The sequence below is a fragment of the Lissotriton vulgaris genome, chromosome 1_1 (assembly GCF_964263255.1).
Source record: "Lissotriton vulgaris chromosome 1_1, aLisVul1.2, whole genome shotgun sequence".
Classification (NCBI taxonomy): Eukaryota; Metazoa; Chordata; class Amphibia; order Caudata; family Salamandridae; genus Lissotriton; species Lissotriton vulgaris.
This window is the reverse complement of record NC_141685.1, coordinates 245,933,532-246,000,452: the sequence shown is the minus strand read 5'-3', so window position 1 is coordinate 246,000,452 and position 66,921 is coordinate 245,933,532. Positions and strand designations below refer to the sequence as shown.

Here is a 66,921-nt window from a genome sequence, read left to right as displayed (position 1 = left end):
GTTGATGGTCGTGAGAGGCCTGTGACAAACCCTGCATTGCTGCATCTTCTTCTGCACCTGGTGGTTGATGGTCGTGAGAGGCCCGTGTGCCCACGCCCTGCATTGCTGCATCTTCTTTTGCACCTGGTGGTTGATGGTCGTGAGAGGCCCGTGTGCCTACGCCCTGCATTGCTGCATCTTCTTCTGCACCTGGCGGTTGATGGTCGTGAGAGGCCTGTGTGCCCAAGCCCTGCATTGCTGCATCTTCATCCGCACCTGGTGGTTGATGATCCTGAGAGGCCTGTGTGCCTACGCCCTGCATTGCTGTATCTTTTTCTGCACCTAGTGATTGATGGTCGTGAGAGGCCTGTGTGCCTAAGCCCTGCATTGCTGCATCTTCTTCTGCACCTGGTGGTTGATGGTCGTGAGAGGCATGTGTGACAAACCCTGCATTGCTGCATCTTCTTCTGCACCTGGTGGTTGATGGTCGTGAGAGGCCCGTGTGCCCACGCCCTGCATTGCTGCATCTTCTTTTGCACCTGGTGGTTGATGGTCGTGAGAGTCCTGTGTGCCTACGCCCTGCATTGCTGCATCTTCTTCTGCACCTGGTGGTTGATGGTCGTGAGAGGCATTTGTGCCCAAGTTCTGCATTGCTGCATCTTCTTTTGCCCCTGGTGGTTGATGGTCGTGAGAGGCATTTGTGCCCAAGCCCTGCATTGCTGCATCTTCTTCTGCACCTGGTGGTTGATGGTCGAGAGAGGCATGTGTGCCCAAGGCCTGCATTGCTGCATCTTCTTCTACACCTGGTGGTTGATGGTCGTGAGAGGCCCGTGTGCCTACGCCCTGCATTGCTGCATCTTCTTTTGCACCTGGTGGTTGATGGTCGTGAGAGGCCCGTGTGCCTACGCCCTGCATTGCTGCATCTTCTTTTGCACCTGGTGGTTGATGGTCGTGAGAGGCCTGTGTGCCCAAGGCCTGCATTGCTGCATCTTCTATTGCACCTGGTGGTTGATGGTCGTGAGAGGCCTGTGTGCCTACGCCCTGCATTGCTGCATCTTCTTCTGCACCTGGTGGTTGATGGTCGTGAGAGGCCTGTGTGCCCAAGCCCTGCATTGCTGCATCTTCTTCTGCACCTGGTGGTTGATGGTCGTGAGAGGCCTGTGACAAACCCTGCATTGCTGCATCTTCTTCTGCACCTGGTGGTTGATGGTCGTGAGAGGCCTGTGTGCCCACGCCCTGCATTGCTGCATCTTCTTTTGCACCTGGTGGTTGATGGTCGTGAGAGGCCCGTGTGCCTACGCCCTGCATTGCTGCATCTTCTTCTGCACCTGGCGGTTGATGGTCGTGAGAGGCCTGTGTGCCCAAGCCCTGCATTGCTGCATCTTCATCCGCACCTGGTGGTTGATGATCCTGAGAGGCCTGTGTGCCTACGCCCTGCATTGCTGTATCTTTTTCTGCACCTAGTGGTTGATGGTCGTGAGAGGCCTGTGTGCCTAAGCCCTGCATTGCTGCATCTTCTTCTGCACCTGGTGGTTGATGGTCGTGAGAGGCATGTGTGACAAACCCTGCATTGCTGCATCTTCTTCTGCACCTGGTGGTTGATGGTCGTGAGAGGCCCGTGTGCCCACGCCCTGCATTGCTGCATCTTCTTTTGCACCTGGTGGTTGATGGTCGTGAGAGTCCTGTGTGCCTACGCCCTGCATTGCTGCATCTTCTTCTGCACCTGGTGGTTGATGGTCGTGAGAGGCATTTGTGCCCAAGTTCTGCATTGCTGCATCTTCTTTTGCCCCTGGTGGTTGATGGTCGTGAGAGGCATTTGTGCCTAAGCCCTGCATTGCTGCATCTTCTTCTGCACCTGGTGGTTGATGGTCGAGAGAGGCATTTGTGCCCAAGGCCTGCATTGCTGCATCTTCTTCTACACCTGGTGGTTGATGGTCGTGAGAGGCCCGTGTGCCTACGCCCTGCATTGCTGCATCTTCTTTTGCACCTGGTGGTTGATGGTCGTGAGAGGCCCGTGTGCCCAAGGCCTGCATTGTTGCATCTTCTTCTGCACCTGGTGGTTGATGGTAGTGAGAGGCCAGTGTGCCTACGCCCTGCATTGCTGCATCTTCTTCTGCACCTGGTAGTTGATGATCCTGAGAGGCCTATGCGCCCAAGCCCTGCATTGCTGCATCTTCTTCTGCACCTGGTAGTTGATGATCCTGAGAGGCCTGTGTGCCCAAGCCCTGAATTGCTGCATCTTCTTTTGCACCAGGTGGTTGATGGTCGTGAGAGGCCCGTGTGCCTATGCCCTGCATTGCTGCATCTTCTTCTGCACCTGGTGGTTGATGGTCGTGAGAGGCCTGTGTGCCTACGCCCTGCATTGCTGCATCTTCTTCTGCATCTGGTGGCTGATGGTCGTGAGAGGCCTGTGTGCCCAAGCCCTGTGTTGCTGCATCTTCTTCTGCACCTGGTGGTTGATGGTCGTGAGAGGCCCGTGTGCCTACGCCCTGCATTGCTGCATCTTCTTCTGCATCTGGTGGCTGATGGTCGTGAGAGGCCTGTGTGCCCAAGCCCTGCGTTGCTGCATCTTCTTCTGCACCTGGTGGTTGATGGTCGTGAGAGGCCCGTGTGCCAAAGCCCTGCGTTGCTGCATCTTCTTTTGCACCTGGTGGTTGATGATCCTGAGAGGCCCGTGTGCCTACGCCCTGCATTGCTGCATCTTCTTTTGCACCTGGTGGTTGATGGTCGTGAGAGGCCTGTGTGCCCAAGCCCTGCATTGCTGCATCTTCTTTTGCACCTGGTGGTTGATGATCCTGAGAGGCCTGTGTGCCTACACCCTGCATTGCTGCATCTTCTTTTGCACCTGTTGGTTGATGGTCGTGAGAGGCCTGTGTGCCCAAGCCCTGCATTGCTGCATCTTCTTTTGCACCTGGTGGTTGATGATCCTGAGAGGCCTGTGTGCCTACACCCTGCATTGCTGCATCTTCTTTTGCACCTGTTGGCTGATGGTCGTGAGAGGCCTGTGTGCCTACGCCCTGCATTGCTGCAACTTCTTTTGCACCTGGTCGTTGATGGTCGTGAGAGGCCCGTGTGCCTACGCCCTGCATTGCTGCATCTTCTTTTGCACCTGGTGGTTGATGGTCGTGAGAGGCTCGTGTGCCTACGCCCTGCATTGCTGCATCTTCTTTTGCACCTGGTGGTTGATGGTCCTGAGAGCCCCGTGTGCCTACGCCCTGCATTGCTGCATCTTCTTTTGCACCTGGTGGTTGATGGTCGTGAGAGGCCCGTGTGCCTACGCCCTGCATTGCTGCATCTTCTTTTGCACCTGGTGGTTGATGGTCGTGAGAGGCCCGGGTGCCCAAACCCTGCATTGCTGCATCTTCTTCTGCACCTGGTGGTTGATGGTCGTGAGAGGCCTGTGTGCCCAAACGCTGCATTGCTGCAGTCTGTCCTGCACCTGATGGTCGTGAGAGGCCTGTGTGACAAACCCTGCATTGCTGCATCTTCTTCTGCACCTGGTGGTTGATGATCCAGAGAGGCCTGTGTGCCCAAGCCCTGCATTGCTGCATCTTCTTCTGCACCTGGTGGTTGATGGTCGTGAGAGGCCTGTGTGCCCAAATGCTGCATTGCTGCAGTCTGTCCTGCGCCTGATGGTCGTGAGAGGCCTGTGTGCCTACGCCCTGCATTGCTGCATCTTCTTTTGCACCTGGTGGTTGATGGTCGTGAGAGGCCCGTGTGCCTACGCCCTGCATTGCTGCATCTTCTTTTGCACCTGGTGGTTGATGGTCGTGAGAGGCCCGTGTGCCTATGCCCTGCATTGCTGCATCTTCTTTTGCACCTGGTGGTTGATGGTCCTGAGAGCCCCGTGTGCCTACGCCCTGCATTGCTGCATCTTCTTTTGCACCTGGTGGTTGATGGTCGTGAGAGGCCCGTGTGCCTACGCCCTGCATTGCTGCATCTTCTTTTGCACCTGGTGGTTGATGGTCGTGAGAGGCCCGGGTGCCCAAACCCTGCATTGCTGCATCTTCTTCTGCACCTGGTGGTTGATGGTCGTGAGAGGCCTGTGTGCCCAAACGCTGCATTGCTGCAGTCTGTCCTGCACCTGATGGTCGTGAGAGGCCTGTGTGACAAACCCTGCATTGCTGCATCTTCTTCTGCACCTGGTGGTTGATGATCCAGAGAGGCCTGTGTGCCCAAGCCCTGCATTGCTGCATCTTCTTCTGCACCTGGTGGTTGATGGTCGTGAGAGGCCTGTGTGCCCAAGGCCTGCATTCATGCATCTTCTTCTGCACCTAGTGGTTGATGGTCGTGAGAGGCCCGTGTGCCTACGCCCTGCATTGCTGCATCTTCTTCTGCACCTGGCGGTTGATGGTCGTGAGAGGCCCGTGTGCCTACGCCCTGCGTTGCTGTATCTTCTTCTGCGCCTAGTGGTTGATGGTCGTAAGAGGCCTGTGTGCCTACGCCCTGCATTGCTGCATCTTCTTCTGCACCTGGTGGTTGATGGTCGTGAGAGGCCCGTGTGCCTACGCCCTGCATTGCTGCATCTTCTTCTGCACCTGGTGGTTGATGGTCGTGAGAGGCCTGTGTGCCCAAGGCCTGCATTGCTGCATCTTCTTTTGCACCTGGTGGTTGATGATCCTGAGAGGCCCGTGTGCCTACGCCCTGCATTGCTGCATCTTCTTCTGCACCTGGTGGTTGATGGTCGTGAGAGGCCTGTGACAAACCCTGCATTGCTGCATCTTCTTCTGCACCTGGTGGTTGATGGTCGTGAGAGGCCCGTGTGCCCACGCCCTGCATTGCTGCATCTTCTTTTGCACCTGGTGGTTGATGGTCGTGAGAGGCCCGTGTGCCTACGCCCTGCATTGCTGCATCTTCTTCTGCACCTGGCGGTTGATGGTCGTGAGAGGCCTGTGTGCCCAAGCCCTGCATTGCTGCATCTTCATCCGCACCTGGTGGTTGATGATCCTGAGAGGCCTGTGTGCCTACGCCCTGCATTGCTGTATCTTTTTCTGCACCTAGTGGTTGATGGTCGTGAGAGGCCTGTGTGCCTAAGCCCTGCATTGCTGCATCTTCTTCTGCACCTGGTGGTTGATGGTCGTGAGAGGCATGTGTGACAAACCCTGCATTGCTGCATCTTCTTCTGCACCTGGTGGTTGATGGTCGTGAGAGGCCCGTGTGCCCACGCCCTGCATTGCTGCATCTTCTTTTGCACCTGGTGGTTGATGGTCGTGAGAGTCCTGTGTGCCTACGCCCTGCATTGCTGCATCTTCTTCTGCACCTGGTGGTTGATGGTCGTGAGAGGCATTTGTGCCCAAGTTCTGCATTGCTGCATCTTCTTTTGCCCCTGGTGGTTGATGGTCGTGAGAGGCATTTGTGCCCAAGCCCTGCATTGCTGCATCTTCTTCTGCACCTGGTGGTTGATGGTCGAGAGAGGCATGTGTGCCCAAGGCCTGCATTGCTGCATCTTCTTCTACACCTGGTGGTTGATGGTCGTGAGAGGCCCGTGTGCCTACGCCCTGCATTGCTGCATCTTCTTTTGCACCTGGTGGTTGATGGTCGTGAGAGGCCCGTGTGCCTACGCCCTGCATTGCTGCATCTTCTTTTGCACCTGGTGGTTGATGGTCGTGAGAGGCCTGTGTGCCCAAGGCCTGCATTGCTGCATCTTCTATTGCACCTGGTGGTTGATGGTCGTGAGAGGCCTGTGTGCCTACGCCCTGCATTGCTGCATCTTCTTCTGCACCTGGTGGTTGATGGTCGTGAGAGGCCTGTGTGCCCAAGCCCTGCATTGCTGCATCTTCTTCTGCACCTGGTGGTTGATGGTCGTGAGAGGCCTGTGACAAACCCTGCATTGCTGCATCTTCTTCTGCACCTGGTGGTTGATGGTCGTGAGAGGCCTGTGTGCCCACGCCCTGCATTGCTGCATCTTCTTTTGCACCTGGTGGTTGATGGTCGTGAGAGGCCCGTGTGCCTACGCCCTGCATTGCTGCATCTTCTTCTGCACCTGGCGGTTGATGGTCGTGAGAGGCCTGTGTGCCCAAGCCCTGCATTGCTGCATCTTCATCCGCACCTGGTGGTTGATGATCCTGAGAGGCCTGTGTGCCTACGCCCTGCATTGCTGTATCTTTTTCTGCACCTAGTGGTTGATGGTCGTGAGAGGCCTGTGTGCCTAAGCCCTGCATTGCTGCATCTTCTTCTGCACCTGGTGGTTGATGGTCGTGAGAGGCATGTGTGACAAACCCTGCATTGCTGCATCTTCTTCTGCACCTGGTGGTTGATGGTCGTGAGAGGCCCGTGTGCCCACGCCCTGCATTGCTGCATCTTCTTTTGCACCTGGTGGTTGATGGTCGTGAGAGTCCTGTGTGCCTACGCCCTGCATTGCTGCATCTTCTTCTGCACCTGGTGGTTGATGGTCGTGAGAGGCATTTGTGCCCAAGTTCTGCATTGCTGCATCTTCTTTTGCCCCTGGTGGTTGATGGTCGTGAGAGGCATTTGTGCCCAAGCCCTGCATTGCTGCATCTTCTTCTGCACCTGGTGGTTGATGGTCGAGAGAGGCATTTGTGCCCAAGGCCTGCATTGCTGCATCTTCTTCTACACCTGGTGGTTGATGGTCGTGAGAGGCCCGTGTGCCTACGCCCTGCATTGCTGCATCTTCTTTTGCACCTGGTGGTTGATGGTCGTGAGAGGCCCGTGTGCCCAAGGCCTGCATTGTTGCATCTTCTTCTGCACCTGGTGGTTGATGGTAGTGAGAGGCCAGTGTGCCTACGCCCTGCATTGCTGCATCTTCTTCTGCACCTGGTAGTTGATGATCCTGAGAGGCCTATGCGCCCAAGCCCTGCATTGCTGCATCTTCTTCTGCACCTGGTAGTTGATGATCCTGAGAGGCCTGTGTGCCCAAGCCCTGCATTGCTGCATCTTCTTTTGCACCAGGTGGTTGATGGTCGTGAGAGGCCCGTGTGCCTATGCCCTGCATTGCTGCATCTTCTTCTGCACCTGGTGGTTGATGGTCGTGAGAGGCCTGTGTGCCTACGCCCTGCATTGCTGCATCTTCTTCTGCATCTGGTGGCTGATGGTCGTGAGAGGCCTGTGTGCCCAAGCCCTGTGTTGCTGCATCTTCTTCTGCACCTGGTGGTTGATGGTCGTGAGAGGCCCGTGTGCCTACGCCCTGCATTGCTGCATCTTCTTCTGCATCTGGTGGCTGATGGTCGTGAGAGGCCTGTGTGCCCAAGCCCTGCGTTGCTGCATCTTCTTCTTCACCTGGTGGTTGATGGTCGTGAGAGGCCCGTGTGCCAAAGCCCTGCGTTGCTGCATCTTCTTTTGCACCTGGTGGTTGATGATCCTGAGAGGCCCGTGTGCCTACGCCCTGCATTGCTGCATCTTCTTTTGCACCTGGTGGTTGATGGTCGTGAGAGGCCTGTGTGCCCAAGCCCTGCATTGCTGCATCTTCTTTTGCACCTGGTGGTTGATGATCCTGAGAGGCCTGTGTGCCTACACCCTGCATTGCTGCATCTTCTTTTGCACCTGTTGGTTGATGGTCGTGAGAGGCCTGTGTGCCCAAGCCCTGCATTGCTGCATCTTCTTTTGCACCTGTTGGCTGATGGTCGTGAGAGGCCTGTGTGCCTACGCCCTGCATTGCTGCAACTTCTTTTGCACCTGGTCGTTGATGGTCGTGAGAGGCCCGTGTGCCTACGCCCTGCATTGCTGCATCTTCTTTTGCACCTGGTGGTTGATGGTCGTGAGAGGCTCGTGTGCCTACGCCCTGCATTGCTGCATCTTCTTTTGCACCTGGTGGTTGATGGTCCTGAGAGCCCCGTGTGCCTACGCCCTGCATTGCTGCATCTTCTTTTGCACCTGGTGGTTGATGGTCGTGAGAGGCCCGTGTGCCTACGCCCTGCATTGCTGCATATTCTTTCGCACCTGGTGGTTGATGGTCGTGAGAGGCCCGGGTGCCCAAACCCTGCATTGCTGCATCTTCTTCTGCACCTGGTGGTTGATGGTCGTGAGAGGCCTGTGTGCCCAAACGCTGCATTGCTGCAGTCTGTCCTGCACCTGATGGTCGTGAGAGGCCTGTGTGACAAACCCTGCATTGCTGCATCTTCTTCTGCACCTGGTGGTTGATGATCCAGAGAGGCCTGTGTGCCCAAGCCCTGCATTGCTGCATCTTCTTCTGCACCTGGTGGTTGATGGTCGTGAGAGGCCTGTGTGCCCAAATGCTGCATTGCTGCAGTCTGTCCTGCGCCTGATGGTCGTGAGAGGCCTGTGTGCCTACGCCCTGCATTGCTGCATCTTCTTTTGCACCTGGTGGTTGATGGTCGTGAGAGGCCCGTGTGCCTACGCCCTGCATTGCTGCATCTTCTTTTGCACCTGGTGGTTGATGGTCCTGAGAGGCCCGTGTGCCTATGCCCTGCATTGCTGCATCTTCTTTTGCACCTGGTGGTTGATGGTCCTGAGAGCCCCGTGTGCCTACGCCCTGCATTGCTGCATCTTCTTTTGCACCTGGTGGTTGATGGTCGTGAGAGGCCCGTGTGCCTACGCCCTGCATTGCTGCATCTTCTTTTGCACCTGGTGGTTGATGGTCGTGAGAGGCCCGGGTGCCCAAACCCTGCATTGCTGCATCTTCTTCTGCACCTGGTGGTTGATGGTCGTGAGAGGCCTGTGTGCCCAAACGCTGCATTGCTGCAGTCTGTCCTGCACCTGATGGTCGTGAGAGGCCTGTGTGACAAACCCTGCATTGCTGCATCTTCTTCTGCACCTGGTGGTTGATGATCCAGAGAGGCCTGTGTGCCCAAGCCCTGCATTGCTGCATCTTCTTCTGCACCTGGTGGTTGATGGTCGTGAGAGGCCTGTGTGCCCAAGGCCTGCATTCATGCATCTTCTTCTGCACCTAGTGGTTGATGGTCGTGAGAGGCCCGTGTGCCTACGCCCTGCATTGCTGCATCTTCTTCTGCACCTGGCGGTTGATGGTCGTGAGAGGCCCGTGTGCCTACGCCCTGCTTTGCTGTATCTTCTTTTGCGCCTAGTGGTTGATGGTCGTAAGAGGCCTGTGTGCCTACGCCCTGCATTGCTGCATCTTCTTCTGCACCTGGTGGTTGATGGTCGTGAGAGGCCCGTGTGCCTACGCCCTGCATTGCTGCATCTTCTTCTGCACCTGGTGGTTGATGGTCGTGAGAGGCCTGTGTGCCCAAGGCCTGCATTGCTGCATCTTCTTTTGCACCTGGTGGTTGATGATCCTGAGAGGCCCGTGTGCCTACGCCCTGCATTGCTGCATCTTCTTCTGCACCTGGTGGTTGATGGTCGTGAGAGGCCTGTGACAAACCCTGCATTGCTGCATCTTCTTCTGCACCTGGTGGTTGATGGTCGTGAGAGGCCCGTGTGCCCACGCCCTGCATTGCTGCATCTTCTTTTGCACCTGGTGGTTGATGGTCGTGAGAGGCCCGTGTGCCTACGCCCTGCATTGCTGCATCTTCTTCTGCACCTGGCGGTTGATGGTCGTGAGAGGCCTGTGTGCCCAAGCCCTGCATTGCTGCATCTTCATCCGCACCTGGTGGTTGATGATCCTGAGAGGCCTGTGTGCCTACGCCCTGCATTGCTGTATCTTTTTCTGCACCTAGTGGTTGATGGTCGTGAGAGGCCTGTGTGCCTAAGCCCTGCATTGCTGCATCTTCTTCTGCACCTGGTGGTTGATGGTCGTGAGAGGCATGTGTGACAAACCCTGCATTGCTGCATCTTCTTCTGCACCTGGTGGTTGATGGTCGTGAGAGGCCCGTGTGCCCACGCCCTGCATTGCTGCATCTTCTTTTGCACCTGGTGGTTGATGGTCGTGAGAGTCCTGTGTGCCTACGCCCTGCATTGCTGCATCTTCTTCTGCACCTGGTGGTTGATGGTCGTGAGAGGCATTTGTGCCCAAGTTCTGCATTGCTGCATCTTCTTTTGCCCCTGGTGGTTGATGGTCGTGAGAGGCATTTGTGCCCAAGCCCTGCATTGCTGCATCTTCTTCTGCACCTGGTGGTTGATGGTCGAGAGAGGCATGTGTGCCCAAGGCCTGCATTGCTGCATCTTCTTCTACACCTGGTGGTTGATGGTCGTGAGAGGCCCGTGTGCCTACGCCCTGCATTGCTGCATCTTCTTTTGCACCTGGTGGTTGATGGTCGTGAGAGGCCCGTGTGCCTACGCCCTGCATTGCTGCATCTTCTTTTGCACCTGGTGGTTGATGGTCGTGAGAGGCCTGTGTGCCCAAGGCCTGCATTGCTGCATCTTCTATTGCACCTGGTGGTTGATGGTCGTGAGAGGCCCGTGTGCCTACGCCCTGCATTGCTGCATCTTCTTCTGCACCTGGTGGTTGATGGTCGTGAGAGGCCTGTGTGCCCAAGCCCTGCATTGCTGCATCTTCTTCTGCACCTGGTGGTTGATGGTCGTGAGAGGCCTGTGACAAACCCTGCATTGCTGCATCTTCTTCTGCACCTGGTGGTTGATGGTCGTGAGAGGCCCGTGTGCCTACGCCCTGCATTGCTGCATCTTCTTCTGCACCTGGTGGTTGATGGTCGTGAGAGGCCAGTGTGCCTACGCCCTGCATTGCTGCATCTTCTTCTGCACCTGGTAGTTGATGATCCTGAGAGGCCTGTGTGCCCAAGCCCTGCATTGCTGCATCTTCTTTTGCACCTGGTGGTTGATGGTCGTGAGAGGCCCGTGTGCCTACGCCCTGCATTGCTGCATCTTCATCTGCATCTGGTGGCTGATGGTCGTGAGAGGCCTGTGTGCCCAAGCCCTGCGATGCTGCATCTTCTTTTGCACCTGGTGGTTGATGATCCTGAGAGGCTTGTGTGCCTACACCCTGCATTGCTGCATCTTCTTCTGCACCTGTGGTTGATGATCCTGAGAGGCCTGTGTGCCCAAACCCTGCATTGCTGCATCTTCTTTTGCACCTGTTGGTTGATGGTCGTGAGAGGCCTGTGTGCCCAAGCCCTGCATTGCTGCATCTTCGTCTGCACCTGGTGGTTGATGATCGTGAGAAGCCTGTGTGCCTACGCCCTGCATTGCTGCATCTTCTTTTGCACCTGGTGGTTGATGATCCTGAGAGGCTTGTGTGCCTACGCCCTGCATTGCTGCATCTTCTTTTGCACCTGGTGGTTGATGGTCGTGAGAGGCCCGTGTGCCCACGCCCTGCATTGCTGCATCTTCTTTTGCACCTGGTGGTTGATGGTCGTGAGAGGCCCGTGTGCCCAAGGCCTGCATTGCTGCATCTTCTTTTGCACCTGGTGGTTGATGGTCGTGAGAGGCCCGTGTGCCCAAGGCCTGCATTGCTGCATCTTCTTCTGCACCTGGTGGTTGATGGTCGTGAGAGGCCTGTGTGACAAACCCTGAATTGCTGCATCTTCTTCTGCACCTGGTGGTTGATGGTCGTGAAAGGCCTGTGTGACAAACCCTGCATTGCTGCATCTTCTTATGCACCTGGTGGTTGATGGTCGTGAGAGGCCTGTGTGACAAACCCTGCATTGCTGCATCTTCTTCTGCACCTGGTGGTTGATGGTCGTGAGAGGCCCGTGTGCCCACGCCCTGCATTGCTGCATCTTCTTTTGCACCTGTTGGTTGATGGTCGTGAGAGGCCCGTGTGCCTACGCCCTGCATTGCTGCATCTTCTTTTACACCTGGCGGTTGATGATCCTGAGAGGCCTGTGTGCCCAAGCCCTGCATTGCTGCCTTCTTCTTCTACACCTGGTGGTTGATGATCCTGAGAGGCCTGTGTGACAAACCCTGCATCGCTGCATCTTCTTTTGCACCTGGTGGTTGATGGTCGTGAGAGGCCCGTGTGCCTACGCCCTGCATTGCTGCATCTTCTTCTGCACCTGGTGGTTGATGATCGTGAGAGGCCTGTGTGCCTACGCCCTGCATTGCTGCATCTTCTTTTGCACCTGGTGGTTGATGGTCGTGAGAGGCCCGTGTGCCCACGCCCTGCATTGCTGCATCTTCTTTTGCACCTGGTGGTTGATGGTCGTGAGAGGCCCGTGTGCCCAAGGCCTGCATTGCTGCATCTTCTTTTGCACCTGGTGGTTGATGGTCGTGAGAGGCCCGTGTGCCCAAGGCCTGCATTGCTGCATCTTCTTCTGCACCTGGTGGTTGATGGTCGTGAGAGGCCTGTGTGACAAACCCTGAATTGCTGCATCTTCTTCTGCACCTGGTGGTTGATGGTCGTGAAAGGCCTGTGTGGCAAACCCTGCATTGCTGCATCTTCTTCTGCACCTGGTGGTTGATGGTCGTGAGAGGCCTGTGTGACAAACCCTGCATTGCTGCATCTTCTTCTGCACCTGGTGGTTGATGGTTGTGAGAGGCCCGTGTGCCCAAGGCCTGCATTGCTGCATCTTCTTTTGCACCTGGTGGTTGATGGTTGTGAGAGGCCCGTGTGCCCAAGGCCTGCATTGCTGCATCTTCTTTTGCACCTGGTGGTTGATGATCCTGAGAGGCCCGTGTGCCTACGCCCTGCATTGCTGCATCTTCTTTTGCCCCTGGTGGTTGATGGTCGTGAGAGGCCCGTGTGCCTACGCCCTGCATTGCTGCATCTTCTTTTGCACCTGGTGGTTGATGGTCGTGAGAGGCTCGTGTGCCTACGCCCTGCATTGCTGCATCTTCTTTTGCACCTGGTGGTTGATGGTCGTGAGAGGCCCGTGTGCCCACGCCCTGCATTGCTGCATCTTCTTTTGCACCTGGTGGTTGATGGTCGTGAGAGGCCCGTGTGCCCAAGGCCTGCATTGCTGCATCTTCTTTTGCACCTGGTGGTTGATGGTCGTGAGAGGCCCGTGTGCCCAAGGCCTGCATTGCTGCATCTTCTTCTGCACCTGGTGGTTGATGGTCGTGAGAGGCCTGTGTGACAAACCCTGAATTGCTGCATCTTCTTCTGCACCTGGTGGTTGATGGTCGTGAAAGGCCTGTGTGACAAACCCTGCATTGCTGCATCTTCTTCTGCACCTGGTGGTTGATGGTCGTGAGAGGCCTGTGTGACAAACCCTGCATTGCTGCATCTTCTTCTGCACCTGGTGGTTGATGGTTGTGAGAGGCCCGTGTGCCCAAGGCCTGCATTGCTGCATCTTCTTTTGCACCTGGTGGTTGATGGTCGTGAGAGGCCCGTGTGCCGAAGCCCTGCATTGCTGCATCTTCTTTTGCACCTGGTGGTTGATGGTCGTGAGAGGCCCGTGTGCCTATGCCCTGCATTGCTGCATCTTCTTCTGCTCCTGGTGCTTGATGGTCGTGAGAGGCCTGTGTGCCCAAGGCCTGCATTGCTGCATCTTCTATTGCACCTGGTGGTTGATGGTCGTGAGAGGCCTGTGTGCCTACGCCCTGCATTGCTGCATCTTCTTCTGCACCTGGTGGTTGATGGTCGTGAGAGGCCTGTGTGCCTATGCCCTGCATTGCTGCATCTTCTTTTGCACCTGGTGGTTGATGGTCGTGGGAGGCCCGTGTACCGAAGCCATGCATTGCTGCATCTTCTTTTGCACCTGGTGGTTGATGGTCGTGAGAGGCCTGTGTGCCCAAGCCCTGCATTGCTGCATCTTCTTCTGCACCTGGTGGTTGATGGTCGTGAGTGGCCCGTGTGCCTACGCCCTGCATTGCTGCATCTTCTTTTGCACCTGGTGGTTGATGGTCGTGAGAGGCCCGTGTGCCGAAGCCCTGCATTGCTGCATCTTCTTTTGCACCTGGCGGTTGATGGTCGTGAGAGGCCCGTGTGCCTACGCCCTGCATTGCTGCATCTTCTTTTGCACCTGGTGGTTGATGGTCGTGAGAGGCCTGTGTGCCCAAGGCCTGCATTGCTGCATCTTCTATTGCACCTGGTGGTTGATGGTCGTGAGAGGCCTGTGTGCCCAAGCCCTGCATTGCTGCATCTTCTTCTGCACCTGGTGGTTGATGGTCGTGAGTGGCCCGTGTGCCTACGCCCTGCATTGCTGCATCTCCTTTTGCACCTGGTGGTTGATGGTCGTGAGAGGCCCGTGTGCCGAAGCCCTGCATTGCTGCATCTTCTTTTGCACCTGGTGGTTGATGGTCGTGAGAGGCCCGTGTGCCTACGCCCTGCATTGCTGCATCTTCTTATGCACCTGGTGGTTGATGGTCGTGAGAGGCCTGTGTGCCCAAGGCCTGCATTGCTGCATCTTCTATTGCACCTGGTGGTTGATGGTCGTGAGAGGCCTGTTTGCCCAAGCCCTGCATTGCTGCATCTTCTTTTGCACCTGGTGGTTGATGGTCGTGAGAGGCCTGTGTGCCTACGCCCTGCATTGCTGCATCTTCTTTTGCACCTGTTGGTTGATGGTCGTGAGAGGCCTGTGTGCCCAAGCCCTGCATTGCTGCATCTTCTTCTGCACCTGGTGGTTGATGGTCGTGAGAGGCCTGTGTGCCCAAATGCTGCATTGCTGCAGTCTGTCCTGCGCCTGATGGTCGTGAGAGGCCTGTGTGCCTACGCCCTGCATTGCTGCATCTTCTTTTGCACCTGGTGGTTGATGGTCGTGAGAGGCCCGTGTGCCTACGCCCTGCATTGCTGCATCTTCTTTTGCACCTGGTGGTTGATGGTCGTGAGAGGCCCGTGTGCCTATGCCCTGCATTGCTGCATCTTCTTTTGCACCTGGTGGTTGATGGTCCTGAGAGCCCCGTGTGCCTACGCCCTGCATTGCTGCATCTTCTTTTGCACCTGGTGGTTGATGGTCGTGAGAGGCCCGTGTGCCTACGCCCTGCATTGCTGCATCTTCTTTTGCACCTGGTGGTTGATGGTCGTGAGAGGCCCGGGTGCCCAAACCCTGCATTGCTGCATCTTCTTCTGCACCTGGTGGTTGATGGTCGTGAGAGGCCTGTGTGCCAAACGCTGCATTGCTGCAGTCTGTCCTGCACCTGATGGTCGTGAGAGGCCTGTGTGACAAACCCTGCATTGCTGCATCTTCTTCTGCACCTGGTGGTTGATGATCCAGAGAGGCCTGTGTGCCCAAGCCCTGCATTGCTGCATCTTCTTCTGCACCTGGTGGTTGATGGTCGTGAGAGGCCTGTGTGCCCAAGGCCTGCATTCATGCATCTTCTTCTGCACCTAGTGGTTGATGGTCGTGAGAGGCCCGTGTGCCTACGCCCTGCATTGCTGCATCTTCTTCTGCACCTGGCGGTTGATGGTCGTGAGAGGCCCGTGTGCCTACGCCCTGCTTTGCTGTATCTTCTTTTGCGCCTAGTGGTTGATGGTCGTAAGAGGCCTGTGTGCCTACGCCCTGCATTGCTGCATCTTCTTCTGCACCTGGTGGTTGATGGTCGTGAGAGGCCCGTGTGCCTACGCCCTGCATTGCTGCATCTTCTTCTGCACCTGGTGGTTGATGGTCGTGAGAGGCCTGTGTGCCCAAGGCCTGCATTGCTGCATCTTCTTTTGCACCTGGTGGTTGATGATCCTGAGAGGCCCGTGTGCCTACGCCCTGCATTGCTGCATCTTCTTCTGCACCTGGTGGTTGATGGTCGTGAGAGGCCTGTGACAAACCCTGCATTGCTGCATCTTCTTCTGCACCTGGTGGTTGATGGTCGTGAGAGGCCCGTGTGCCCACGCCCTGCATTGCTGCATCTTCTTTTGCACCTGGTGGTTGATGGTCGTGAGAGGCCCGTGTGCCTACGCCCTGCATTGCTGCATCTTCTTCTGCACCTGGCGGTTGATGGTCGTGAGAGGCCTGTGTGCCCAAGCCCTGCATTGCTGCATCTTCATCCGCACCTGGTGGTTGATGATCCTGAGAGGCCTGTGTGCCTACGCCCTGCATTGCTGTATCTTTTTCTGCACCTAGTGGTTGATGGTCGTGAGAGGCCTGTGTGCCTAAGCCCTGCATTGCTGCATCTTCTTCTGCACCTGGTGGTTGATGGTCGTGAGAGGCATGTGTGACAAACCCTGCATTGCTGCATCTTCTTCTGCACCTGGTGGTTGATGGTCGTGAGAGGCCCGTGTGCCCACGCCCTGCATTGCTGCATCTTCTTTTGCACCTGGTGGTTGATGGTCGTGAGAGTCCTGTGTGCCTACGCCCTGCATTGCTGCATCTTCTTCTGCACCTGGTGGTTGATGGTCGTGAGAGGCATTTGTGCCCAAGTTCTGCATTGCTGCATCTTCTTTTGCCCCTGGTGGTTGATGGTCGTGAGAGGCATTTGTGCCCAAGCCCTGCATTGCTGCATCTTCTTCTGCACCTGGTGGTTGATGGTCGAGAGAGGCATGTGTGCCCAAGGCCTGCATTGCTGCATCTTCTTCTACACCTGGTGGTTGATGGTCGTGAGAGGCCCGTGTGCCTACGCCCTGCATTGCTGCATCTTCTTTTGCACCTGGTGGTTGATGGTCGTGAGAGGCCCGTGTGCCTACGCCCTGCATTGCTGCATCTTCTTTTGCACCTGGTGGTTGATGGTCGTGAGAGGCCTGTGTGCCCAAGGCCTGCATTGCTGCATCTTCTATTGCACCTGGTGGTTGATGGTCGTGAGAGGCCCGTGTGCCTACGCCCTGCATTGCTGCATCTTCTTCTGCACCTGGTGGTTGATGGTCGTGAGAGGCCTGTGTGCCCAAGCCCTGCATTGCTGCATCTTCTTCTGCACCTGGTGGTTGATGGTCGTGAGAGGCCTGTGACAAACCCTGCATTGCTGCATCTTCTTCTGCACCTGGTGGTTGATGGTCGTGAGAGGCCCGTGTGCCTACGCCCTGCATTGCTGCATCTTCTTCTGCACCTGGTGGTTGATGGTCGTGAGAGGCCAGTGTGCCTACGCCCTGCATTGCTGCATCTTCTTCTGCACCTGGTAGTTGATGATCCTGAGAGGCCTGTGTGCCCAAGCCCTGCATTGCTGCATCTTCGTCTGCACCTGGTGGTTGATGATCGTGAGAAGCCTGTGTGCCTACGCCCTGCATTGCTGCATCTTCTTTTGCACCTGGTGGTTGATGATCCTGAGAGGCTTGTGTGCCTACGCCCTGCATTGCTGCATCTTCTTTTGCACCTGGTGGTTGATGGTCGTGAGAGGCCCGTGTGCCCACGCCCTGCATTGCTGCATCTTCTTTTGCACCTGGTGGTTGATGGTCGTGAGAGGCCCGTGTGCCCAAGGCCTGCATTGCTGCATCTTCTTTTGCACCTGGTGGTTGATGGTCGTGAGAGGCCCGTGTGCCCAAGGCCTGCATTGCTGCATCTTCTTCTGCACCTGGTGGTTGATGGTCGTGAGAGGCCTGTGTGACAAACCCTGAATTGCTGCATCTTCTTCTGCACCTGGTGGTTGATGGTCGTGAAAGGCCTGTGTGACAAACCCTGCATTGCTGCATCTTCTTATGCACCTGGTGGTTGATGGTCGTGAGAGGCCTGTGTGACAAACCCTGCATTGCTGCATCTTCTTCTGCACCTGGTGGTTGATGGTCGTGAGAGGCCCGTGTGCCCACGCCCTGCATTGCTGCATCTTCTTTTGCACCTGTTGGTTGATGGTCGTGAGAGGCCCGTGTGCCTACGCCCTGCATTGCTGCATCTTCTTTTACACCTGGCGGTTGATGATCCTGAGAGGCCTGTGTGCCCAAGCCCTGCATTGCTGCCTTCTTCTTCTACACCTGGTGGTTGATGATCCTGAGAGGCCTGTGTGACAAACCCTGCATCGCTGCATCTTCTTTTGCACCTGGTGGTTGATGGTCGTGAGAGGCCCGTGTGCCTACGCCCTGCATTGCTGCATCTTCTTCTGCACCTGGTGGTTGATGATCGTGAGAGGCCTGTGTGCCTACGCCCTGCATTGCTGCATCTTCTTTTGCACCTGGTGGTTGATGGTCGTGAGAGGCCCGTGTGCCCACGCCCTGCATTGCTGCATCTTCTTTTGCACCTGGTGGTTGATGGTCGTGAGAGGCCCGTGTGCCCAAGGCCTGCATTGCTGCATCTTCTTTTGCACCTGGTGGTTGATGGTCGTGAGAGGCCCGTGTGCCCAAGGCCTGCATTGCTGCATCTTCTTCTGCACCTGGTGGTTGATGGTCGTGAGAGGCCTGTGTGACAAACCCTGAATTGCTGCATCTTCTTCTGCACCTGGTGGTTGATGGTCGTGAAAGGCCTGTGTGGCAAACCCTGCATTGCTGCATCTTCTTCTGCACCTGGTGGTTGATGGTCGTGAGAGGCCTGTGTGACAAACCCTGCATTGCTGCATCTTCTTCTGCACCTGGTGGTTGATGGTTGTGAGAGGCCCGTGTGCCCAAGGCCTGCATTGCTGCATCTTCTTTTGCACCTGGTGGTTGATGGTTGTGAGAGGCCCGTGTGCCCAAGGCCTGCATTGCTGCATCTTCTTTTGCACCTGGTGGTTGATGATCCTGAGAGGCCCGTGTGCCTACGCCCTGCATTGCTGCATCTTCTTTTGCCCCTGGTGGTTGATGGTCGTGAGAGGCCCGTGTGCCTACGCCCTGCATTGCTGCATCTTCTTTTGCACCTGGTGGTTGATGGTCGTGAGAGGCTCGTGTGCCTACGCCCTGCATTGCTGCATCTTCTTTTGCACCTGGTGGTTGATGGTCGTGAGAGGCCCGTGTGCCCACGCCCTGCATTGCTGCATCTTCTTTTGCACCTGGTGGTTGATGGTCGTGAGAGGCCCGTGTGCCCAAGGCCTGCATTGCTGCATCTTCTTTTGCACCTGGTGGTTGATGGTCGTGAGAGGCCCGTGTGCCCAAGGCCTGCATTGCTGCATCTTCTTCTGCACCTGGTGGTTGATGGTCGTGAGAGGCCTGTGTGACAAACCCTGAATTGCTGCATCTTCTTCTGCACCTGGTGGTTGATGGTCGTGAAAGGCCTGTGTGACAAACCCTGCATTGCTGCATCTTCTTCTGCACCTGGTGGTTGATGGTCGTGAGAGGCCTGTGTGACAAACCCTGCATTGCTGCATCTTCTTCTGCACCTGGTGGTTGATGGTTGTGAGAGGCCCGTGTGCCCAAGGCCTGCATTGCTGCATCTTCTTTTGCACCTGGTGGTTGATGGTCGTGAGAGGCCCGTGTGCCGAAGCCCTGCATTGCTGCATCTTCTTTTGCACCTGGTGGTTGATGGTCGTGAGAGGCCCGTGTGCCTATGCCCTGCATTGCTGCATCTTCTTCTGCTCCTGGTGCTTGATGGTCGTGAGAGGCCTGTGTGCCCAAGGCCTGCATTGCTGCATCTTCTATTGCACCTGGTGGTTGATGGTCGTGAGAGGCCTGTGTGCCTACGCCCTGCATTGCTGCATCTTCTTCTGCACCTGGTGGTTGATGGTCGTGAGAGGCCTGTGTGCCTATGCCCTGCATTGCTGCATCTTCTTTTGCACCTGGTGGTTGATGGTCGTGGGAGGCCCGTGTACCGAAGCCATGCATTGCTGCATCTTCTTTTGCACCTGGTGGTTGATGGTCGTGAGAGGCCTGTGTGCCCAAGCCCTGCATTGCTGCATCTTCTTCTGCACCTGGTGGTTGATGGTCGTGAGTGGCCCGTGTGCCTACGCCCTGCATTGCTGCATCTTCTTTTGCACCTGGTGGTTGATGGTCGTGAGAGGCCCGTGTGCCGAAGCCCTGCATTGCTGCATCTTCTTTTGCACCTGGCGGTTGATGGTCGTGAGAGGCCCGTGTGCCTACGCCCTGCATTGCTGCATCTTCTTTTGCACCTGGTGGTTGATGGTCGTGAGAGGCCTGTGTGCCCAAGGCCTGCATTGCTGCATCTTCTATTGCACCTGGTGGTTGATGGTCGTGAGAGGCCTGTGTGCCCAAGCCCTGCATTGCTGCATCTTCTTCTGCACCTGGTGGTTGATGGTCGTGAGTGGCCCGTGTGCCTACGCCCTGCATTGCTGCATCTCCTTTTGCACCTGGTGGTTGATGGTCGTGAGAGGCCCGTGTGCCGAAGCCCTGCATTGCTGCATCTTCTTTTGCACCTGGTGGTTGATGGTCGTGAGAGGCCCGTGTGCCTACGCCCTGCATTGCTGCATCTTCTTATGCACCTGGTGGTTGATGGTCGTGAGAGGCCTGTGTGCCCAAGGCCTGCATTGCTGCATCTTCTATTGCACCTGGTGGTTGATGGTCGTGAGAGGCCTGTTTGCCCAAGCCCTGCATTGCTGCATCTTCTTTTGCACCTGGTGGTTGATGGTCGTGAGAGGCCTGTGTGCCTACGCCCTGCATTGCTGCATCTTCTTTTGCACCTGTTGGTTGATGGTCGTGAGAGGCCTGTGTGCCCAAGCCCTGCATTGCTGCATCTTCTTCTGCACCTGGTGGTTGATGGTCGTGAGAGGCCTGTGTGCCCAAATGCTGCATTGCTGCAGTCTGTCCTGCGCCTGATGGTCGTGAGAGGCCTGTGTGCCTACGCCCTGCATTGCTGCATCTTCTTTTGCACCTGGTGGTTGATGGTCGTGAGAGGCCCGTGTGCCTACGCCCTGCATTGCTGCATCTTCTTTTGCACCTGGTGGTTGATGGTCGTGAGAGGCCCGTGTGCCTATGCCCTGCATTGCTGCATCTTCTTTTGCACCTGGTGGTTGATGGTCCTGAGAGCCCCGTGTGCCTACGCCCTGCATTGCTGCATCTTCTTTTGCACCTGGTGGTTGATGGTCGTGAGAGGCCCGTGTGCCTACGCCCTGCTTTGCTGCATCTTCTTTTGCACCTGGTGGTTGATGGTCGTGAGAGGCCCGGGTGCCCAAACCCTGCATTGCTGCATCTTCTTCTGCACCTGGTGGTTGATGGTCGTGAGAGGCCTGTGTGCCAAACGCTGCATTGCTGCAGTCTGTCCTGCACCTGATGGTCGTGAGAGGCCTGTGTGACAAACCCTGCATTGCTGCATCTTCTTCTGCACCTGGTGGTTGATGATCCAGAGAGGCCTGTGTGCCCAAGCCCTGCATTGCTGCATCTTCTTCTGCACCTGGTGGTTGATGGTCGTGAGAGGCCTGTGTGCCCAAGGCCTGCATTCATGCATCTTCTTCTGCACCTAGTGGTTGATGGTCGTGAGAGGCCCGTGTGCCTACGCCCTGCATTGCTGCATCTTCTTCTGCACCTGGCGGTTGATGGTCGTGAGAGGCCCGTGTGCCTACGCCCTGCTTTGCTGTATCTTCTTTTGCGCCTAGTGGTTGATGGTCGCAAGAGGCCTGTGTGCCTACGCCCTGCATTGCTGCATCTTCTTCTGCACCTGGTGGTTGATGGTCGTGAGAGGCCCGTGTGCCTACGCCCTGCATTGCTGCATCTTCTTCTGCACCTGGTGGTTGATGGTCGTGAGAGGCCTGTGTGCCCAAGGCCTGCATTGCTGCATCTTCTTTTGCACCTGGTGGTTGATGATCCTGAGAGGCCCGTGTGCCTACGCCCTGCATTGCTGCATCTTCTTCTGCACCTGGTGGTTGATGGTCGTGAGAGGCCTGTGACAAACCCTGCATTGCTGCATCTTCTTCTGCACCTGGTGGTTGATGGTCGTGAGAGGCCCGTGTGCCTACGCCCTGCATTGCTGCATCTTCTTTTGCACCTGGTGGTTGATGGTCGTGAGAGGCCCGTGTGCCTACGCCCTGCATTGCTGCATCTTCTTTTGCACCTGGTGGTTGATGGTCGTGAGAGGCCTGTGTGCCCAAGGCCTGCATTGCTGCATCTTCTATTGCACCTGGTGGTTGATGGTCGTGAGAGGCCCGTGTGCCTACGCCCTGCATTGCTGCATCTTCTTCTGCACCTGGTGGTTGATGGTCGTGAGAGGCCTGTGTGCCCAAGCCCTGCATTGCTGCATCTTCTTCTGCACCTGGTGGTTGATGGTCGTGAGAGGCCTGTGACAAACCCTGCATTGCTGCATCTTCTTCTGCACCTGGTGGTTGATGGTCGTGAGAGGCCTGTGTGCCCACGCCCTGCATTGCTGCATCTTCTTTTGCACCTGGTGGTTGATGGTCGTGAGAGGCCCGTGTGCCTACGCCCTGCATTGCTGCATCTTCTTCTGCACCTGGCGGTTGATGGTCGTGAGAGGCCTGTGTGCCCAAGCCCTGCATTGCTGCATCTTTATCCGCACCTGGTGGTTGATGATCCTGAGAGGCCTGTGTGCCTACGCCCTGCATTGCTGTATCTTTTTCTGCACCTAGTGGTTGATGGTCGTGAGAGGCCTGTGTGCCTAAGCCCTGCATTGCTGCATCTTCTTCTGCACCTGGTGGTTGATGGTCGTGAGAGGCATGTGTGACAAACCCTGCATTGCTGCATCTTCTTCTGCACCTGGTGGTTGATGGTCGTGAGAGGCCCGTGTGCCCACGCCCTGCATTGCTGCATCTTCTTTTGCACCTGGTGGTTGATGGTCGTGAGAGTCCTGTGTGCCTACGCCCTGCATTGCTGCATCTTCTTCTGCACCTGGTGGTTGATGGTCGTGAGAGGCATTTGTGCCCAAGTTCTGCATTGCTGCATCTTCTTTTGCCCCTGGTGGTTGATGGTCGTGAGAGGCATTTGTGCCCAAGCCCTGCATTGCTGCATCTTCTTCTGCACCTGGTGGTTGATGGTCGAGAGAGGCATTTGTGCCCAAGGCCTGCATTGCTGCATCTTCTTCTACACCTGGTGGTTGATGGTCGTGAGAGGCCCGTGTGCCTACGCCCTGCATTGCTGCATCTTCTTTTGCACCTGGTGGTTGATGGTCGTGAGAGGCCCGTGTGCCTACGCCCTGCATTGCTGCATCTTCTTTTGCACCTGGTGGTTGATGGTCGTGAGAGGCCTGTGTGCCCAAGGCCTGCATTGCTGCATCTTCTATTGCACCTGGTGGTTGATGGTCATGAGAGGCCCGTGTGCCCAAGGCCTGCATTGTTGCATCTTCTTCTGCACCTGGTGGTTGATGGTCGTGAGAGGCCAGTGTGCCTACGCCCTGCATTGCTGCATCTTCTTCTGCACCTGGTAGTTGATGATCCTGAGAGGCCTGTGTGCCCAAGCCCTGCATTGCTGCATCTTCTTTTGCACCTGGTGGTTGATGGTCGTGAGAGGCCCGTGTGCCTACGCCCTGCATTGCTGCATCTTCATCTGCATCTGGTGGCTGATGGTCGTGAGAGGCCTGTGTGCCCAAGCCCTGCGATGCTGCATCTTCTTTTGCACCTGGTGGTTGATGATCCTGAGAGGCTTGTGTGCCTACACCCTGCATTGCTGCATCTTCTTCTGCACCTGTGGTTGATGATCCTGAGAGGCCTGTGTGCCCAAACCCTGCATTGCTGCATCTTCTTTTGCACCTGTTGGTTGATGGTCGTGAGAGGCCTGTGTGCCCAAGCCCTGCATTGCTGCATCTTCGTCTGCACCTGGTGGTTGATGATCGTGAGAAGCCTGTGTGCCTACGCCCTGCATTGCTGCATCTTCTTTTGCACCTGGTGGTTGATGATCCTGAGAGGCTTGTGTGCCTACGCCCTGCATTGCTGCATCTTCTTTTGCACCTGGTGGTTGATGGTCGTGAGAGGCCCGTGTGCCCACGCCCTGCATTGCTGCATCTTCTTTTGCACCTGGTGGTTGATGGTCGTGAGAGGCCCGTGTGCCCAAGGCCTGCATTGCTGCATCTTCTTTTGCACCTGGTGGTTGATGGTCGTGAGAGGCCCGTGTGCCCAAGGCCTGCATTGCTGCATCTTCTTCTGCACCTGGTGGTTGATGGTCGTGAGAGGCCTGTGTGACAAACCCTGAATTGCTGCATCTTCTTCTGCACCTGGTGGTTGATGGTCGTGAAAGGCCTGTGTGACAAACCCTGCATTGCTGCATCTTCTTCTGCACCTGGTGGTTGATGGTCGTGAGAGGCCTGTGTGACAAACCCTGCATTGCTGCATCTTCTTCTGCACCTGGTGGTTGATGGTCGTGAGAGGCCCGTGTGCCCACGCCCTGCATTGCTGCATCTTCTTTTGCACCTGTTGGTTGATGGTCGTGAGAGGCCCGTGTGCCTACGCCCTGCATTGCTGCATCTTCTTTTACACCTGGCGGTTGATGATCCTGAGAGGCCTGTGTGCCCAAGCCCTGCATTGCTGCCTTCTTCTTCTACACCTGGTGGTTGATGATCCTGAGAGGCCTGTGTGACAAACCCTGCATCGCTGCATCTTCTTTTGCACCTGGTGGTTGATGGTCGTGAGAGGCCCGTGTGCCTACGCCCTGCATTGCTGCATCTTCTTCTGCACCTGGTGGTTGATGATCGTGAGAGGCCTGTGTGCCTACGCCCTGCATTGCTGCATCTTCTTTTGCACCTGGTGGTTGATGGTCGTGAGAGGCCCGTGTGCCCACGCCCTGCATTGCTGCATCTTCTTTTGCACCTGGTGGTTGATGGTCGTGAGAGGCCCGTGTGCCCAAGGCCTGCATTGCTGCATCTTCTTTTGCACCTGGTGGTTGATGGTCGTGAGAGGCCCGTGTGCCCAAGGCCTGCATTGCTGCATCTTCTTCTGCACCTGGTGGTTGATGGTCGTGAGAGGCCTGTGTGACAAACCCTGAATTGCTGCATCTTCTTCTGCACCTGGTGGTTGATGGTCGTGAAAGGCCTGTGTGGCAAACCCTGCATTGCTGCATCTTCTTCTGCACCTGGTGGTTGATGGTCGTGAGAGGCCTGTGTGACAAACCCTGCATTGCTGCATCTTCTTCTGCACCTGGTGGTTGATGGTTGTGAGAGGCCCATGTGCCCAAGGCCTGCATTGCTGCATCTTCTTTTGCACCTGGTGGTTGATGGTTGTGAGAGGCCCGTGTGCCCAAGGCCTGCATTGCTGCATCTTCTTTTGCACCTGGTGGTTGATGATCCTGAGAGGCCCGTGTGCCTACGCCCTGCATTGCTGCATCTTCTTTTGCCCCTGGTGGTTGATGGTCGTGAGAGGCCCGTGTGCCTACGCCCTGCATTGCTGCATCTTCTTTTGCACCTGGTGGTTGATGGTCGTGAGAGGCTCGTGTGCCTACGCCCTGCATTGCTGCATCTTCTTTTGCACCTGGTGGTTGATGGTCGTGAGAGGCCCGTGTGCCCACGCCCTGCATTGCTGCATCTTCTTTTGCACCTGGTGGTTGATGGTCGTGAGAGGCCCGTGTGCCCAAGGCCTGCATTGCTGCATCTTCTTTTGCACCTGGTGGTTGATGGTCGTGAGAGGCCCGTGTGCCCAAGGCCTGCATTGCTGCATCTTCTTCTGCACCTGGTGGTTGATGGTCGTGAGAGGCCTGTGTGACAAACCCTGAATTGCTGCATCTTCTTCTGCACCTGGTGGTTGATGGTCGTGAAAGGCCTGTGTGACAAACCCTGCATTGCTGCATCTTCTTCTGCACCTGGTGGTTGATGGTCGTGAGAGGCCTGTGTGACAAACCCTGCATTGCTGCATCTTCTTCTGCACCTGGTGGTTGATGGTTGTGAGAGGCCCGTGTGCCCAAGGCCTGCATTGCTGCATCTTCTTTTGCACCTGGTGGTTGATGGTCGTGAGAGGCCCGTGTGCCGAAGCCCTGCATTGCTGCATCTTCTTTTGCACCTGGTGGTTGATGGTCGTGAGAGGCCCGTGTGCCTATGCCCTGCATTGCTGCATCTTCTTCTGCTCTTGGTGGTTGATGGTCGTGAGAGGCCTGTGTGCCCAAGGCCTGCATTGCTGCATCTTCTATTGCACCTGGTGGTTGATGGTCGTGAGAGGCCTGTGTGCCTACGCCCTGCATTGCTGCATCTTCTTCTGCACCTGGTGGTTGATGGTCGTGAGAGGCCTGTGTGCCTATGCCCTGCATTGCTGCATCTTCTTTTGCACCTGGTGGTTGATGGTCGTGGGAGGCCCGTGTACCGAAGCCATGCATTGCTGCATCTTCTTTTGCACCTGGTGGTTGATGGTCGTGAGAGGCCTGTGTGCCCAAGCCCTGCATTGCTGCATCTTCTTCTGCACCTGGTGGTTGATGGTCGTGAGTGGCTCGTGTGCCTACGCCCTGCATTGCTGCATCTTCTTTTGCACCTGGTGGTTGATGGTCGTGAGAGGCCCGTGTGCCGAAGCCCTGCATTGCTGCATCTTCTTTTGCACCTGGCGGTTGATGGTCGTGAGAGGCCCGTGTGCCTACGCCCTGCATTGCTGCATCTTCTTTTGCACCTGGTGGTTGATGGTCGTGAGAGGCCTGTGTGCCCAAGGCCTGCATTGCTGCATCTTCTATTGCACCTGGTGGTTGATGGTCGTGAGAGGCCTGTGTGCCCAAGCCCTGCATTGCTGCATCTTCTTCTGCACCTGGTGGTTGATGGTCGTGAGTGGCCCGTGTGCCTACGCCCTGCATTGCTGCATCTCCTTTTGCACCTGGTGGTTGATGGTCGTGAGAGGCCCGTGTGCCGAAGCCCTGCATTGCTGCATCTTCTTTTGCACCTGGTGGTTGATGGTCGTGAGAGGCCCGTGTGCCTACGCCCTGCATTGCTGCATCTTCTTATGCACCTGGTGGTTGATGGTCGTGAGAGGCCTGTGTGCCCAAGGCCTGCATTGCTGCATCTTCTATTGCACCTGGTGGTTGATGGTCGTGAGAGGCCTGTTTGCCCAAGCCCTGCATTGCTGCATCTTCTTTTGCACCTGGTGGTTGATGGTCGTGAGAGGCCTGTGTGCCTACGCCCTGCATTGCTGCATCTTCTTTTGCACCTGTTGGTTGATGGTCGTGAGAGGCCTGTGTGCCCAAGCCCTGCATTGCTGCATCTTCTTCTGCACCTGGTGGTTGATGGTCGTGAGAGGCCTGTGTGACAAGCCCTGCATTGCTGCATCTTCTATTGCACCTGGTGGTTGATGGTCGTGAGAGGCCTGTGTGCCCAAGCCCTGCATTGCTGCATCTTCTTCTGCACCTGGTGGTTGATGGTCGTGAGAGGCCCGTGTGCCTACGCCCTGCATTGCTGTAACCCATGTTGGGCCTCATGATCTCTCTGGAACCAGGATCAAATTGGGGGGATTTAAATCTCTGGGGAAACGATTGGATCATGAAGGTACCGGACCTAGTTCTACATCTCATTATTATCAAGCCCAAGGTCTGCTCCAATCGGATCCGTCCTTTTCCACCAAGATCTGTTGGCGCCTGGATCTCCTATAAGATTCCAAACTAAAGCTAAGCAAATTCAGCGCCTGAGGTTCAACCGCAGCCGCGGGGCAGTCCCTGGAGCTCGGACTTCAGTGCTCCCCAATTGGAGCTGTAACTTTTAAAATCAAATCGGGCCCACATAGCGCTTCTGAAACATTCTTATAAGAATGACAGACAATAGATATTTTCAATGCGCTATGTAAGGTTTAAAGTTAAAATACAGACTATTCCATTAGTAAAATGGCAGCAGAGTATATAAATGATAAGTGAGGAACTCAGTACAGTTCTGTATAAAATCCGGCGTAGACTGAGGGGTAGGGTCTCTCTATTGTGGGAGAAATGCACACTCATACAGTGCTATGGACAGTGGAGTTCATACATTGGATGGGAACACATGATACATACGTTTAAACAAATAGGAAACAGTGTAAAGGAAACCTTTCTGCATGGAAAACATTCTGTGATTTTCCCACCTCCATATATGATTTGATTGTTCTCGTGCAATGTTATCAGAACTAGAACGAGCAAGATTTGTCCTTGGCTTGCTACATTTTGGAGACTTTCTCTAACATTTTGTGCTTACTTGTGCGAAACTATTAAACTTTATTTTAGAACTGAGATCAACAATCATATTACATAGGATGATGTATAAACAAGATGGAAGGCGATGTACACAAGGTTGAATATTTGCAATAGCGCTTATATAGTGGCAGATATTTTTTTGTAATAGAAAATTAGCCCTCACAACTGTAATATAATAAAATATATAATGAAATTCAGTCACTACTTAGCCATTTTACCTACAAGTTGAAATATCTGGTGAATTCCCAGGTTTAAAGAGTCTTTGATCAGGTGTTTAGAAACTAAAAAGCTGCCTTGATGGCTGGGCTCCGTGCCCACGCCTTATGCGCTATAGCGCCTTGCCATCCCTTCCCAGCAGAGCCTTCGATAGCTCAGTTGGTAGAGCGGAGGACTGTAGTGGAGTGACTGTCATCCTTAGGTCACTGGTTCAAATCCGGCTCGAAGGATTTTTGCAAACTCTCCACTTTTTTCCCTCTGCTTCACAATGGAAAGCGCCTCTTTCTCGGACCCTCACACGCCGGGGCTTTTCCTGCCTCCCCTCTTCACCTTTACAGCCCAGCTCTCTCCTCCGGCGGGGGCGAGGGGGGTGGTGTCTCCCGCCACCCCCTCCCTGTGTGCAGCCCCCGCTGCAATGGCCCCTCATCAGACAGAGCCAGGGGCCCCTGGGCTGAAGAGCCAGTCCGGGCCCCCCCCGTCTGAAGCAGCCCTGGGAGCTGGCTGTGGTGACTCTGGCATCAGGGGATGCTGCTGAGAGCGTCTGCCAGGAGGCGAGAGGGTTGTTGTGAGGTGTGAGGGAGGAGTGTGTTTGTGTGTGTATGGTGGGAGAGAGTGTGTGTGTTTGTTTGTTGAGCCCGTGGCCCCCTGTGTTGGTGTCAAGGAGTTGATAAATGGCACGAACCGGTAGCATATCGGGGAGAGGCGGCTTGAAGGCCACATGAGGAGCGGCTCAGCAGGTCGAGCTTCATCGGTTCCTCGTTAGTATAGTGGTCAGTATCCCCGCCTGTCACGCGGGAGACCGGGGTTCAATTCCCCGACGGGGAGGCACAATTCTTTTTTTTTTTTTTTTTTTATTAAGCAAACATTTTGACTGTAGGAAACCTTTTTAAATGCAATTGCTCATATTAGAGCGTTCTGATACTGTTTATTTATGGCCACCCCTCGTACATGTTCAAAACTTAACTAATCGAATCATAAACCTTTTCAAATCTGTCACGGGAAATGTGTAAGTGCAACACCTTTTGGAACGTATTTGTGCCTTTTCATTGAAAGCTGCTGTGTACGTTCTGGAAAATGGAAACGTGTAATAGGGGGTTATTACTGAAATAAACATCGAAGTTCTACATGATAGATAAAGTGAATTTAAAGTAGCATTTTTAAACGCCAAATAAATTAAATGTTGGTGCATTGTGAAATCAAAAGAACCACTGGCCTGGACGTGTGCCACCCAACATCCTTTCTCATCAGAACTTTTATGTTTCCTTGGTCCAGGCATGACTTCCAAACTTAGGTCAGGTGTTTATGGTGCATGCTGGGACTTGTAGTCCCGCTCATAACACTCTACAATTAGGGCCTCGGGTCTCATCATCCAAAGGAGAGACTGTCCAGGGGGAGCTGCTCCTCCCAAGAAGAAGCTCTGATCACCCTTTTAATTGTACTTTCTATTTGTGTTGATGGTGATTGATTCTTGATGTTTCCATTCTCCAGTATGTGAGAGGGTGTCAGACGCCCTCGGCACCGGTGAACTCAACAGATTTCAGCCTATCTAAGGTACAGTCACTGGTTTCCTCGTAGTTTGTATCAATGCTGTGCACTTTCGTCTGTTGCTATTTCCATCCATTCATAAAGACTATTGTTTACTTCCTACTACAATCTATCAACAAAGACAGGAAGCGGAACATAATCAGCCACGCTGTAAAGATATGTAGTGCCTGGCTACACAAACACGCTCCCTGGTGGTCTAGTGGTTAGGATTCGGCGCTCTCACCGCCGCGGCCCGGGTTCGATTCCCGGTCAGGGAAGATGATAATTTTTTGGGGTTTGTTTTTACTTTTATACTTTATTTTTGTACGGGGAACGTGTCTTTTCCATTTCTGTTGCTGTATTGAAACACACTTTTTGCATTTCAAAAATATAACAGTCCCATTGCTTTTATTTTATCTTCAATTGCGTTGTCACCGGTAATAATAAACTTTGATGGACACAAAGAGACCACTTATAGATGATTGAGTGACTGCTTGTTCACCAAGTTTAAGGTGACTTTTTTGTTGACGGAAGTAATCATATTCATGGTAACATCTGAGTGATAATTTTTTTCAGGGAATTTTTCCTTCCAAGTAACAGCTCTTGTAAACAGTCCATGTTGCTGTAATTCGTTCGGGGTTCTTGGTTTATCCACAGACCTCAAAGAGATTTCTCCAAGGAACAAGTGTCCCTGCTTTTCCAGAATAATACTATATAAGCGAGAGCAGGGTGTGTTTAAGGAGTTGGGTAGCCACCGTTCTTAGGAAGAAAATACCAGCAATTTGTTTACGGTTTGCTACTCTGGAATAGTTAAGAGCTGACAGGTGAAAATAATTTCTATAAAATTGACAGGATTATTTTTAAGGCTTTCTTCTAAACGAGTTTGACACCTTGCATAGTTATGTTATGATTGTTTTAGGCTTATTTTTCAGGAGAGCAAAGTCATGGATTTCAATGCTTTTCTCAATACTTAATAATACAGACCAGGCCAGTAAAAAGCAGCCAAGTGGCAACCCTAATAAGGAGGTAATCCTGCCCCTAGGAAACCTAGCACGACAGCCCCTTCCTCTTAGACTCAACATGTCCCCTTAGCCCCTCACTAGTTATTATTCTTCAGCAATCGATACCGTTAATTGTTTAAGAATAAACTAGAAATCAAATATCAAGCCATGCTTTAAAAGAAAAATATATATATGAACAGGTTGAATTATCACCTTGTAATTAATCGAATAACTCAACAACTTTGATAATTCTGCATCTGCTCTTTTAAAACATGCACCTGAATAAATTAGCATATATAATTCAAAAGGGGTATTTAAAATGAAAATAAACAAAAATTATATCAAAGTGATATTTTTGACATGGTTTTCAAATATAAGATTAGCAAGTGTTGTCCATGCAGAGGCAAAAACAACAAAGGCAGTTTACCATTCCATGCAGAGTTTTGCAGCTTTGGATTAAGAAAATACCACCCAAGCCAACCTGAATGAGTAAATTGATGGTGGCACTTGTGTTGGAAAGGTGAGTGCAGGCACAGCCCTGTAGGGGGCTGCACAATGAGGTGTCATCAGGACACTACAGAGACCTGTGGCAGAAGGACCCTGCCCACACTATCCAGCACTGCCCTGCACACAGGGACCTCAGATAGCTTGCTTCTTCTCGGGAGGCCTCATCCAGCAGACGCACTCTCACAGGAGACCGCAATCACCCCTCTCAAGATACCTGACACAGGCTCTAGGACCCCTGAGACATCAGGTTATACATCGGATGACCATGTGTAAGAAGCCCCCACACCCCAGGGGTATTCAGAGTGCAGGGTCCTGCCCCAGGAGGCAGTTGCCCCAGCCATAGGAGACATCTGACAAGAGGCTTCTACCAACAGGGCATTTCTGGGGCCTAGTCATCTTTATATGGTGGGTACCACTTTTGATACTCTGCAATTAGTTGTTTTTCTGCACCCCTAACCTGATATACCGCCCCTCACCAGCCTCACCTGTTCTTGCTGTCTGGGTCTCCATTGGTGCCCGATAGGTGCCACCTAGCATGAATAGTCCTGTTCGCCCAGGTTTCCTCCTCTCCTTCTGGTGAGCTTCACGCCACCTTCTTGTGGCCCATACTGACCCGTGGTGTGGTTGTTGTACCTATAATCCGCGAAACACCGTGTGTGTTACTGCACATCATGGCTTGACTCTACCCACTCTCTATTCTCCTTTCCTATGCCTCCACCTCTCCCCCTCCCTCCCGCTCCCCATTACTGCCTGCCCCCCCTCACCTACATTAAAAAAGAAAAAATATGCAGCGGCCGAGGCATCAAATTGATATTAACCTGCCACCCTTAAAAGTGCTTTTGTGTTACTTCTGTTTCTTTTTTATCATTATTATTATTTACCAATCCATACAGGATTGGTAAATAAAACAGCAAACACTGGCTGTGTCAGTTGTTTTATTTTAATTGGATGGGATGGGGTTACGATCTACATATATAATATGGAATGGTATGGTATGGCCTGTCATTTTATATCTAGTACGGAATGGGCAGTCATTATACAGTATGGAATATAATGGGATGGTATGGCCTGTCTTTCTAGAATATGGTATGATATGCGCTCTCATTGTGTAGTAAGTTATGGTATTTTATGGCCTGTTATTGTATGGTTTGGCCTGTCATTATGTAGCCTGGCATGGTACAGTATATTATGGCCTGTCCTTTTATAGTGTGGTATGGTATGGTATGGTATATTATGGCCCATTATTGTATAGTATAAAATAGTGCGGCATGGTATAACATGGTATAATATGGCCTGTCATTGTATGGTAAGGTATGGCCTGTCATTATTTAGCATGGCATGGTGTAGTATATTATGGCCTGTCATTGTATAGTACGGTATGGTATGTTTTGGACCATTATTGTATAGTATAGTATGGCATGGTATAATATGGCCTGTCATTGTATGGTAAGGTATGGTATGTTATAATGTGGCCTTTCATTGAAATGAAATGAAATGAAATGCACTATTTAATAAAGCACACAGCTACTCAAGCTAGAGTGTCCTGGCATGTAGACAGCAGAGAGAAAATGAGTGGAAGAAGAAAATTACTGATTAAACAGCCATGTTTTTAGATTTTTTCTGAAAGAAAGTAGGTTTGTGTCAAGCCTCAGAAACTCTGGCAGGTATTACATAGTTTTTCACCCACAAAAGCCAAGAGATCTACCACCAGAGCGAGCAAGGCGATCCGAGCCCACATCTAGAGATCGTACTGTGAGCGGCTGACACACTACAGAACAAAGACCAAGAAGACAGAAGGAAGAACAACCATAAGTCCCACTGGAACCAACGAGAGTCCTAAGTTCCAAGAGGACCAGTTGGAAGAATACATGCACAGAGACTTAAAACAATTATGCAAAGTCGTTTGCATCGCTACCAGTGGGTTGAGCACCAAAGAGGACTTCCAGAAAGCCCTGAAGGCCTGGGTGGAGTCCGGGGCCCCCATCCCCCAAAACAGAAGGAGATGGCAGGGGAGAGGAGCAGCACGACGAATCCAGAGCCCGGGAGGAAGTGAGAACCGACTCCCCTACGAGGAATAGCTCAACAGAAAGAGGTCTGTCGCCAGAAGAGATGACAGACCGAGAAAGAAGTGGAATACACGAGCTAGAGCTAGCCAAACTTAAGCTTGAAGGAGAACTCAAGCTGGCCGACAAAACACTAGCCATAGGACAATTGCGGATACAATGAGAGATAGAGGAAAAGAAACTACAGAGGGAACATGAAGGAAAGAAACTTCAACTGGAGCATGAACGCAGCCTGAAAGAGATCGAGCTCAAAGCAAGGGGTGAAGAGTCCGGGCTCCCGGGGAAACGAGGGACACCTCCCCCTGTGAAGGCTAAGGTCCATATCCCCAAGGATGTGGTGAAAGAGTACTACAAAAATGACGATATTCAACAATTGTTCAAAGCCTACGAAGTAGCCTTGACCGCCCACCGAGTCCCGCAAAAGAATTGGGGGGCCGGCTTGTGGGGACGGTTCCTGAGTGAGGGGAGAGATACCCTACTAGACCTACCCTCCACCGTGATGGCCTCGTACGAACACATGAAAGAGGCACTGGTAACCCGTTATGGGCTCACCCCCGAAATGTACCGGCAGCGATTCTGAGACTGCAAAAAAATCCCCGGTACCACTTGAGTGGAGTACGTGAACTTTTACAGTCGAGCCTTAGAGGGGTGGATCGAGGGCAGCAAGGTCACCACGTTTGAACAACTGTTTGACTTGATAGCGTGGGAGCACCTATCCACGAAGTGCTTTGTAGAATTACGCCAGCACCTCCTGGACAGCAAGCTGACGGGCCCTCGGAAGCTCGCCGTCGAGGCAGATCGTTGGGTGAACACCCGGGACCCTAGAGGCTCCATGAGGGACTATGCCATGAACGGCCAAGGGCCCACCCGTCAAAGAGGTGGGGGGGGCCAGAACAGACACAGGAACTTTCCCTCCGGACCCCCGCGTAGCCCCCCAGCGATCCATCCCAAAACATTCCATCTCCCTCCATGACCAGGACCGGACCCCCTCCCCCGGGTCGGCAGAGGTCCCGGCCCACCATAGCATGCTACCGATGCCAGCAGCCCGGTCACTATGCCAGCAACCCCCAGTGTCCCATGAACAAACGGCCCATGACGACCGCCCCCCCCACTCACCTGATAGCCGCCGTTGCCTTAGAAGAGGAGGGTGGGGAGCCAGACGAGTGGGAACCTGCAGCCATGTCCTTGGTATCCCTAGGCGATAAAGAAATGATCTCTGGGGCCCAACTACCAAACAACACGCAGAAGTACAGTTCAATGGCCGCCGCATTGGGGCCCTTCGCGACACCGGAGCAAGTGTTACGACTGTCCGCTGTCATCTAGTTACTGAAGACCAGATCCTGCCCCACGTACTTTGCCCTGTGATCTCAGCCGACAACTCCGAAAGCCTGTGCCAGATGGCCCAAATCCCCTTCGAATGGGGTGGAGTGTCGGGCTTCTTGAAGGTGGCCATTCGACCTAACATGCCAGTGGACTGTCTACTGGGAAACGACCTCGAGAGCACCCCTTGGGCACACGTGGAGTGGAAGGCTCACCTGGGGATGTTGGGTCTCCCCGAATGGGTATGTGCCACCACCCGGTCCATGACCACCCGGATTCCCACCCCGAGGGAGTAGAGCAGAACAACGAGGAAGAGAGGGAGTTGCCAGAGCCCATCCACCCCCACACCAGAGAAGAACTCGACCATGATCACGATCCCTCAGGCCCCACCGTCGAGCAAATCATTGAGTTAGGCGACATGCTGGAGTTGGCCCAATGGCACTAAGAAGGGGCCCGTCCAGAGAAGAATTCTGCCAAGAACAAGCCACCTGCCCCTCCCTCATTGGCCCACGGCAGCAGGCCACCGCCCAGGCCGCCGGCAGCCAGTCCAGGACCCACTGGGTCTACTGGGAGAATGGCCTCTTGTACAGCGTGCAAAGGACTGCCGAGCTCGGGTCAGCCCGGGTACTCGTGGTGCCCCTTCGGTTCCGTGGCTTCCTCCTAAGCCTGGCCCATGACGTACCACTGGCTGGGCACCTGGGACAAGACAAGATCTATCACCGACTGGTTACCCACTTCTATTGGGCATGAATGAAGTCCGATGTAGAGAACCACTGCAAATCCTGCCCCACATGCCAGGCTAGCGGGAAGAGTGGAGGAAGGCGCAAGGCTCCCCTCCAACCCTTCCCAGTAGTCAGTACACCCTTCGAATGGGTAGGAATAGACATTGTGGGTCCCCTGGATCCCCGGACCGCCCTGGGCCACCGGTTCATTCTCGTCTTGGTCGACCATGCCACCCGGTACTCCGAGGCCATTCCCCTCCTAACTGTGACAGTCCCCGTGGTGGGACGGGCCCTGATGGGGATATTCTCCTGGGTAGGATTCCCGCAAGAGGTCGTAAGTGACCGAGGAACAAACTTTAACTCGAAATATATGAAATCCCTGTGGCAACAATGTGGCGTGACATACAAATTCACCACCCCGTACCACCCTCAAGGCAACGGTCTGGTGGAGCGATTCAACCGGACCCTCAAAGGAATGATCATGGGCCTCGAGGAACCCTTGAGATGCAAGTGGGACGTCCTCTTACCCTGCCTCCTGTTCGCCTACAGAGAGGTCCCCCAGAAATCCCTGGGGTTCAGCCCTTTTGAACTTCTGTACGGACACCCCGTCCGGGGAAACCCTCAGCCTGGTCAAGGAGGGCTGGGAGGCAGCGGCCCGAGACGCCCTCCAAAGTGTTTCGATACCTCCTGACTCTCCGGAACCAGACTCGGAAGTTCAGGGAACTCGCAGAAGCGAATCTCGAGGCCAGCCAAGAAGAAATGAAACGCTGGTACGACCAGAATGCCACTCTGGTCGAGTTCCAACCGGGCCAGCGAGTGTGGGTGATGGCCCCAGTGGAACCGTGTGCCCACCAGGACAAATGGACTGGGCCCTTCAAAGTAATAGAGCGCAAGAGCCAAGTCACCTATCTGGTGGATGTGGAATCCCCCCGGAACCCCTACGGGTTCTCCATGAACCGTCTCAAGCCACACTTCGTATGGACTGAATTATGCCTGCTCCTAGCCACTGATGATGGAGCGGAGGAAGACACTTAGCCTCTACCGGATTTCCTGGGTGCGACAAAGAATGATGGCTCCGTAGAGGTAGTGAACCTCTCCTCTGCCCTTACCCCCGAACAGCACCAGGACTGTCACCAGCTATTGGGGGAATTCCCAGACTTGTTCTCCCTCATCCCCGGGGTCACCGATTGGTGTGTCCACGACGTAGACACGGGGGACAGCCCTCCAGTACGACACTGGGCCTACCGCGTCCCCGACAGAGTCCGGGCCTGCATTAAGGCCGAAGTTTCTAAAATGTTAGCCCTGGGGGTGGTCGACTCCTCTGACAGTCCATGGGCCAGCCCCGTGGTCCTGGTTCCAAAAGCGCCCCCCCCCCCCGGCAAAGCCCCTGAGCTGAGATTCTGCGTGGACTACCGCGGGCTCAATGCAGTCACCTGAACGGATGGCCACCCCATACCCCACGCGGATGAACTTATTGACCGCCTAGGAGCTGCCCGCTACCTCAGCACCTTCGACCTGACTTCTGGGTACTGGCAAATTGCACTCACAGAGGGGGCCAAAGAAAGATCCACCTTTTCCACCCCAGATGGTCACTTCCACTTCCGAGTGATGCCCTTTAGAATGAAAAATGCCCCAGCGACCTTACAGAGGCTGGTCAACAGGGTGCTGGCCGGGCTAGAAGAATTCAGCGCCGCCTACCTAGACGACATTGCGGTGTTCAGCTCCCACTGGGCCGAACACCTGAAGCACCTCTGGGAGGTTCTGATGGCCCTACGACATGCGGGCCTCACCATTAAAGCCAGCAAATGCCAGATTGGACAAGGATCCGTGGTCTACCTGGGGCACCAAGTCGGAAGCGGCCAAGTAGCTCCCCTCCAACCCAAGATCGACGCCATAGTGGCCTGGGAACCCCCCACCACCCAAACCGCTGTGAGGGCCTTCTTAGGACTTACCGGTTACTACCGAAGATTTATCAAAGGATACAGAAGCATAGTAGGTTCTCTTACAGAGTTAACATCCAAAAGGCAGCTCCAGAAGGTGCGCTGGACTCCCTCTTGCCAAGAAGCCTTTGAAACATTGAAAACTGCCAAGTGCACTGCCCCCGTGCTCCAAGCCCCCGACTACACTTGTGAATTTGTGGTCCAAACTGACGCCTCGCAGCACGGCATCGGGGCCGTCCTGTCCCAAATGAACAAAAAGAAGGCATCGATCAGCCAGTCTCCTTCATTAGCCGGAGGTTACTCCCCAGAGAACAGAGATGGAGCACCATCGAGCGGGAGGCCTTCGCAGTGGTTTGGGCCCTGAAGAAGCTGCGGCCCTACCTGTTCGGAACACACTTCCGGGTCCAAATCGACCATCGGCCCTTGCGGTGGCTGATGCAGATGAGAGGAGAAAACCCTAAACTGCTACGAAGGTCAATATCCCTCCAGGGGAAGGACTTCACTGTAGAACACCGCCCTGGGAATGACCACGCCAACGCTGACGGCCTGTCCAGGTTTTTCCGCCTCAGTGAGGAGAACCCCCAAGAAGATGGGTAGTTCTCCCTGCCTTTCGGCTGGGGGGGACGCGTGTTGGACCCGGCCTTGTGACATGGTCTCTCTCTCCCAAGCAGCGGCACTCCGACCGCACCCAGTACAGAAGAAATACCCAGAGCATCCTGTCCTCTGCCCACCCGCTTCCTGCAGGACCCTTCTAAGAGTACGACCGCCCCTGGACCCCAACAGCCCTCTTCCGGATACCCAGCGCCCACCACACGCATCAACCCAGAAGGGCCAGTAGCCGTTCCCGGTCCCTCCGATCCCTGACTCCATGGCCGCTGCGTGACCCCAGCCCCGGCCCCAACGCAACCCAGACACCCGGGCAACACAACCTGACCAGGGGCAGAAGGATTCCTTTGGCTAACAGAGGGTGGAGCAGTTTCAATAGCACCTCCGGCCTCGCCCTAACGACTGGTTTCAATCACCCCTCCAGCCTCCCTGAGAGTTAGCTCCAAGCCCCCGCAGGATGTCTGGACGGCCCCCAAACCCCAGCCCTGGGCACCAGACCACTGGCCGTGAGGGCTCAGACTTCAAAGGACACCCGGCCTATAACAAGGGCTACTCTGGAGTAGGCCGACAGTTGGATCCTGGATGAAGAGAGCCCTGCTGACGTGATCGGGGCTCGATGAACATTGAAGAAGAACGCCACCTGAACTTTGGAATCTTGGCGAGCCCTGCTGACCTTGTTGCGGCTCAAGCTTGGCAGAGACAAACATCTGCCTGAACCATCCGAGCCCTGCTGACGTGGTCGCGGCTCCCTTGAACCCTGAGAACAACTGAGCCCTGCTGACGCTGTCACAGCTCCCCCTCGCTGAACAAGAAATATTGTGAAACCATCGGAGCCCTGCTGACGCTGACGCGGCACATCCTCGCTGAACCAGAACTATCGTGCTCCACCTGAGCCCTGCTGACGCTGTCGCGGCTCATCCTAAGCAGAACAAGAACTATCGTGAACCACCTGAGCCCTGCAGACGCTGTCGCTGCTCCCCCGACCTCCGTGGCTCGAGAAGAAGCGAGTGGAGCGGTCCAAAGACCTCCGACCTTACTGTATCCCCCGGCTCGAGGATTGAGAGCCGTGCGCCAGATATGCTTTTGTATTGACCCTGAACATTGAGACTGTCTCGTTACCCATACCCTTACCGAGACTTTGATGAACCCTTGTTTGGATTGTAAATACGTGACCCTGTGGATCATAAAGATCCAAATACTTCTGCTAGATAAAAGAACCTGTTCTTCAGAACTCTACTGTGTGGTGTCTCTTTGTCGAGTGGTGAGGTCTCAACGCGTGCGATCCTAGATTCGAGACTCTTCCCCTGAAGGGTCTGCCGCCAGTGCTCCGCAGTGTTCCTAGGAGAGGTGGGTCACGGTGTGGTTGGAAGCGTATTTTGTGCCCCCGGAGATCGCCCCTTCTAACAGGCTCTTCTCTGTGTCAGGCCGCTGCGATGTTTTTGTGGCACTTAGTAGCGTTGGTTCTTTGCTTAAGGGGAAAGCGATACGGCGGGTCCCAGAATGTTGATGCAAACAGGAGGCGGCTTCGGTCATTACCGGAGAGGAGGTGACGTTACGGCAGTGCCGGCACCACAGGTCGTTGCTGATGTCTTTGAGTCAGTGAGTGCTTGGTCACTCTTGTCTATGATTGGCTCCGTTCCGATGACAATCTCGGAGCCAGTTGAAGAGTTTCTCTGTAGCTACTGAAACAGCAGTTCCAGCTTTTCTCAAACAGAAGAGGTAAAGTCGTTGGTATTCCTGCATCTTCAAACAGGAGGCTAGCTCGCTCTAGCCCTTGGACTATATTTGGCAAGAAGATGAAAGTTTCTTCCTTGGTCCTTTCTACCTCTCATTGGCACGAGAGACACCACCACAGGCCCACAAGTAGCGTTTGAATCACAAGCCCCAGGCACCTCTTGTGCACGATACGAGGGTCTGATGGTAAATCAAATATACCAATCATGGAATCACGAATCAACATTACTTTTACTCAGGAGGACTTGCACTGCGCCTTGGACAGCAGTGGTGCAGTGCTCAGAGCGTCTAATCCAGCAAACATTAAAAAAACAGAGGAGACAATCCGTCAAAAAAAGAGGAGGAGAGACCCACGCTGATGGTGCCAGGTCTCACAGTAAAGATTTGAGAATCTGGATCATACTAGTGATAGAGTGTGGGCTTAACCTGCTCGTTTTACCATACTCACGTGGAACCATAAACAACAACTTTCATACTTTGAACAGGTGAGCCTTTACACTCCGCCAAGTTATAAGTTTTACCTATTAGGTTCTATACTTTGACTTACCAAATCCTTGTCGCTGGTACCTAGTGTCCTAAGGATCAAGGGAATTAGCAATAAAATAGGTAGTAGATAACATTTCTTTCATAAAATAACCACAGACTCAGGAAAAGTTTAAACACTTTATCTATGTAAATTCTTAAATGTCAGAGTCCATACTAGTTTGATAAGAGATTGATCAATTAGAAAAACATTTATTAAAGCAAAGTATGCAAAGTTTTGATAAGAACTGTTATTAAGCATTTGAACATAGGGAGGGTAAAGAAAGGGAAAACATACAATGACAAACTCACATGAATTTATATTTACCTAGAATGGTATGAAGACCTACCCTGGCCATGGGCTGTGAATAAAGAACAGGACTCCCGAAAGTTCAGGTGTCAGTAGACAGCACAGATGCAGATCAGGACAGGTGAAAGCCAAATTAGGATGGATGCAGCCTGAACCAGGTACCCTCAGGTAAGTGCAACGCCATCGTCACACCCCTCTCTGCGACTAACAGTGGACCCCGATTGGGTTGTCGAAAATCTTCTCCCTTAGAACCCCGATTGGGTTATCGATTTCCCTTTAACCCCGATTGGGTTATCGAATCTTCTGACAGAGTGCTCCGCCAGCACCTCGGCTCTCGATCCCCTATTGAGTGCTTTGGGTCAGTGACAGGTCCGCTATTCGGACAAGTCTGACAATCTAACTAGCTAAGCCTACCTTAGTTATACTATTTTTCAGGGCAGTGTACCACCCCCCAGTGTTGCAAATTTGTGTATTCCCGCAATTTGATTGGACAAAAGATGAGGTGAGGACATCACACCATGCCATTTATGAGATCATTTGCTTCATAATTCAGATTTATGTTCCCGCCCAATATTTTATTTTCCCATGCACTTTTATTCCACCCGGCAGTGATTGTATCAATATCAATAACATTGTATTACATTTTGTACAGTCCAGCTTCCTCTTGTAGGGTTGAGAGTTCAAGCTCCCAGGCGCATCTTCTAGCGAGTCAATACTTGGCCAAGTTTCAATGACAGTGATTCAGGGATTTGAGTTTCTCTGCACAGGTGCAGTTCCACCAAAGATGGAGTTCAGAAGTACATGACAGGCCCAAAGTACGATACATGCAAAATAAAAAAGAAACAGTTTTAGAAAAAGGAATAAATGAATGCATTGTATACCACTTATCTCTACTCTATTCCCATTACTTTATTTTAAATATTGCATTAGAGTTTAAGCAGAACGAACAATGTTTAGTAAAAGCAGCAGCAGGTGCTTTAATAAGTGAAACATTAAGCAGCCATCTTAGTTGTAGTGCGCAGAAGCAAGAATTTCCCACCATGTAGAGAAATACGTACTGTCACGTGAGTGTGACAGAAGCATGCGTAGTACAGATCCACGCGTTGCTGCGGCCATATTAGGTTATTCGAGTTACTTGTTAGTAAAAGCACATAGGCGAGCTTCCCCTAGATACTAGAAATGTCGTGTGGTGCAATATTAGTAAGACGAAACATGTTAATTAGTATCTTTCAAATTATTTTGAGAGGGCTGAATACGAGCATGTCTCTTTACGTGCGCAACCTTGCTCCATCACTAGCTCTAGGTCTTGATCTCATGATCGCTCTAGCCGCTGCGTTTTGAACCACTTGCAGACACTGGGTCAAGGATTTAGAAAGACGAAGGTACAGGCAGGTGATGTAGTCAAGCTTTGATGTCACAAAAGCCTGCACAACAATCCTTCTACTCTCCAGTGGTAGTAGCAGCAACACTTGTATAGCATTCAGGGTATACCGAAGCATGCACCAGAAAGATATTGGATCTGAGAACGCATTGACAATGTATTGTCCATGATTATTCCCAGGTTTTTTAGTTTCTCTTTATCAGTGGGCGGGGCGACAGATCCTTGGGCCACCAGGAACTCCAATCAGGGGTTCCTAGTTTTCCAAAGAAGACCAATTCCGTTTTATCCGGATTACACTTGAGCTGATTAATCCTCAGCCAATTGAAAACCTTCGAGAGGCAGGAATTGATCTTTGCCCCGTCAAAATAGGAGCCTTTATCACACGAGAAAATGAGCTGAGTGTCGTCAGCATAAGAAACAATCTTGGCGCCCGCTTCCTTTACCAAGGATGCCAAGGGAGAAAGATAAATATTAAAAAGGGTACAGCTGAGAATGGATCCCTGGGGGACACCAACATTGATCGCAGGGACCGGGGAGGAGAAAGGTGGAAGCCAGATGTCCTGGTCTCTGTTTTCCAAATAGGAGGACATCCACGTGAGGGCAGTCCCACCCAGGCCAAATTTTTAAGTCTGTTTAAGACGACCGTATCGAAGGCAGCTGACGAATCAAGTAATATCAGAACGACCTTGCCTCCCTCGTCTAATTTGCCCCTGATGAATTCTGCATAGTATGATATAGTATAGTATAGTGTGGTGCAAAATGATATAGTATGGTATGGGTGGTCTGTCTTTGTATGGTATGGTATGGCATGGCCTGTCATTGAATGGTATATTATGTTCTGTCATTGTATGGTATGGTATGGCTTATCATTGTGTAGTATGGTATGGTATGTTATGGTATGACCTGCTATTGTAGGATATGGTATGGAATGGTTTAGTGTCATTGCATTGTATGGTAATCTTTGTTACAATGTACACATTACACTATGGGTTGAAGCGATATAAGAGCAACCAAACAGGGATAAAAAGTGCTTTACAATGTAATCTTGTTTTCACGCTAGAAGTTTCTAATCAACCAACCCGTAATCGTTCATTGTTATTTTGCTACTCCACATTTCACGGCCACAGAAAAGTGGCCTGTTAGCAAAATGTATGTATTTCAAATTATGGAGACACAACAAAACTTCAAATCGTTGTTCCAATGTACACATCAAGTTGTTCAATAACAGTGAACAAAGAAGCAAACAATTGCATGACAATATATCATTAATATTATGCTAGGATGTTTTGTCCAACCCATAATTGTGCAAACATGAATTCATTTAAAGTACAATATGTATTCGCCATAAAGCATTTTAATCATACCCTTGACATCCGATAAATCATGAAATACAAACCAAAAAGCACTTTGGTATAAATAAAGGAGTGAATACTTCATAGCGAGAGCACAAAGCCATGAATGTATTTTGAAATCATTGTTAAAAAAGACGCTAACAGCCTGTTGCCTCCTGGTGTCACGCACATGTAGCAAGACCTTTTTGGAAGGACTCACTGTATTTTACCATTCACGTTGTCATGCTGCTTTACATTTTCTTCATTATGATCTGATCTGGTCTGGTACGGCCTGCTATTGTATAGTATAGTATGGTATGGTATGGTCTGTTGTTGTATAGCATTATGTGTATGATATCTCCTGTGATGGGATGTGGTAGGATGTGATAGTATCCTGTCATTGTATAGTATGGTAGAGTATGATATAGTCCGCTATTGTATAGTAAGGTATGGTATGGCCTTTTATTTTAATTGAGATTGTAATCGCATTTATATGGTCCTTAGTACTCCTGATGAGGCATCAAAGTGGTATTTCAGTGAGTAGCACGCTACCCCGGAAACCAAAAAGGATTAGTGGTGAACTAGCAAAGTGAAATATGAAAATGAATTTGAGTGGTGGAAATGTCAGTCTGTTATTCGGATTGAAAAGGATAGTGGAGGCATAGAAGAGGGAAGGGTTTGCATTTATATAGCGCTTGCTACCCCTAATGAGGTGTTGAGATGCTTTTCAGCACATAGCATGCTATCTGGAAACCAAACAGGATTAGTGGGGAAAAGAGAGTATGTGGTGTGTGAGAGAGGATGAACAAGAGTTAAGAGTGTTTGTGTGAGATTTGATTGCTAAAAGAGGTAATATGTGTGTGCATCGGAGTGGTGTAAGTGGTGTGTGGTTGTGTGGTTGGGTTATCGAGGTAAAACGAAGAGGAGGGTGTTGGTAGATAAAAAGAGGGAAGGCTGAGTATAGGTTTGTTGGAGAAAAAAATAGGTCTGTTAGGAGTAATTAGAGCAGGGAGTGTGTGTCTGGATTGGATATAGTTAAGTTTGGGTTGTGTTCAATATGAGTGGATTGGTTAGTCTTCTAGGAAAGATTGGTGTTTTGTGTGTTAGTGAAGGTGCAAATGTGTGGTAGTTGAGGTTGAAGGAAGTAAAGGTGTGGTATGTGGGGTTTTGTAGTGGATGCTGGGACATTGAAATTTGTGGAGGGTTAGTTTGTAGTAAATGAGTAGAGTAAATTTCCTGTGAATGTGTTAATCTGGTTGTGGAAATGGATTGGGTGAGTGGGTGCTGGTGAATGTGTAAAAGGGCAGCATCTGTCTTTTCACTGCCCTCATCTCTAACAGTTTCTTGCATTCATCTCAAGGTCCCTCTGGCCCCGTCACTTCCCGTGCCCATCTCCACTTCTCATTCACATAAAGTCTCTCCATTCAAATTGTTGTCTATTTGTATCTTACACCTCTCCAGTCCCCCCATTCGTCTTTCACATCTCTCCTTTGTTCTTTCACACCTTCTTGAACCAATGCCCCTCTCCCCTGTTACCTCAGCACCAGTGCTTAATTTGAGCAGGTGGTTTCCGGTGCTCCGCACTGGCACCTACTTGTGCACACTGGCACTATGACCGTCTGCCACATTGTGGCTCTGTCTGTGTAAAATAGAGATGAGCAGAACAGCTGTTTATTAATTCAATATACATTAAAAACGATAAACTCCTGACATCCATGACATTCTTATAGCTGTGGGGGCTTGAAATAGTCACACTTGCACAGTGTTATGGTTGGAAGTTGCATAGGTATTGTCATTGGCCGCACAGGCAAGGCAATGGGTGGGTGGTGGTTAAAGTTGCAGTGACCTACTGGTGAGGTCCCTGGCACATGTTTTATCACAAATTAATCACTGCTCAGCACCCACCCCAGTACTCCCTCTCTTCCCCTATCGCTGCAGTCCCTCACCCATGTTGCATCAAATTACTTTTTAGGTCACAGATCATCTCTCAGCTATCTTCTCTCACAGTCTGACAGTAGCCCTCCTCTGTGCCCTCAACCTTCCATCACACTCACTTCTTGCGTGTCCGCACTTCCTTCGGCACTTCAAATTTCTCCTCATCCCTGACCTCTTCAATCAAATTCTCTCACTCCCTTGCTGTCCTTTCTCATCCTATCATTTCTCCTCACCGAGCACATGGGTTAGACCTGTATACCCCTCTTGGCCTGTGCCACTCTGCCTATTGTTCCCTAATTCAGGAAGGCACAAATTGTCTGTCTTGCTGTTTTGGTGCAGGCTACAGAGTTATGGAACGTGCACCCTCCTTTGCTTCGCTCCACCAAGAATCTGTTATCCTTTAGGAAGATATAAACATCCGGCTCTATGCTCTGTAGGTTGCCCCATTTGGTTGGTTCTCCTTCCCCTTCTGTATGTTCCTCATTTGCCTTCAGGCAGAAGATGGCCATTAGCCCCAGGACACCTTTTGGTAACAGTAGCACACTACAAATGTAAATAATAATAGTAATAGGCAGATGCAGGGAGCCACTAGACCCAAACTTCGCGGGGCCTACACTCCCAGGCAGGGCTGGCCCTAGCACTGGTCACACACAGCACAAGTCTTTTTTGGTGCCCCATCCCCGTTTCCTCCTTCTCCATAAATTCCCTCACTACCACTCACCAACAATGCACCTCATCTCTCATTAGCACCTTTCTGACAAACTTTTTTTATAGTGCTACTCATAGTTTACTCACACTCAGTTCTGTGATCTGCATAGTACATGTTCTTTGTAGCAGGCACATTAACCCTCTGCCCTCTGTGGCTAACTAGAGTGATCATGTGAGTGCGCGGTGAGCAATGCAACAGTATGAGAGTAGGGAAAGAGGAGTGACTACATGGTGAGTGAGGGGGCCATATGAATTTGGGTGTGGCTGTAAGTGCAGAGTGGGACGAATTAATGCATGGTTAGTGATGGGCTTGTTTGAGCGAGTTGCAAATTGAGCAGTGAGGGGGCAGGTGAATGAGGTGTCTCATGAGTGCAGATGAGCAGTGTGACTGCAGGCTGAGGTACAGGGTAAACAACGCAAGTCCATTGTGATTGCAGAGTGATCACTGTGAGTGCAGGGTGAGAGGGTGAATGATGTGAGTGCATGGCGATCAGTGTGAGTGCATTGTGATCGCTGTGAGTGCAGAGTGAGCATGAAAGTGAAGTGCGAGAATGAGAAGTGAGTTCTCTGAATGCAGGGTGCATTTCCAGACACTTGAAGTAACTCAACATATTATTGACGGCGGCGCAGGGTTTAAGATATAAGTTAAACTATTGCTATTATGACATTAATCAGGGATCGAGGGTGGAGGAAATAAATAATATGCTGATCCTGCAACATACTTCCAGTCCTATGGTTAGGGTTGCCTGCTCATTATTTTGATGTCCCAGATGGTACAAAAATAAGCAGTCACCTAAAGCTGTATATTTCAGCACTCACCTGTGCGTACTTGGAACAACAAATATAAATAGAAAGCACTTTTAATTGTGTTTGAGGGCGGCCTCAATGATCCATGACTGATAATTAAAGGGAACAAAGACAGAAAAGTCAAAGTCCGAATGAATGCATATGATTTTATTTACAATCTTATTTAGTGTCAATAGGAGGCCTTTGCAGGCTCTTTAACCATCAAATAGCTGGTATTTTTCTTCTGGCATCCCTACTTTATATTTATTTTCATGTAATGCATTCTCACACTACTGCAGTAAATGCAAAATACAATTGTGAGGAAAAGGCAGAGTTGGGGCCCAGGGGGTACTGGAACTAGAAAAACGAGCATTGGCATAGCCAATAGGTCTCGCCTTTGGGACTTTATACGTTTTTAGCCATGCAACAGTTGATGTTATTGCACCAAGGATATTTGTGCTGCATAACTAAATACTTATAAGATCCCAAAAGCGAGACCTATTGGCTATGCCATTGCTTGCTGATCCTCCATGCAGGAAATAAAGTAATGGTGGGGAACAGGTCTTTAATATTGAGACCAGGGTGATCTCTTTTAGTAAAGCGTCAGAAGGATAACTCAAAGCAGTTTTAAATAATATTTTCTCACAAAAATGTATAAATTAACACAATTAGTGTTTGTGTTTAGGATTCAAGGCCAAGTTATGCAGTCGGTGATAGGTTACAATTTGCTAATGTCGTGAACAATTTCTGTTTTGTACAAAGCTGTTTTGAAAGCCCACTAATATTCTTAACGCTGAAACATGTTTCCTAGCAACACGTGTTTCATTTCGGGACACTGCTTTCTGATATTCTGAATGGCCACAGTAGATAAAGGGCTATTAGCTTAACATATAACGAAAACTCATCCATTGTGGCATAAACCCTTAGTCTCTGCCTGATAATTATAATGTAAATATTATATACTAAGTGGTGTAATTTCTTGCATTCTAATCATGCATCTTCGAGAGAAAAAACATCTTCAACTTGGTTGTGTTTTTTTTTGCCGATATGCAGTTCAGGTTTTCCATTAAGGAACTTTGGGAAGGTCGGGCTCTAAAGCAGCATTTCAGAATGGCCTCTAGTCAAAAGATAGCTCAGCGGGCAGTGCCTACACTTTTACAGCACATATGTAAATATACAAATGCTCTTTAGCGACCTGTGAAAAACTCAGGCGTGCCAGGCTGTGCTGGAGATAAGACTGCAGACACAGCCCAGCGGAGCCCACAGCAGCTCGAGCTGAGACACACTACGAGGGAGGAGGGGGGCTGAATCCCTTATTGTCTGATGGGCAGAAGTGTGACCGGGAATGCGCGACCCCCATTAAATCACTCCACGGCCCCCCTGGGGGTCGCACCCCACACTTTGAAGACCCCTTCCCTAGGAGAATGGGGTAGAGTGTCTTTCAAGCTGCACTTGTATCACCCACAATAAATGGGTTGTTCGAGCAGTCTTATTCTTCCAGAAAAAGATGCATTGCTATTAATTTTACTGAGGAAATATTTATATTAGTGTTAGAAATTGGATTGCCAATTCTATGGGGGTAGCATGGAGCAGAGCGGGCAGGCCAAACTCCTGAGGACATGTGTGAAGCATCCACGCAGTACCCACAGACAACACACCAGGCACACCACAAAAGAGACACAACGCCAGTTCTGGTTGAAAAAAGAATACATTTTGTATTAGGTCCAACCTGCAAAGGTAAAACAAAGTAATGGCCAGTAATCACAATAGGGCGCCAGCGGACGCCAAGGCAATGGATACCAAGGGGGTTATTTACAGGGAAAATGGGCAAAGCAAGAAAAAGGTGAGTCCATTAGTTTCCAGGCTGAAATAAAAAGAACGTTATCTCTTGGCATGAAACACAGAATCAGTATTGCAGGGCAAACACAGGCATTAATCCTTGGCATCACCTTAGCAGCAGGCTGTAAGCGTAAAATAAAACATTAGGCATAAACACAGCATGACTTGTATTAGCACCTCCTGCAAAACAGAATATTAGGCACGCAATACATCTGGCCTAGGCTGGCATAATCACATTTAACATGGGGCATCAACCTGAGCACCTGGGCACGGCCAGAAGTATACCCACAACAGGGAGCCTCACCATGAGCTCAAGGTCATCTTGTCGGTGTAAACACTAGACCCGCAAATCTCACCCCAGACCTAAACCTGTGAACCTGGGGCAGGGAGGCCTTATCAGGGATAATCACCTCATGAGCCTAACCACATCTAGCCGGGGCCTACTGCATCCCTACTCCAACATTAGGTATGTCCTCTAGCATTAGGCAGAGAGCCTCCTCCTGGACTCAACAAGACAAAGGCCCACTGTCCAGCGGGGCGGTGGGGTCAAGTCAGTCAATTCTGATACAGTAGAAGCCCCTCTACCGGGGCCTGCAGTCTGGTGAATGCCTCAGCCCTATATATAGTCACAGGGGAGTGGGGGGCGGGCACCGACCCTGTGCCCCGACTCCAAACCCCAACCACCTTACAACTGAGCCCCCACTCACCAGCTCTCAAGGTGGCTGCACACTCCGTAGGACTCTCCTGGGGTCTAGGTTCCTCTCGCACGCTGCGGGGGAGGGGCAGGCACCAGCCCCGTGCCTCAAGGCCCCTTCTCCCTCTCTCTCAGTATCGGTGGGCACTGCAGGGCTCTACTCTTCCTCATGGGAGCCCCGCTAGCAGTTTAGCTTCTCACCCGGGCTCTTCCCCTGTCGGGCCGGGGCTTCCGGCTTCTTTCTCCTTCACCCGGGCCCTTCTGCCTCACGGGGACCCGGGACTTCAAAGCGGCCTCAGGGAGGCTTCATGGGTCGGCGGCGGCGGCTTGACCAGTGCGGGGTAGGCTCCCGCCTGGCTTCCCTTGTTGTACACGGGACTCCCTCTACGATTCCGGCCCCTTCGTGGAGTGGGCCGGCCAGGGGAGGCCCGCACGGCTGCGGCGCTCTTCCCTGGGCCTCCCCACAGATCCACAATGGCTCCGGGCCTCGCAGCCAATCCGTGCGTGGCTCCTGGAGTTGTGGTGCCGGCTGCAATCACAGCGTGGCCGGCTAGGGGCAGCATCCGCGGGGGCCAATAGGAGCGCAGCAAGGGTGGGGGGTGTGGCCAATGACACGGTCGGGTGCCCCCGTCACGTGATGAGGGTGATGGCGTCTTCAGGGCCTAGCGCGGCCCACTCTTTACTCCGGCAGCCCTCTCCTGGCTCAGGGGGCCGCCACAACGATGCTCCTCACAGCGGGGACCTCCCCGATCCAGCACCGGGCTGCAGCGGTGATAGCGGCAACCTCGTGACTTGGCTCCCGGGCCGCAGGGGTGAGTTTTAGGCTGCAATTCCGTGGGGTAGGCACCCGCAAAAAGGGATATTGACAGGCAGCAACAGGTGGGGTAGGCTCCCGCAGCGCTTACAGGCAATCAGTTCCTTTGTGGGCCACACGGCGCACCTGCAAGACAGCGCTATGAAATCCAAGCGCTCAACAAACACTGCGCTATGAAGGGGGCACCAGCGCTTCGACACACACAGCAGGGCTCACAGCTTGGGCCAGCAGCAGTTCCCAGTGGTACAGTTCCTCACAGCACAGCGCTTTGGGCACACTGCGCTTCTTCTAGGCCCAGTGCTTCCAGGCTCACAGGGAAAGGAGGGCGGACAGTCCCAGCAGCAAGCCCCAGGGTAACACTCCTCACCTTCTGGGAGGGGGGTCCAAGGTGCTCCTTCCCTTCCAGGTGCTTCTGGGCGCAGCGCTTGCGTGGCGCAAGGTCCTGGCCGCTTCAGGGACTTAGGAGGGCCCTCCTTCTTCAGGGGTCGGGGGACCAGGTCAACAGTCAGTGGGGGCTTCATCAAAACAGGGCGGTAGGCTGACACCATCCTCCACTGCTGCGTGGCCCTCCTCCTGAACAGCAGCCTGAACTCCTGAAGTGGTGCTTCCACTAGCCCTGGGGACAGTAGAGGGATGAGGGATGGGTGCAGGGTCCAGCATACAGGCCAAAGTGGTGGTATCCCCTGGCAGCAGGTCCCCTCACATTCCTGTCCCAGCTCTGTCTCAGCACATGGTGGCACATCCCCCTTATTTATAACCCCCCCCCACCCCGCCTCCCAGACAGTGCCAGCAGCTTCTGGAATTCTCTGGGGAACTGGTTTAAACTGGTTCAGGGGGAGGAGTAGAGCACCCTGGGTGCCAGGCTTTCCCTCCCAAAGCTGGGATGGCTGGGTACCTAACATCTAGACCGCTAACCTACTGCAGTCAGGTGGCACAACTCACAACCATGGCATCCATTTTAAATGCAGCATTCCATCAGGGTACATTTTACACAATGGGGGAAAATAAGTGTACACACCATTGCATGACATTACATATTGAGCAGGGCATCTCATACCACACATGGCCTATACAACTTTATTTACCATGGGGGAGACATCTTAAAAGAGGGGGGCGAAAGGCGAAAATGTTTGGAAAAATGGCCCAAGTCCAACAATTAGTTATTATGACTTCAACACTCTTGTATTCCTTGTATCTTTGTTACTCTGTACCTGAACTGAGCTTTGGACTTGCACAAATCAAGGTTTGATTTCAGGAGAATTGTCTCTAATGGCTAGCCAAGCACATTACTGGCTTGCAAGTTATCATGGGTCAATACCGAAATGTCCTTGTCCTTTAACCTAGGGTGGGGTAGAGGTGCCTGGGCCAGTTTACTTAAAACAGTACAACTCCTAGTGGAAGCCCTCCAGTATCAATTATACAAAATGGACACTCAGCTAACTCTATTAAACACGCTGGCAGTGTTTGTGGTGGCAGTTGATGAAAAACTTGGCGCTCTGAACTCGCTCTTCCAGAGCTAACATGGAAAATTACAAGAATGGGAGCTAAACTGTGGTTGCGGCCCAATCGTCGACAAACTCACCTCTCTCCCCTTAATATTGAGTGACTTGTGCGCCCACATTAAAGACCCAGAACGGAACCCTACCAAGCCTAACCAAAAGGGAACTTACTCCACTGAGGATAAGATCAGAACAAGCACATATATAGCGGGAAACCCATGTCCTTTACCATCAATTTCAAAGCTGATAACAACAGGCAATGACAAAAAAGACAGGCGTACTTAGACACAGGCAGCAGCATCTGATGTAAAGGCGAACCCAAAGAAGAAAGGGTCAGAATCAAAAACCTATCTCAAAAAAGGAGGACTTTGCTCGTCTCTTTAGACAGACTCTGCCTGAAACGGCTGACCTTTTAAATCAACCATTTCCACTAAAAAACTCAATCAAGTATATTGCGTCCTGGTCAAGGGCTGGTCCCAAACTCAAACCAACAGCCTGCCACCACGGGCTCCTTGCAGCAAATATTGCCAGGGGAAGAAGCAGGAACCCACCCCCATAAGGATTGTAAATTAGCCAGGGAGGAAGTTGAACATCAATTACTGCAGTGTAGAACGAGAACGGAAGAAACTGCCACACAGCGTCATGTCTCCAACCAAACAACAGCAGGACTTATGGTTTAAGATGAGAAACCCCCTAAGACTGCCATCTCTATCACCCGGCCAGATCATCCATCAGAAAAGGTGTTTAATTACTCTTCCATCACAGTCTCTACTGCTGGAGGAGATGAGCGAACAGTTAACTATATAGACGCCAAACACAGTAGTATAAGAAGCAAGCCAGCCTCTGCGGAGGACATGGAGCATCTGTCCAGCACTAAGCTGCCCTGCACTGGGTCAGCTACAAAATTAACTCTCAACGACCAGAGCAGGTCAGAAGCAGCTAAAACACTGGCTCAAGTAAGCACTGTTGGACTTGGCCCTTGACCCTTCTAAACAACACCTGGGTTGTGCACTTTTTTCCCACAAACTTTCAAAACTTCACCTATGGTACAGCATGTTTTTAGATATATTTCAGTTATCCCTTGATCATGTAGCTTTAACATTATGAACAGACTGTGACCTGCTTCCTCCTCATTGATTACACTTTATTCTGATTTTACCTCATAGAAATGTATTTCCCCTGATGAAGTGCGGACAGCACGAAATGCATTGGGCAATTTGGTTGAATTTGTGGACAACAAATTGTTTATTGAAATAACGATGAACTTTTGCACAGCTGTGATGTAACAGCTCAATTTTGAGAAAAAGATTGAACTAGAAGAATAAAATTTGTGCAACTAACAGTTTCCTTTGGTATACGTTGATGAATACCTTTATGTTTGAACTGTATTGAAATAGAAGGGATTGATTTCCCCAGAAGAGTGCGACTGGGTAATCTGTCAAATCTGACAGCATCTAATGGACTTGGCCCTTTTGACAGGTTCACCCCTAAACTTTTTGCGTTCTCCTAGCCTTTTTCTGTAACCTGGTGTTGGTGATTTTAGGCCTCTGAGCACTTTAGCACTGTTGTCCATTGTAAAGTGTGTGCGCTCTCTGGGTATGTGTGGTGAGACTGGCCTGCCCTCCCATAGAGTGCAGGGGCGAGTTTGGTATGTATGAACTCGTGAGGATAAATGCTGCGCAATGGTGTGCACAAATTTATGGTGACTGGTGGAGAAATGCCACTTTTAGAAGTTGGCATTTCTGTGTACTGTGTGCCTGCCTGCCTGATGTGAATTGCATGTCTGGCTTGTGATTGACAGGAGCTGAGAGGTGTAGGTAGCTCCAGGAGCCAGGGGGAGTCTGCCCAGGGGTGAATAGAGAGATCTGCATGCAGATGGGAGGGAGGAGTTGCACCTGGGACCTGAATAGGACTGTGCCTTCCCTCCACAATGCTGGCACCGCCCCCTGTAGTGCGTATGAGTACTGAGCCCCCACCTGACAAAGGAGAGAGGAGCTGAGCAAAACAAAGTGCTCCAAAGCTCCTCTGAACCAGTTGCATCTGGTTCTCCCATGCCCTGCACTTTTACACAAAGGGAAAATGTAGTATAAATATAGGGGCTGTGACCCCATGTAAATGTTCAGTTCTGGTGCTGTTCCTGCTTGGGTGTGCTGCTGCTGGGGCCCAGGGCAGGGGTGGGGGGGTTGCCATGAGGGCTTGCCTCCCTGGGCGCTGCCTTACCCCTGGATGCCTGAAAGGACTTTTTGGGACCTTTTGCTTTTTCTTTGCTCCTGGAATTTTGCTGTGAAGTTGTGGCTCCTAAACCCGAAAGAGCACTTTATTTGCATTTTCCCCAGGAGGAAGGAGCGCTGTGATCTGGTTTTTTTTCTCCAGAAGGGAAGAGCGTGGGCTGTGCAGCGCCGAGCTGCAGCCCCTGTTGGAGGGAATCCCCGTGGTAGGGATTCCCCAGTGATACAGAACCGAGCGGGAGCCCACTCCGCTGTTTATGCCTCCAATTGATTCTTATGAATTAGCGGGTGCCCACCCCATGACTGCGGCATTCTGATTTTTTTTTATATGCGGGAGCCCACCCCACGTTCTACTTGCTGAGAAAAATCACCGCCGCGACCAGGAGGAAGTAAGGCAACGTAGTCCCTGACGTAGGGCGGGACTTCCGGTTTCTTGAGGGAAGTCCCGCTCACCGCCGCTGGTGCAGGAGAAATGAGGGAAGACTCCAGGTGGGAGCCCACCCCGTGCTGGACTATGCCAGGCAAAGAGGAGAGGCGGTATCGTAGATCGGGGCTCCCAAGCCTGGAGGGAGTCCCGCATGCCACCGGAACGGGATGGGAGTGAACAGCTGTAGGCAGGCGGGAGCCCACCCTGCCTGCCTGGATGCGGCTGGCCCGAGCGGGGCTCCCGTGTTGACGAGAGGAGCCCCGCGTGCTGCCTTGGGTGAAGAGCGGAGACCAGGAAGAGTGGAGTCTCCCCACGCCAAGAGCCAGTGAGTTGCAAGGGCTAAGGGGGGGGGGGAGGTTAGGCGCAATGTTGGTGCCGATCACGGCACCCTGACTACAGTTCAGTCAGAGCGGCCCCGGATGGCAGCAGGCCCAGGCCCGGACTGGCCATAGCGGGCACCGGGCAATCCCCTGGTGCGCCGCAAGGGTGGGGGCCGGTTTTGAGCCCCTGGGGGCCGATTTTGTTACAGGGCCATTTTTGCAGTATAGCTGCAAAATCTACCCTGCAACAAAATCGTCCGAAAACCTGCCCTGGCAAAGCGCTCGAAGGCACCTCCAACCCCCCCGAGTGGGGAGGGGGGGCCGTCCGAGCACTTTGCCAGGTCCGGTTTTGGTTCCCAGTCTGGCCCTGAGCGGGTCAATCCAACGTGGTCATCATTTGTTTTTAAAGTCACCGTGGGGGCTTGGGTGCATTATTTGTTTACAGAGCCCAGTGTGGCTCCAACGAAGGGGGCATATTTGTTTTAAGGGCCAGAGGGGCCCGCGTTTTTGCTCCAGTTGTGGCCATGATCGTTTTAGAGCCCCGTGTGGCTCTAACATTGGCACATTGAATCAAAGGGCACAGTGGTGCCAGGCCTCGTTGGATATTTACAGCTGCCCAGCAAGTAGTGGGCAGCTGCAACATTTAGGCCATTTGTGTCTCTGGGGGACATGTCTGAGTTAGGAGTGAGATGCACTCCTTTGCCCCTGACATTCACCGCTGCGCAGCACTTTGTGCCAGCTGCAACGCTTAGGCCTGCCCAGATTGCGCACCCTTGAGTTTCGCTGCTTTGGCAGCGCGCCCTGACTCTTGGGACATAGGGCATTTGAGCCCCTTTTTGAGATGGCCAGTTGGCCAGGGGGACTGTTAGGATTATAGGGCACCAGGCCCTAATGCGAGTTATAGGGTGCTAGGAAATGTAATGTATGTAGTATGATTTTCGCACCCTGGTTTATACCTCTAAATGTGGTCTTGTATGATTAGGAGGTTGTACCTACTATGGTTAGGTTTGAGATAGTCTCTACTAAGTTTTATTTCCTAAACGCAAGTTATGTTTTGGAGATTAGGGTCTAATGCGTTTAGACTTATGAGAAGAGTGCATAAGGTGTTTATGCTGGTGAGGTTGGCACAGAAGGTAATTCACGCCTGATGTGATTCTATGCATAATGTAGTTTATGTTACAGGCTGATGCTAAGTACAGTGATTACCAGTGGTTACTGGTTGTACATTTATGATCTGTTTTACCTTTACTAAGCTTGCTTTGTGATGGTTCTGACAGTGGTCCAGTGGGCCCTGTCAGGTGTATATAATCCCTTGTAGATATGACCCAGTGCCAGGTGGCACCATGTATATTATGTGTTTACTAGTCTAATGTGTTATGAGAATACAAAGGCTATTTTTGATATAACCTTGTGTGGAGTTCCTTTTGTAGTGTGCCGGGGATGTTGTTGCTGTGTGCGTGCGCAAATGCTTTACACATGGCCTCATGCCAAGCTACCAAAGGGGTGAGCAGGGGTTATCTTTGGCGTGTAACTCCCTTGCCCTGACTAGAGTGGCGGTCTCTTCCTGGCTTTGGCGCAAGCTTTAGCCAACCAGAGATTCCATTTCAACAAGCACAAACAAACATGAGTCCACTAACAGGCCACAACTAGATAACCAAGTGAATGACCTCAATAAGAACGTGAAAACACTGGAGTTTATACCTGTATATAGATGAAGAGGGGCCCGCGACATATTAAATCGAAGGAACATTCTTTGTTTATTATCACCTATACCCTCGCTTTAGGAGGTAAGATCCACAGACCTGGACTCAGTAGAGTTTGTCAGCCAAGGAGACCCTCAGGGGGGTGAGGTTACACAGACAACATGGAGATCAGAAAACACTGTACAAAAGATTTTACTGGAGAGATCGACATTTGAAAACTGGGGCATAAAGATAAAATTTATCAACACACCCATCTATTCCGCACCACTAACACAGCAACACGAGGATAGATGGATCGCAAACCGGTCCAACATCCCCAAGTCAGTACTGAGAGGGGCAAGGGGGTGCTCGTCAATCACCATGAGACAGCCACCGTATATAGGGATATATCGCCTGAATCACTCACATCAAAGTTTCAGCCTTGCAGGCTCAAGATGGCCCACGATGGCAGTTGCCAACCAAGTAAGAAACAATTCACAGAACAGCGGGTACAATTCACTAGAAAGTGAAATAAACTTGCTACGGATATGCTCATGGAACATCAATGGGGTAAACAGCAAGCTGTCAGACCATGCCTTCACGAACTACCAAATGTTTTTTCACATCATTGCTTTATAGAGAAATGGATGACAGATCCAGCACATCTTCAAGGATACCTACATTTCTATGCACCAGCACTCAAAAGGGCAAGATTTGGGAACCTGCAGGGAGGCCTGGTGATCTATGCAAATAACACCTGCGCAACCTCAGTTCATACAGTTGCCTTAACAACATCAGAATCCATCGTCATAAAAATCTCCACCACAAAGGGGCCACTAGGGAATGGGAACAAGGATATAGTAATAATAAATACGTATATACATCCTAATAGGAAATCTAATGATGCAAAACAACTGGCCAACTTCATAGAGTTATGCATGAGTGAGGTTAATGCACCAGATATGATACTGACAGGGGACTTTAACTTGCATCTACTTGGCCCTTCGAAAGCAGAGGAAGTATCTATACATAACCAGTTATGGAATATTACGCCACAGGGTACCAATTCATCAGCAGAACCCTCAAAAATCAGCCAGCGCCTTATATAGGGGTTTTAACATCTCACCCTCTAATAGCAGCGAATGGCAGATGTATAGGTGACACCCCCTGCATTCACCTATCACTCATCAACCAAAAAGTCAATGCTGGACTATATCTTTGTGTCTCTAACCCTTTTCAATGAAATCTTTTCATTTAGTATGGGCGACATAGCTGATAGTGATAACCGGCCCCAGGAGCTTATACTTCGCACAAATATGCCAAGACTACTGAAATGGAAGGGCCAGCCAGGCACAACCACCACAATTAATTATAGGAAAATAACTTTTATGCATGCGACGCAAGACAACTTCCAGCAAGCCGCAAAACTTCTATTTGAAACAAGGGAAGGGGACAACGAAATAGAGGAATGGACAAATTATACAAATGCCTTGGCAACTTCTTTCTCCGCCCCCAATCAAATCAAAATCGCAGCAGGGTTATAGAGGCCACACCAACCACACCATGCCGCAAAAGAGCAAGATAAAAGCCATCAAAAATAGTATTAATTACTTTTTGCGACAGGTGCGCCGGTCTCCAACCAAAATCCCAAAACTAGCTATATAGCCACAGCAGAAAACCCAGCTGAAGCAAGCAATTTGGGAGGCCAAGCGAGAAAATGAGGATACCCTGTGGGTGAAATTACATGCAGATTCTAAGAGGAAGGACAGTGCGAGGTACTGGGAGACAATACAAATATTTACCCATCCAATGCATGAGGGTCTGACTTCAAACATATCCGAGGAAGACTGGGCTACCTACCTTGGAAATCATTTTCATCAAGGAAACATCTTATTGCACACAGAAAGCAGCATGGACACAATAGAGAGGCCTGCCACTCTGAAACACCATCCCAATGAGGGAAATGCAATATCAGATGTATGGTATGAAGGAGAATCACTGGGAATTACACCCTCTAACGATTACATTAAAATAATCAAAAGCTACATCAAGAAGGGGAGGCAAGAAGGGGCACTGAGACCCAATGGAATTCCACCTGTGCTTTACAAACAAGATACAGAATATTGGGCGAAAGCACTCAGCCCTCTGTTTATGGAAATAAGACTGACAGCCTACTCCTCCCATCCTGGCGGACTACGATAATTTCTCCAATCTTTAAATCAGGTGACGACACAGCCCAAGAGTTATCGCTCAGTTGCCCTCTTGGGCAATGAGGCAAAATACTTTGCGGCCACATTGTTGGACGAACTGCAACTTTGGACGGAGGACAATTCAATCATCCCCCTAAATCAAACTGGCTTCCCCAAATCTGTTGGGACAATAACAAACATAACGACTATGGCTCTGTTAATCGATAAGGCCGAGATTACAAAAATGGCGCTATACTTGTGCTTTATCGATTACCGGTTGGCTTTCGATCATGTAAGCCGTCATAGACTCTGGTCAAAATTGGCAGGCTGGGGCATACCCCAGGCTTTGCTAAATCTGTTAATTACTCAGACCTGGGTTCAAGTACAGTTGGGTGATGGGTCAACTCTATCAAGAAAGATCCCAAAAACAAAAGGCCTTGAGCAAGGCTGCTTATTGGCCCCAACGTTGTTTAACCTGTTTCTTGCAGATCTGAGCCCACTACTAAATGCCAGTAATTCACACTCTCCAAAGATCGGGAACCTAGCACTACCATGCTTACTTTAAACTGACAACTTAGTTTTGATCAGCCAAACGAAGGTGGGTCTACAGCGCCTCCTTGATATAACGTTTGAGTACTCCGAGACAAACAATTTAAATATCAACTTGGAAAAAAACAAAATCATGATAATTAAAAAGAACCTTAAGAAAACACCTGTCTGGTTTTGGGACAAGACTCGCATAGACTCAGCTACAGATTACAAATACCTGGGGTGATTATCGACAAAGGTTAGCATTTTGTACCCCAAAGGGATACAATTAAAAGGAAGGGAATAGCCCTAGCTGCCTCAATGAAAAACCTCAACTCCAAACTGACCGGCCCCTCACTTGCCCCATTGATTGAAGTTATAAGGGCACAACTTCTACCTACAATAACCTACGGTAGCGAGAAACAGAGGGCAAGGGACTCAAAGCTCTTGGATGGTGGGGTGGCAAAGGTGTGTAGAATAATCTTCAGTCTACCAATACGAGTCTCTCCAGCACGGATCAGGCTCGAGTTTGGTGTTCAAAAACAGACCCTTGCAAGAAAAGGTGCGCTATTCATCTTCTGAGACAAAGTAAGGAAATCCAAACCAGGCATCCTAAGTTGGCATTTGTGGTCAGAGTTACAACAGAAAGATGCATCACCAGCGGCAAAGTATTTTGCAACTAGTCTGTCCACTTTAGGTCTTACCGAACTTTGGGTAACTTCTACAACTCAGAGCCTCCACAAAAAAGTAATAAAGATAAAGAGGATAGTTAAGAATCAATCTTGGATTGAAGACAAGGCAGACCTAACAAGAAGGTCGCACGGCTAGGTTATCTTGAGCTCTTATTCCTCCTTGACTGCACAAAAGTATCTAGCTCAGGGATTTGCCAAATATAATAAAATTGTTTAAAATTCAGATTAGGCCTACTGCCATGCATAAAGCACTTTCCACATTGGCTAAAAAAACAATCTGATTCCACCTGTTGCTTATGCAGTACATCACAAGAAGATGCACATTCTCTGCAGGGCCGGACTGGGAACCAATACCGGCCCTGGCAAAGTGCTTGCGCCCCCCCCCCCCATCCCCGCGGGTGGGTGGGGGGTGCCGCTGAGCTCTTAGCCTGGGCCGGTTTCTGCCGATTTATTTACAGGGACGATTTTGCAGTTTTGCTGCAAAAACGGCCCTGTAACTAAAACGGCCCTCAAGAACCCAAAACCGGCCCCACTTGAGCGGCGCACCGGGGGATTGCCCGGTGCCCGCTACGGCCAGTCCGGGCCCGATTCTCTGTACGTGGAAAGAACTAACACAGGAAAGGAAACAGCTTTTAACATCACTTTTTAATCAGAGAGTTATCCGCACACGGAGGCAGGCTGCTTTGGCGTGCTTTGCACCCGAGGACAGGACAGAACATCAATATAGCTGACAAGGAAAAACGCTGCTAAATAACTGCTTATTTTATCAATGTGTTGTAAAAATCAATTAGTTGTTAAAGCAAACTGGTTTTATTATTTTAAAATTGATATGTAATGAGATATTTTGTAGCAATGGTTTTAAGTAACTGTGCTAAATAAAATAAACTTGAAACTGGGTGGGGGTGGAGGCGGAATCTGCACATAGGCACTGCTCTGTGTCCAGCCTAATGAATGATGATGCAGGTGCTGCCTGCACCACACGGTAGAAGAGGTACCACGAAAGAAGAGGGTTTAGATGCTAGGGTCATGCATGCTCAAGTGCCACTACGGTATGTTGTAGTGCATGAGGATCAGACTCAAGGGTCCACAGAGTCATAAGCCATTTGAAATGGCTCAGTATGTGGTGATCTGGGCACACTCACCATAATTAGCCCCTTGGCAAAGTGATGCGGTGCTGCAGGTTATCAGGTGCATGGACTAATCACTAGGTGCAGAAGGGGATGCTACGATGCAAAGTTCAGACTGAAGAGCGTCCCCTGGCCATGGGGCACAGTACAAGACGCAGAAATGCAGGACTTAGATACACAGTCATCTTACAGTCATTAGGTGTAAAACATGATGCAGCAATGCAGGGCTTCGGCACACAGGCCTCTTACAATCATCAGGTGGAGAACAAGATGCAACAGTACAGGGCTTAGACACACAGTCCTCTCACAATCCTTAGGTGAAGGATAGGATGCAGCGATGCAGGGCTTAGGCACACAGGCCTCTGACAATCTTCAGTTGAGCAACAGGATGCTGCAATGCAGGGCTTAGACACATTGGCCTCTCACGATCATCTGGTGTAAAACAGGTTCCAGCAATGCAGGGCCTAGGCACACAGGCCTCTCATGATCGCCAGGTGTGGTAATGCAGAACTTTAGCACACAGGCCTCTCACAATCACCGGGCATCAGGTGCACAACAGAAGGCAGCAATGCAGGGCCTAGGCACACAGGCCTCTCATGATCGCCAGGTGTGGTAATGCAGAACTTTAGCACACAGGCCTCTCACAATCACCGGGCATCAGGTGCACAACAGAAGGCAGCAATGCAGGACATAGGCACACAGGCCTCTCATGATCATCAGCCAAAAAACAAGATGCGGCAATACAGGTCTTAGGCACACAGGCCTTTCACCATCATCAGTCATCAGATGTAGAGGAGTAAGCAGCAATGCAGAGCCTAGGCACACAGACCTCTCATCATCATCAGGTGCAGAACTGGATGTGAAAATGCAGGACCTATTCACACAGGGCTCTCACGATCGTGAGTCATCAGGTGCAGAACAGGTTGTTGCAAAGCAGGGCGTAGGCCCACAGGCCTCTCACAATCGATGACAGTACACATAAATGCATTCAAGAATTCCTATACATTGCATCATTTTTCTTTTACTTCATGCATAAGAATGTATTTTGCGCTCGCGTTAGCAGGAAATATTAACACTAGCGACGCGTCACGCATCTGCCTACCCTTGTGCCATGGCACGCTGCATTGTAAATGCAGCGCATCTGCCGTGACGCAAGGGTAGTTTTGCGTGACGCATTTGTTCTGGCTCATCTCTGCTGATATGCAGAGATGCGCCAGAACTCGTTAATATGCCCCCATGTGTGCCCAGGGCCTGTAAATCAAATGATGATGAGGGGCTTGCAGCACTGATTGTGCCACCCACAGAAGCAGCCTTGTAAAAATGTGTATAAGGCCTGCCATTGCAGAGCCTATGTGCAGTCTGGGACTGCAATGTCGACTTGGCAAGTCCCTAAAACTCTTTTCTACATATTAGTCACCCTAAGGTAGGCCCAAGGTACCCCTGTGGGCAGTATGTATTGAATGAGAAAGGTAGGAAATGCTCTAATGTGTGTAGCATTTCCTGATAGTGAAATACTGCCAATTCCGTTTTTCACTATTGCAAGGCTATCTGTTCCCATAGGTCAGAATAGGCAGTTAGGGCCCGATTCACAGAATGAACTTAAGACTCAATCCTAAACTTACTACTATTTTGGGAGTCACAGAATGCACTTACTACTTTTGGCATTCACAGAATGAACTTACTACTTTTGGTATTCACAGAACTTAGGATTTTGTCTTAAGTCTGTCTTAAGTCAAACTTAAGACAAAATCCTAACTTCTGTGAATACCAAAAGCAGTAAGTTCATTCTGTGAATACCAAAATAGTAGTAAGTTTAGGATTGAGTCTTAAGTTCATTCTGTGAATCGGGCCCTTAGTGTATAACATCTTATAATCATAACTGACCCTCAGAACAAGATAGGAAAATAAAGTTTAGTATGCCTGAACTCAGAATGTTATAGTGCATCTTTTAGGGTGGGTTATTTTTACATTCTGTGTTTGAAAATACCCCTTTTAGAAAGTAGGTATTTTCTTGCCTAACCATCAAGTGTGCCTCTGCTAGGTTTGTGTATTGTATGTCTGGCTTGTTAGTGACAGGGGCTGGGAGAGCGCAGCGGCTCCGGCAGTCAGATGAGTCAGGGCTGGGATGAATGGGACCTGGATAGAATTTAGAGTAGGGGGAGGAGAATTCCTTTCACCTGCCTAGGTCAGGTCTGCTTTCAACAATACTGTCTCCACCTCCTACCAGGAAGCTGCACCAGAGAGGACAGAACTGGTTTTGGCTGGGTACAGACACTTTCTGCCATCAGAGAACAAAGAATTTGTGTGTATAAAAAGAGGGACCCAGACCCCAGAACTTTAGATCACTTCTGGGAAATCAAGAGAAAACCTTTGCCAAGGAGAAGAACCGGAGAAGCTGAGGAAGATTACTGTCCCTGTGCTGTTTGCTGTTTGGGGTTGGCCTGCAGTGGTCACTTATTGCCAAGGAAAGGAGAAAAGGACTTTGCTGTTTGCTTTGTCGTCTTGAGAAAGATCTCCAAAGGCTTAAAACTGAGCTGGCCTCCTGTTCTGAAGTCTCAGGGATACAAAGACGTCACCACCAGCTCCCCTTGAATTTCCTTGCTGGGAATTCTAACCAGCTGAGTGGTGCCTATTGCTGTTTAGGACCTCTAGAGACTGTTTGTTGCTGGGATCTGGAAGATCGACTCAACCAGAAGAAGCGTGTTGCATCAACACCGATTCCCGAAGCACTGGCGAGCCACGGGGATCCGCACTTGGTTACGACGCCTCGCAGAGCAACCAGGAAGAAGCGTGCCGCATCCACACCAGGCTGCATCACAGAGAAGACCTTCGCAGCACCTGCCATATGGCTACAAAAGATCACTCATCGTACCGGATTGTCGGATCGCACTGGATCATCACCATGCATCGAGGCGCCATCTTGACGCATCATCACCGTAACGCAGTAATAAACAGATGCACCCCTTCCTCTCCGGTAAGGAACAGACGCATCACCTCCCCTGCTCTGCAAGGAACAGACGCATTGCCTCCCCCGAAGCAAGGAACTGACGCATCACCTTCCCTGCGACCCTTTTGTTTGTATTGCGTGACGCATCTAAAGTACTTTGTGACAAATGTGTCACATTCAGCGTTAGAAGTGGGCGGGGACGGAAGGGCACGGCGTGCCCCTACTTCTTAAAATTGTGTTAGTCCGTTCCCCTACTTCTTAATTTTGATAGAGCGTACCGGGGACTGTAAAGTTGCCATACTTTAAAAGTACACTTTTTTTTTCGCCGCACGAGTGGTGCACCGTGAATATTCAGGAGGCCTCTGCAGGGCGCCCGACCTCCTCCCCTTCCCTGCTGTGTCTAATGGGCCTGCAAACCGAGAGTGAAAGGGCCATCAGTGTAGCATGGTGCGAAAACGGCTACTCTGATGGCCCTGTGGCTACTGTGAGCCCGTGATTCACACCCGCAACGCTGCCAGCCCCCACTGTGACAATGATTCTTTTGGTGTCAATCAGACTGAGGGACGCCACCTGGGGGACTTCTTGACTTGCTATATATCTGCACGCCAGCCAGCCACTGAAAAGCTGACCCAGCCCCACCAGCCTCTCCTGTAAATTACTCTCCGACCCGTGCCTGCCCAGAGGTCCCTGACCCCTCCTTTACAGCTCTACCCTTTCGCTGATCCGGGCCTGCACAAGGAGCCTGGACTGCCTCTGAAGCCGAACTCCCCAAACATCAAGTAAGTAAGTGGGGGGAATAAAACACTTGGTGCATAATTCTCCTTATCCCTTTTCTTTGCTGCTTCTGTCTTCTTTCTCTCTGCCTTTCCTCGTATTTTATCTCCAAACCATTCTCTTTTCTTCACTCCATCACCTGCTTCTTACTCGCTTGTATTTTTCTGCCATCCTGTCAAAGTGTGATGTATACGGGTCACATCTCAAACCGTTTGCACCGAGGTTAGAGAATCTACTGATTAGGCCCACTTAGTAGTGACGTTTGGTGCTGGTACCTCTATAAGCTCTGACCCAGATTCATTATAAGCACCCAGGTGTGCTCGTACTTATGGAGGCTCTATGGTGGGGTGTGCAGCATTCTGAAGCAAGGATGCGCAGAAGTGTTGGGTGGTATGCAGGAGTTGCTGGGGATCAATGTGGCTTGCTTTGCTTATCGCCATGCTGACTGGCTGTGGGGTGCTTGAACTGGCGCTATGGTCTGCCCTACTTTCTTCAATGTGCATGACTCAGCTTGGGCACTGGTCCTGTGATGGACTGGCCTCCTGGCTGGTAGGGACAGTGCTCTGGTAGCCTGCAATAATGGACGTATTTCAGGAGTAGGCAGACTGTAAACACAATTGGCCTTCCTCTAAGGCAGTGTCCCTAACTTATTTGCGGCATTTTTACTTTAAAAAAAACAATCTACATGCGTGAACATTTTTATTGTGTTATTCTCAATTATTTGGGGGGCTTGGCATCTAACGTAAAGCTGGCCTTATATTACTGTGTAGAAAACCCGCCCGCACGTCCCAGAACACAGAGATAAGAAGCCCCAGGCAGATGACAAAAAGATTTCACTTAGAACAGAGGAAGACAGTCTGTAAAAGTATGAAAACCGAAATAAACATACATTTTCCTGTGCAGAAAACGTTTTTCACTAAACTCTTAAACACACTGAATGAAGTAACAATGCAGTCATTTGACAGGTGTAATGATAACATAAGATCCCCTCTACTAATTCTAATTCCAATATTGTCGTTTATTTAGCAATTTAATACCCACAACATATCGGTTTGCCCTCATGCATGAATAAATGATGGATGCAGGATGAATGCAGGATGGATGGGTGGGTGGATGCATGAATGCATGATGGATGCAGGATGGATGGGTGAATGCATGAATGAATGATGGATGCAGGATGGATGCAGGGTGGATGGATGGATGGGTGCATGAATGAATGATGGATGCAGGATGGATGGGTGGATGGATGGATGGGTGGATGCATGAATGAATGATGGATGCAGGATGGATGCAGAATTGGTGGATGTATGGGTGGATGGATGGGTGGATGCATGAATGAATGATGGATGCAGGATGGATGCAGGATGGATGGGTGGATGATGGATGGATGGGTGGATGGATGGATGGGTGGATGGATGGATGGGTGGATGCATGAATAAATGATGGATGCAGGATGGATGCAGAATTGGTGGATGTATGGGTGGATGGATGGGTGGATGCATGAATGAATGATGGATGCAGGATGGATGCAGGATGGGTGGGTGGATGGATGGGTGGATGATGGATGCAGGATGGATGCAGGATGGATGGGTGGATGCATGGGTGGATGCATGAATGAATGATGGATGCAGGATGGATGCAGGATGGATGGGTGGGTGGATGGGTGGGTGGATGGATGGGTGGATGCATGAATGAATGATGGATACAGGATGGATGGGTGGATGCATGAATGAATGATGGAAGCAGGATGGATGGATGGGTGGATGCATGAATGGATGGTGGATGGGTGGATGGATGGGTGGATGCATGAATGAATGATGGATGCAGGATGGATGCAGGGTGGATGGATGGATGGGTGCATGAATGAATGATGGATGCAGGAAGATGGGTGGATGGATGGATGGGTGGATGCATGAATGAATGATGGATGCAGGATGGATGGGTGGATGATGGATGGATGGGTGGGTGGATGGGTGGATGGATGGATGGGTGGATGCATGAATGAATGATGGATGCAGGATGGATGGGTGGGTGGATGGATGGGTGGATGCATGAATGAATGATGGATGCAGGATGGATGGGTGGATGGATGGGTGGATGCATGAATGAATGATGGATGCAGGATGGATGGATGGGTGGATGCATGAATGGATGGTGGATGGGTGGATGGGTGGATGGGTGGATGGGTGGATGGATGGATGGATGCATGAATGCAGGATGGATGCAGGGTGGATGCAGGGTGGATGGATGGATGGATGGGTGAATGAATGATGGATGCAGGATGGATGGGTGGATGGATGGATGGGTGGATGCATGAATGAATGATGGATGCAGGATGGATGCAGGATGGATGGGTGGATGATGGATGGATGGGTGGATGGATGGGTGGATGGATGGGTGGATGCATGAATGAATGACGGATGCAGGATGGATGCAGAATTGGTGGATGTATGGGTGGATGGATGGATGGGTGGATGCATGAATGAATGATGGATGCAGGATGGATGTAGGATGGATGGGTGGATGGATGGGTGGATGCATGAATGAATGAGGGATGCAGGATGGATGCAGGGTGGGTGGATGGATGGGTGGGTGATGGATGCAGGATGGATGGGTGGATGGATGGGTGGATGGATGAATGAATGATGGATGCAGGATGGATGGATGGGTGGATGCATGAATGGATGGTGGATGGGTGGATGGATGGGTGGATGGATGGATGGGTGGATGCATGAATGAATGATGTATGGATGCAGGATGGGTGGGTGGGTGGGTGGATGGATGGGTGGATGCATGAATGATGTATGGATGGATGCAAGGTGGTTCGGGCTCGCTCGCTCGCTGCGGTGCAATATGCAAATTAGTTTACGCCCCCACCACTTTCAAATGTCACCAGCCGCCCCTGAAAGCTGCAAAAAAGTTTTCACCACATGAAGCCACCTCTTAAATTACATCCAGTTTACAAACATGAGACATGGCAAACACAGTTGTGTAACAAATACTAGCAGGGAATGACTTTTCAAATGTGAGCACTGCAAAATGTTCTCCTCTTCTAAAAGGTGCCACGGGTGGGGGAGCACAAAGGTTACAGTCATTCC

The 66,921-nt window shown here is 51.4% G+C and overlaps 3 non-coding genes across 3 annotated transcripts; all 3 read left to right on the top strand.

Annotated features, from left to right (window-relative positions):
* Positions 1-27,817: 27,817 nt before the first annotated feature.
* Positions 27,818-27,903, top strand: TRNAY-GUA (transfer RNA tyrosine (anticodon GUA)). The gene is given in 2 exon segments: positions 27,818-27,854; positions 27,868-27,903. It is a non-coding gene; the product is annotated as a tRNA-Tyr (tRNA).
* A 523-nt stretch (positions 27,904-28,426) lies between these two features.
* TRNAD-GUC (transfer RNA aspartic acid (anticodon GUC)) lies at positions 28,427-28,498 on the top strand. The gene has a single exon. It is a non-coding gene; the product is annotated as a tRNA-Asp (tRNA).
* Positions 28,499-29,403: 905 nt separating this feature from the next.
* TRNAE-CUC (transfer RNA glutamic acid (anticodon CUC)) lies at positions 29,404-29,475 on the top strand. The gene has a single exon. It is a non-coding gene; the product is annotated as a tRNA-Glu (tRNA).
* Positions 29,476-66,921: the final 37,446 nt, after the last annotated feature.